The sequence below is a fragment of the Centroberyx affinis genome, unplaced genomic scaffold (genome assembly GCF_046629955.1).
Source record: "Centroberyx affinis isolate AG114_WGS23_722 - 3 ecotype Tasmania unplaced genomic scaffold, CSIRO-AGI_Caff_v1 ptg002105l_1, whole genome shotgun sequence".
Lineage (NCBI taxonomy): Eukaryota > Metazoa > Chordata > Actinopteri > Beryciformes > Berycidae > Centroberyx > Centroberyx affinis.
In genome coordinates, this window is record NW_027280430.1 from 256,664 (window position 1) to 328,187 (window position 71,524).

At 41.9% G+C, this 71,524-nt stretch overlaps 3 protein-coding genes across 6 annotated transcripts in view; 2 read left to right on the forward strand and 1 right to left on the reverse strand.

Moving 5' to 3' along the window:
- The window catches only part of ap1g1 (adaptor related protein complex 1 subunit gamma 1), a 25,866-nt gene extending 12,332 nt beyond the window's left edge, over positions 1 to 13,534 (forward strand). For 2 of the 4 annotated variants that reach the window (XM_071531631.1, XM_071531633.1), the window contains exons 7-23: positions 1,423 to 1,518; positions 1,754 to 1,834; positions 1,917 to 2,015; positions 2,096 to 2,151; positions 2,263 to 2,376; positions 2,504 to 2,644; positions 3,197 to 3,251; positions 3,500 to 3,622; positions 3,767 to 3,856; positions 4,121 to 4,245; positions 4,380 to 4,484; positions 5,622 to 5,763; positions 6,138 to 6,264; positions 6,886 to 6,990; positions 7,211 to 7,371; positions 8,045 to 8,143; positions 8,295 to 13,534. In XM_071531631.1, the coding sequence (XP_071387732.1) occupies positions 1,423 to 1,518; positions 1,754 to 1,834; positions 1,917 to 2,015; positions 2,096 to 2,151; positions 2,263 to 2,376; positions 2,504 to 2,644; positions 3,197 to 3,251; positions 3,500 to 3,622; positions 3,767 to 3,856; positions 4,121 to 4,245; positions 4,380 to 4,484; positions 5,622 to 5,763; positions 6,138 to 6,264; positions 6,886 to 6,990; positions 7,211 to 7,371; positions 8,045 to 8,143; positions 8,295 to 8,396 (1,821 nt within the window). In that variant the 3' untranslated portion in view covers positions 8,397 to 13,534. Of the gene's footprint in view, positions 1 to 305; positions 315 to 1,422; positions 1,519 to 1,753; positions 1,835 to 1,916; positions 2,016 to 2,095; positions 2,152 to 2,262; positions 2,377 to 2,503; positions 2,645 to 3,196; positions 3,252 to 3,499; positions 3,623 to 3,766; positions 3,857 to 4,120; positions 4,246 to 4,379; positions 4,485 to 5,621; positions 5,764 to 6,137; positions 6,265 to 6,885; positions 6,991 to 7,210; positions 7,372 to 8,044; positions 8,144 to 8,294 lie in introns of all 4 variants that reach the window. The other 2 variants (XM_071531635.1, XM_071531634.1) reach the window with 2 other exon arrangements.
- A 5,424-nt stretch (positions 13,535 to 18,958) lies between these two features.
- On the forward strand, positions 18,959 to 58,514 carry phlpp2 (PH domain and leucine rich repeat protein phosphatase 2). Its single transcript, XM_071531653.1, has 18 exons — positions 18,959 to 19,239; positions 26,139 to 26,272; positions 38,223 to 38,413; positions 39,477 to 39,602; positions 43,972 to 44,126; positions 47,471 to 47,617; positions 49,181 to 49,411; positions 50,678 to 50,880; positions 51,030 to 51,090; positions 51,727 to 51,822; positions 52,583 to 52,738; positions 53,681 to 53,881; positions 54,719 to 54,881; positions 55,042 to 55,172; positions 55,527 to 55,640; positions 56,134 to 56,328; positions 56,789 to 57,020; positions 57,207 to 58,514. Exons 1-18 carry the CDS (start codon positions 18,965 to 18,967, stop codon positions 58,512 to 58,514), a joined length of 4,119 nt encoding a protein of 1,372 aa, XP_071387754.1. The 5' UTR covers positions 18,959 to 18,964.
- Positions 58,515 to 67,253: 8,739 nt separating this feature from the next.
- On the reverse strand, positions 67,254 to 71,049 carry marveld3 (MARVEL domain containing 3). Its single transcript, XM_071531658.1, has 4 exons — positions 70,930 to 71,049; positions 70,356 to 70,631; positions 70,121 to 70,218; positions 67,254 to 68,412 (listed from the first exon to the last, which is right to left on the reverse strand). Exons 2-4 carry the CDS (start codon positions 70,619 to 70,621, stop codon positions 67,802 to 67,804), a joined length of 975 nt encoding a protein of 324 aa, XP_071387759.1. The 5' UTR covers positions 70,622 to 70,631; positions 70,930 to 71,049; the 3' UTR covers positions 67,254 to 67,801.
- Between the last annotated feature and the right edge of the window lie 475 nt (positions 71,050 to 71,524).

A 71,524-nucleotide genomic window follows, 5' to 3' on the forward strand; every position in this document is an offset into this window, starting at 1 on the left:
CCTAGGCTAGATAAACATGTTTTACTTTTTGAGGCTTGGATTGCTCTACAGGTTTGCTCTACATTCAAACTATGTCTCAGTCTTTATCTGCTTCCGCTGTCTTTTTTCCCTGTATTTCAACTTCTACTGTACCTCTCCTTCCCTAGCTGTAACAAAACTGTGCCAGAAGCCCCACCCCTCATGCTCACGATCGAAACATTATTTTGAGCTCTCTGAAAGTGAATGATTTCCAGTTTCCCCTCCCTAACATCTACCTCATATTTTTTCTGTCATTTGTCTTTGTTACAATTCCTGCATTGTGTTAGAATGAGAAGGTAAGAGTGCATTCTGATTCCATAGCTGGTGCATGCTGTAAATAGTAATTAATCCACACAGTCACCTTAGATGTAATCAAATTTTGTGTTGAGTAATGTCATTTCTTGTGTTTCTTTTTTTTTTTTTACGTTTAATTTCTTTGACTTGTACAGTGATCATTACTATGTCAGTGTTCTTTTAATATGATTAAAAATGTTTTGGTTCATTTGTCAGATACATTTCTCACTATTGTCAAAGTGGCATTATTAGCCTAATGTGCAACTCATTTGATCACCGTTTATTGAAAGCACTGTGGGTGGGTGTGTTTTCAATTGATCACCCCAGGTGTTGTCACCAGGCACAGATAATTTATACTGTATCTGTCACTGTCAGAGGATAGCCCATGCGCTATGTCAATTACTGTCATATGTTTATACATATTTGTGGATTTATGTCCTGAACAAGAGTTGAAAGATTCACAAGAGTTTGGCAAACCTAGCACTAGGATGTCATGTTAAGACTTAGGGGTGGAAAGGTTTACATTTTTCTTTTTCTTTTTTTAAGGTTACATTTTGATAACCTGTTTTAGGAAGGCATTTAGAGATCCTTGTAGTATAGTAGAGAAGAAATCGCACATCTTGATTAAAAAAGCATGGCAGTTGTATTCATTTTTTGTTGGCAATAAATGAAGCTCTGGTCTAAATATTACATCCATGGTACGTAACCAAGTTCACCAAACTCTTGTACAGTCCTGGTTCTCTAAATAATTACAGAGGTACTGTTATTATAAACACATAATTTTTTTTATCAAAGCCAAATGTTCTAACCGAATGTTGTCATACAATCAAGGTTTTCATTACATAATCTCAAAAAATAATTTTACAATTTAACCATCTATTCTACAAATTTTACCAATTGTAGCCCACAATAACAAATTCTTAATCCCCATCCCCTTACCCTTGAGATAAATTTGCCTGGCTGTCAATGTAACTAATGACTTGCCTGAAAGGTAAAATAAAGGATAATGTTAAGTAAATGTTGAAAAAAAAAAACAGGAAATTTGTGAGATCCAGATAAAGTGTTTTGACACCTCTCTCCTTTTCTCTCCTGTTGTTGGTCTTTTTGTAGCTGGTTCCACAGTTGGTGAGAATCCTGAAGAACCTAATCATGTCTGGATACTCTCCTGAGCATGACGTGTCAGGCATAAGCGACCCCTTCCTGCAGGTAAATCTTCCTGTCACTTGAGTGTAAGTGCCCTCTACTGTAAATGATTTCTGCAACAAGGTGGCCAAGTGGTTAGAGAGATCGCAATTCAACTAGAGGACCCAGGATTACATTTCTGAGTCAGCAAGCAGGGAGGAGGGCAAAAGAAATGAGAAATCCCCTGTGGGGATCAATAAAGTATCACATTACATTACATTTGTCATGTAGACTGACACTTCTTGACATTTTTTTCCAGGTGCGGATATTGAGACTACTGCGAATTTTAGGCAGGAGTGATGACGACTCGAGTGAAGCAATGAATGACATTCTTGCACAGGTTAGAATTAAACGTTGAAGTTTCTTTCGCCCAAAGCCTCTCAGATTGACTGTTATTCTGACAGATGTGTTTATACTTGTAGGTTGCAACCAACACAGAGACGAGTAAAAATGTAGGCAATGCAATCTTGTACGAGACCGTACTGACCATAATGGACATCAAATCAGAGAGCGGACTGAGGGTGAGCTCATTTCATTTTTAGGAAAACTTTTTGTTATGTTTTTATTTTTCCTGCTTTTTGTAAATGCCTTTCTCTTATAGGTGTTGGCCATTAACATACTAGGTCGCTTCCTTCTTAACAATGACAAAAATATAAGGTAAGTTATTCACTTATTTGACCTCGCACACTTCTGAATCACCTCAGAGCCTAGAAGATAAAACCTTAATTCTTATTTCATGACTTTCATTTTGTAAACTCGCCATTGCAGATACGTGGCATTGACATCTCTACTAAAGACGGTACAGACAGACCACAATGCAGTGCAGAGGCATCGGAGCACCATTGTGGATTGTTTAAAAGACCTGGATGTGTCCATCAAGAGGTGAGCCACAGACGATGACCCAGAGTTCCCTTGCACAGAGACTGCGCTACATTAATACTGTATTTTTCCCTTCTCTCTAGTCAGCCTTTTTGTTTCTGACCCTTGTCTCCTTTTCATTGCTGCGTAGGCGTGCAATGGAGCTGAGCTTCGCCCTGGTGAATGGCAACAACATTAGAGGCATGATGAAGGAACTGCTCTACTTCCTGGACTCCTGTGACCCGGAATTCAAAGCAGACTGTGCATCAGGAGTCTTCCTAGCTGCAGAGAAGTACGACACTTTTACACTGCGTGCACTACACATTAAAGCTGTGCTGAGCTGCATTGTACTGGTAACTGATAACGCATTCAGTGCGACTTTGTTGTATGCAAGGTCGTTGTGAAAGAGGTTTTCAACTTTCCGTTTTCTCTTCTTAGTATTCTGAGGGGAAATGTGAAGATTGATGGAACTTGTTAGAAGCAACAGTCGCTGTTTAAACATTCATGAATTAATTAAGATACATGTACACAGACTGAATGTCCGTTATGTCTGTGAAGACATAACGGAGACCTATTTTGTAGAATACAGTGTACAACATACTCTGACATTACATCCAGGTAAAGGTTTGTTTCTGTTACTTCTTGATAGCTAACATATTGAAATGCTGTATGATGATAAAATGAGTGATCCATCGTCTGACAGACTGTGTTGATATCATTTATTTTCTGACAGCATTTACCTTACACTTGTCCCCTGACAATATAGAGTTTAGATAACATTACTTTTTCAAGTTTCTTCTTCAGTTTTATACAGTGACTAATCAATGTGTCCTCCATATTACAGGTACGCCCCTTCGAAAAGATGGCATATAGACACCATTATGAGAGTCCTGACGACAGTATGTATCCTGCTACGACGGCACTCCAGTGTCTTTAATTTCTTTGATTGTTGGTTGGCTTTGGTTCCCAGTGCTCATAATAATAGCAGAGGTATTAGCTTGAGTGCCACGAGTGATGATCTCATCAACTCTGGCAACAACCTTCCTCAGCCGACTCTGCATTAGTTTTACTGCAAACCTGCTCATAAATATTTAGGGATAAATCTTCCTCTGCGCTGTCTCACTGAAATTTCTACTCATCCTTACAGGCAGGGAGCTACGTGCGAGACGATTCTGTTCCCAACCTCATCCAGCTCATTACCAACAGCGTGGAGATGCATGCCTACACAGTACAGAGACTTTACAAAGCCCTGCTGGATGACATCTCACAGGTCAGAGCAGTTCTGATTTGGTTCAGATATCTCCATCTTGGAAGCATATGCAGTCATAGATTTGATTATGCCATACATTGTTTGTGTTTCTATCTAGCTGAAGAATACATCAGAGGTGGACTTGTGTTTCTCTGTGTTCTGTAGCAACCTCTAGTACAGGTGTCGTCCTGGTGCATAGGAGAGTATGGAGACTTGCTGGTATCTGGACAGTGTGAGGAGGAGGAGCCCATCCAGGTACAGCTGGAGGAATCCCAGCCAAGCACCACAAAAACACACATACACACACACACACACCAGTGATTCACATACATTTACTTATTGTTGTAGCCTACCAAAATATCAGACAGGCCCACTACCAACAGATAATAATAACATTAAGGACTCTTGTTCAGACTTTGCATCCCTCGCCTGCCCAGGACTAACAGCACATCAAGAAACCTGTAAGAAACACCAGGTCATCAGAGGTTGATGTGTTTTTGTTTTCCTCTGTTGCTAAAGGTGACTGAGGATGAAGTCCTGGATGTGCTGGAAGGCCTCCTGGTGTCCAATCTGTCCACGCCTGTTACCCGGGGCTATGCCCTTACTGCCATCATGAAGCTGTCTACTCGCTTCAGCAGTGTTAAGTAAGTAATGGGTTTTTACACCTATCTTATTCTTTAGAATTTTATCAGTGTGCACCAAAGTGAAACATTTCAGTTGGCATAACCCATTAAACATTTTCCCTCAGCTAACCTGTAACATTTAAACTCTTTTGTAGCCGAATCAAGAAGGTGGTTTCGATATATGGCAGTAGCATCGATGTGGAGCTGCAGCAGAGAGCTGTGGAGTACAACGCGCTTTTCAAGAAATATGACCACATGAGGTGAAAGAGATTCCTATCACAGCCATCACAGCCACATTGTATCAATACGTAAGGCAAGGCAGGCAAGGCAAGGCAGCTTTATTTGTATAGCACATTTCATACACTGAGGCAATTCAAAGTGCTTTACAGAGTAGTAAAAAATGTACAATTAAAAGTGCAAAAGAGATCCACAAGATAAAAGACTTAAAAAGTAAACTAGTGCAGTTCAAATCAAGTGAAATCGAAAGGTAAAAGAAAAGACAGTGCAAGAGTATTAGAAAAGTGAAAAGTGCATTAAAATCACATTTAAAAGAAAAATAAAAAAGATATAAATAGATAAATAAATATAACAGTGCAGATGAGTGTGCTCTAGATTTCTTAAAAAGCCCTGGCGAACAGAAACATTTTAAGCCCTGATATAAGAGATTGTAAAGTGGAGGCAGACCGCAGATGTTCTGGAAGTTTGTTCCAGGCATGAGGAGCATAAAAACTAAAAGCTGCTTCTCCATGCTTTGTTCTGATCCTGGGAACAGTAAGCAGACCAGCACCTGAAGACATTGAAGGAGATCAGAAATGTATTTTGGGGGGAGCCCTGGTGGCTCACCGAGTAGGGCGCGTACCATAAGGCTCAGTCCTTCCTGCAGCGTCCTTTGCTGCATGTCCTCCCCTCACTCTCTCTCCCATACCTTCCTGTCTCTCTCTCACTGTAACTGTCTAATAAAGTATAAAATGCCAAAAATAAATCTTAAAAAAAAAAAAGAAATGTATTTTGGTCCTAAACCGATAAGTGTTTTATAAACATGCAACAGAATGTTAAACTCAAGTCTTTGGCACACAGGAAGCCAATGCAGTGACCTCAGCACTGGAGTGATGTGGTCCATTTTCTTAGTCCTGGTTAGAACCCTGGCAGCAGCATTCTGGATGAGCTGCAGTTGTCTAATCTTTTTTTAGAGAGACCTGTAAAAACACTGTTACAGTAGTCAAGCCTATTAAAAATAAATGCATGAACAAGTTTTTTAAGGTCCTGCTTGGACATGAATTCTTTAATTCTTGCGAAATTAAAGTAGATTGTAAAGGAAAGGGGAGCTACTCTAATACATCAGTTTGATCCTTCTTTGTCTGTCTCTCTCTTTACTCCTTGCATTTTCTCCTGTGTAGGCCCGCTCTCCTAGAACGCATGCCCATTATGGAGAAAACCGCCACTAATGGCCCCACAGAGATTGTACAGACAAATGGGGAGACAGAGCCCTCTGTTCTGGACACAAAACATCCACCCCCTGTCACCCAGCCAGCCAACCAGGTGAGGGCAATTCTACACACTTCCTTATGAGGAAATAAATGCACATACAATCATACAATCCTTGAGCCAGATGAGTAACCAGATGAGCAGTTAACAATAGATTTTTTTTTTCCATAAGATCTAATTCATATTTTTATGGTGAAAATGCATTCCATATACTTGCCAAATTAGGACCCCTGCTGGCAAGAAATTGCAGGTGTGCTGAAGCTCAGGTTTCAGAGTGTTCCCACGTATAACCATAAAATTTGACTTAAAGCAGCTGAATAAAATGTTATTGATGATGAAGAATTCTTGGATTTTTGTGGCTTTATTATTTTAAAGTGGTACATACAGATATTGTGTGTGTTTTGACATGTTTTGTCTTTGTCCTCCAGGCTAATGATTTGTTAGACCTGCTGGGTGGTAATGACGTGGTGCCAGTGATCCAGACCACGCTGCCCACCAAGCCTGCCTCAGCTGGAGGAGAGCTGCTCGATCTGCTGGGGGACCTCTCACTAACTGGTAGGAGGCTCTGTTTTTACCTCTCTCTCTCTCTCTCTCCCTGAATCTTTCCCCTCTTCACAGGTAACCTCTTTCTGAACTCATTTTCTCTATTACTGACGATCAGGGATGTAGTGGAGGGTAACTATTTTTAACTACCTTTTTATTTGCAGAATCGTTTTTTAATGACATAAATTCATATTGTACTTGATGATAATAAATAGCATTACACTAATGTAAATTGTCTGAAGATAGGGTGTTTTTAAGAAAAAACAAAAATGCATAGATATTTTTTATTGTATTTTTTTTTTAGAAAAAAATTAAGGATTTTCTGAAAATATCGTAGATTTTTGTTGGTGGTTGTTTGCCTTATGATGATTATCACTGACAGGTGATAGTTTACCCATATTTTTATTTACCATTATGTTACTGCTGACAAAACTATTATCTTGACTCTTCAACTTCAACTCCTTTTGCTTTTCTTTTGAATACACACAGTTGCTCTTTGTTCAGCCCGAGTTGGTCACAAATCACAAACCAACTTGTCTGTCTTAACAGAAATCATAATGGCAGTTGGCAATTGTTTTATATGGGTGTTTCTTTGTCCTGTTGAACCCCGCTGTGTCGTTCTCCCTGCCCCAGGTGGTCCAGCCCCTGCTCCTGCTCCCTCTGTGCCCACTTCCCAGCCCTCTTTCCTCCTGGATGGTCTCTCCTCACAGCCCCTGTTTAATGACATTGCAGCTGCAGGTGAGAGTCGAGCCCCAATCTTTGTGGCGCTCCACAGCCTCTTTCATTTGCTCTGCAATTCCCTTGACCATCCACTCCATGACCATGTATTTTTTGCGCTTTAGTGGTCGTTATGTTGTGTTTTGTTGGATTACCTTATGAAATGTGGTGGAGGCTTGGGAAGTGTTTCATTGTATCTCTAAATAATGTGTTGTTCTCCCCCTCTGAAATCTGTGTATAGGTATCCCTCCTATGACGGCATACAACAAGAATGGTCTGAAAATAGAGTTCACATTTGAGAGAGCCAACCCCAATCCAAACATAGCAGTCATCACCATCCATGCCTCCAACACCACTGAGGCAGATATGACAGACTTTGTTTTTCAGGCTGCAGTACCAAAGGTAAGCAGGCACAATCTGGCATTCATTTTTTAAACATCCAAGAGCAGAATGGTGTTCAATGCTAGTTGGCAGATTTTATAAATTAAATGAATATCGAGTTGCCTGTATAATTTGAATATCTTCCATCTGTATGTCTGATTATGTGAACCGCTACCAGTGCACACTTGCACACCTGCTCTGTAAATCTAATAGAGTGCCAGTGATGCATATTTTGCCCACCCTGCATACATGCTTTAAATTGTGGATCTGTAACTGCAAGCATCTGCTAACATCTGCTTGATGTAAATCTACTATTACTGATGCAATAGTGATAGAAGAGTAATGTCTTGGTTTTATTTTTACTTGACTGTTCTGTTGTTATGCCTGTAGAGCGTTTTATAAACATTGTTTTTGAAAAGCTGTGTTAAAGGCTATACAAATAAAGTTTATTCTGATAGTGAACTTGGCGATGACTCTTTGAAGCCAATAGGAGTTCTGTATTATCATGAGGAAGATGCTTTTATCTTTTTATTAAATGTGTTTGTTCTTTGTAAATATGAATTATATTATATCAGTACTATCTAGTAGTTCTATTATTTACATCCTATTCTTTGCTGCTGCAATGACCCAATTTCCCCATGGGTACCATTAAATTTTCATTGAATGTAATGTCCTCTCTCTCTCTATCTGTCAGACATTCCAGCTGCAGCTCCTCTCCCCTAGCAGTAATGTTGTCCCAGCACTCAACCAGGGAACCGTCACACAGGTCATCAGAGTCCTCAACCCACAGAAGGTAAGCTTTTGCTTGACAAATTGACTCTGCTTGTCTATTTATTTTTCACAGCAATTTACCTTGTAGAGCACACAGCTTGTCTTGAGCTGACAGGAGTGATTTGTGGGGAATTTTCTTTGTTATAAACCTGATCATCCTCACGATATTTCAGCAACAGCTACGAATGAGGATCAAGCTGACGTACACCCACAAAGGCTCACCTGTGCAAGACCTGGCTGAGGTTAATAACTTCCCCCCTCAGTCCTGGCAGTGACGGGCTGCCGCCGTCGCTCTTAAAAGCCCTGCCAAGGGAACTATGAAAAAGATTCTCCTTTCACCTCCCTCCTTTCTTCCAACGGATCCCCCTGTGACATCACTGCAGACCGCTGCCCTTGAGTTGCATGGGAAGCAGCAGAGCATCTAACACAGGAGAAAAAAAAAACAGATGATATGAAGACCCTATTGACATCACCAGAAAAAATTTGAAAACATATCCATCAACTAACCTTCTTTTTTTTCTTCTTTTTTTTAAATTTCTGATCTGTGATTTCTTTGCTTTGTAGTACTATTTTCACCCCCTCCTTCCTCCCCCTCCAACACTACCACCACCCACAAAAGCACATGTGCACACCATGCATCCACTGTGGTACGCCCCACCTCTCTTAAGTCACTGTAGAGAAGAACTGTTGGCCACTGTATGAGCACTTGGGTAATCCATAGTTTTCTTTTGATTCATATTTTAATCTATCAATAATTTAAGGTGGATACTTTTAAAATCAGCTTGTGTAGCCAACAATTCAATCCAAACGGCAATTATTTATGCATATTTCAGTACTTTGCTCTAATAACATATATGATTGGCTTTGTATTCAGATTTATCATCCAAAGGCCCAAGCCTTTAATCCTATGATGGCAGCAGAAAAAAAGCTTTGAAAGATCTAGTGCAGTCATGGACTTCGGGGATAAACCTTTTTCGACCCTCCATCTTGTGAGTGATTTAACTTGTCAGACAGTTGTATTCATTTTGAATTGCATCAGTTTGCTCTGAAGCATGTTTGAGCATTGTTAGGATCACATTCATACTTGACTGAAGCTGGGAGGAGCTCTCCTGGTTCTAGCAGTAGGTCGCAGTATCCTGTGCTTCTATAGGAAGCAGTCTCCATTTTGTTTTGTCATCACGATAGGAAAATAAACAGATCCATGTTGCCTAGTTCGATCATCTGTGGCTAACTTTCAGAGGATGTGCTCAAATTTTCCCACACAGCTCTCCTAAAATTATCCTATGTGTAGCATCTGTTTTATATCTGTTCAACAAATTCAGTGGTTAATTGCTTGGCATAGTGTGAGGATATTGATTCAAATTGAGGGTTATAATCCAGGCCTGAAATATATTTGTAGTTTCATAGGGAAATCTATCGATAGACTAATTGATTGCATTCGTGCTTGGAGATCTGTGTTGAAGTTTTCCTGCATCTGTGTCCACACAGCCTAGCTTGCAATTTAGACGAAATTCAGTTTTATTTAACCTGGTTGAACTTAGTCACCATGCACATACATGTAAATGAAGTTTGTTATGAATGTAGTTACATGCACTGAATGCTTTTTTTTTTTTCTTGAGTCTTCTCCTTTATGGCTCTCTTCTTTAATGGAGACGGTCTTGTTGGCACTATTTTTGTGATAGTATGTTTTTTCTGCAGTTATTTGACTTAATTATTTATGCCTGATATCAAAGTGATGTGCCTTTCTGACTTAGCTAGATAAAAGCCCCTAAACTATTCAGTTCTGTATGAGCTGTGTGTGTAAGAGTCTGATTGTGTGTTGATTGCGTTTTAGGGTTGATATCCTGGGGAAATAAAATCTAAGGGGGATGGTCCAGATGGATTTGAAACGATATATCACTTCATTTGAAAATTTTTACTTTTTAGTATATAAATCATGTTATCATTTAATAACCAGTCGACCGCCAATATTGACTTCCCTGGATGTCCATAGCAATGTCACTCACCTGTTCTTCTTTTTGACAAAAACACAAACTACAGAAATGTATCCTGGTTTTGTTTTTTTGTTTTTCTATATTCTGTGGCGAACCTTTCATGAAAAAATGCCTCTTTGGAGTTATCAATGAGTCAGAAATAACGCTCAAAAAGTGCTGACTAAAGATTATCAGGGCAGCTAATGTCAGATGTAACCTGTTCATGAACTGGTATCAAGGTCTAAATTGTGTTTAAAAAAAAAAGTATAAATGTTCTACTGAAGTGAAATGTCATTTTAAGAATGTTTGTTTTTTGAAAGAAACATCTAACTGTTGAGTTGGGATGGCTTGGTGAGGTACTGGGATGGGTTGCTCTGTGACTGTTGGTAACAATTTCTTGGCTCTCGTCTTCTCCAAATCAGAATTCCGACCAAGCTGTCGGGGACAGTAACCTTAATACCTCACAATGTTTTCTCTTTCTGTTAACTTTCAACGGCACAGTAAATTAACAGCTTTGTTTAGTCATGAATTGCAATCAAGGGGAGCATCTGTATGAAAGACACAAACCGTAGTTTCTACATCTCATTACTTAACAAGCTTAGCAGCTCTACGATGCTGTGTGTTCAGATCTTCAGATGTTCAATCAGGCTGTATACTTATATTCACTATGCTTCACTATCTAACTTTTGTGACCAAATCAGAGAGACTATTAGCTTTGAAAATATTTTTGAGCTATGGTATGTGTATATGGAGAAAATTATTTCGTTAAGTTTAACTTTTTCTGTTGTTGACAAATGCTATATTGGCTTTTTTCTGTACATATTGAGGGCTTTTACAATTTTGTCTCTTGTACTATCTTTCATCCTTTTTTTAGATACCATTTTCTAAAAATTCCAATTATTCACAATGTATATTGTCTGAATAGATCTAGTCAACATCATAGTCTACAAAAAGACTTCCCTGTATCATCACTCATTCATTGTAAAAGATATATGATCTGCTGCCTGTACATTGTATATAATTGTAAAACAAACAAAAGCTGATCAAATTAAATAAAAACCCACGTGAAGACTTACGAAGATTAGCTAGGGATTATAATTGTATACATATATGTAAAAAAAAAAAAAAGAATCTTGAAAGGATGCAAATGAGCTGCATTTGATTTACTATTCTCTTCATGCTCTTCATGATCGGATGTGTCATCTTTTACTTCTTTTACCGATAGTTGGTAGGCTACTTATTGGGTTTTTCTGGATGTTGAATTAAGGTTTGAGTTTGTCTGAACCGATGTTGTCTGAATGATGTACTGTACTACTGAGAAACCTGAGCACAGTGCTGCGCGGTGGCAGAAGTGGCACCTCGTCCGCTCCCCTGCCCTTCAGAAAGGCCTCATCATGTGTCCATGTTCTCCTTAAAGAGGAGCGGGCTTCTTGCCAAGATGTAACGCTTCCCTCTGGCCTTACATTATGTGCAGTTTATCGCTCTGCACTCTCGACTAATTAGATCTAATTAATGCTATCCAACCTACAAATTGATTCATGGATAGATGCCCCTACCTGCAGTACATACTGTGTTTTAGGAGTGAATCCTTCTCATTGGCCTCTTTCAGGCCTGTATCTGCAGGTCATCGTGTGTACATGTGTGTTTGCACTCATGGTTGCCTGATCACCTTTTTGTCTGTCATGCAGCACCTTCCTAAAGGCGTCACACCTTTTCAAAATGTATTGGATCTCATCAGGACAAGGCCACTGCCAGTGCCTGAGTACACTGAGGGAGTTTTTAACCTTGTGATTCTTCTTTTTTCCACAATGCTCAGTAGGTTTAAGTTGGAATAGAATGGTATCAGAGTGTTATGCGATTCCCAATACGATAAACGGAGCAGTCGTGTCCTTTCTTGGGTTTGACCAATACAAGGCACTCTTCTGGCTTCTTTTCATTACCTGCTCCCCCTTATTGCTCATGCTATCCATTGCCATAGTGCATGTTGCCTATATGCAACACACCTTTCAGCTTTCTCATCGTTTGGTTCCGGTGGTCTTCTCTGTATGCTGCTCTCATGTGAAAGCCCACTGAGTCTCATGTGGGACTCAATGGGCTTTAATTGACAGAGACATCATCATCATCACGCTGTCAAACCGATCAGAAGCCTCGTTAACATATTCTCCTTTTTTTTTTAAATTAAATCTCACATGGCAGTCACACGGGATATGTGTGAGGAAGACGTGGATAGGTCTAAATTTGTTTTTGAGAGGACCGTTTTTTGAATTTTAGTTGTTGCAGTGCTGCTTTACCTGTCCTTGAAATAAAACCTGGATGAACCTGCATGTTTCCTGTGCTACAAGCTAATATCCACAAGGGGGAGCTGTTCAAAATGGAAGGCTGACAGGATGGGAAAGGAAGTTTCACACACCTTGTCTTGAATGTTTTTGTTGGTGTTGTTTGTACTGTCTTATTCCACCAGTATGTACCCTTGTTAATCACATTTGATCAGTTCTTTTAATAATACAGTAACCCATACAGTTTTAAATGTACAAATGAAAATGAACCCAACATAAGTGGTTTGGACACTGTAACTTAAAAAGAAGAAAAGAAATGGAAACAGTTACCCATCAGCGGTGTGATCAGCTTTTGAAGTGATATTTGTGTGTGTGTGTGTGTGTGTGTGAGAGCGCGTGTGTGTATAGATGCTTGCGAGAGTGGGATGGTAAGCGTGTGATATGTCTTACTTTTACTCGGTAGGACATGATTTTTGGCTGCAATTTCAACTTTCAGCTTCTGAGCTGCATGTGAGAACCAATGTAAATAATGTCATTTCTACTCTTGACCGAATCCTCTTTTTGAAATGCAAGAAAAGTTCAAATTACAAATCCGTCACACCACCTTGATGGGTCAGTACTAACATGTACAATTGGAAATTGTTTGGTGCACAAAATACTGTTTTTGTTTTTTTTTAAGGCGGTGATAAAGATGCACATCAGTCATTTGAATTAATTGGATAATTTAGTTTTTTTGTTTTGTTTCTGTTTTGTTTTTAATTCTGTATTTGGTCAGGTGAATTCAGTGTGTAAAGGGCTTGGAAGAGCATCTGAATTGCCACCATCTTCACTTTCCCTGTTGAATCAAAAAAATGCATCCATTGTACCTTGGAAATAAAATCTGTATGTAACCCCCAGGTCTATCCTGACTGTAAAACAATATGATAGCCTGATATCTGATTTGTTGGGGGAGGGTGGAGGTATGAGGTTGACTTTTTCCAGTCAAGCTTGACATGTTGAACTGAATCAGAGTCCCATGTCTTCAAGGTGAGTGTGAATGTTGGACTGAAAATATGAAATGATGATTAAAGATGAGAGGCTGTAAACCATTAAATGGGATATTTTCAATTTATGCTGTGTATTCTTGTCTTTGGGTTGGAGAAAATGATCAAGAGAATAATAAAAAAGTCAAATAAAAATCTAGTAGAACTATGGTAATTTGTTTGCTTGCTTTGGGTGGGGTGGGGTGTTAAGATCTGCTCAGTGTTAGCAGCTCATTTGTGCCATATGGATTCACTTTATTATAATAATAAATGACATAACACATGCCATATGAGTGCTTTCCTCCAATACATCCAGTTTCATGAGTGCATACATTTTGAGCATGAAAGGCCCCCAGTGCCAATCAAACCTCTATAGTAGCCTAATTCTGTATTAGTGGGCATGCTGTGCCTATTGGGATGTACAGGAGCTCAAATAAATAAGAAAATCCATCATGCTCCTGGTACTGAGCTTCTAGTTCCTCTTGGATGTCTTCAGTATTCGTTTCTCCTATAGAGAGTAATAGGAAAATTAACATGGAGAAACAACCATGAGTTGTCAAACATGATTTGGGCTGGTATTCCACCTTGGACTCCTGTTGAGGCTACCTGTGTACCCGTTTAGTCAGCCATTTATTCCCCGCTGTCTGAGTCAATTAGAGCCAAAAGTAGTCCAAAGCTGAATTCTCACAGAAACACATCAACACGCGAAGAGGCTGATTGAGCTTGAGCGGTACGGAGACTCATACAAGTCATTGCACATTAAGAGTTTGTTACTAAATGGCACTCATATTTACAGATGACTCTAAACTAACCAAATGTGTGAATTATTGTGCGCGCGCGTGTGTGTGGAGGAGGGGGAGGGAGGGGCTGCTTATGAGAAGGTGACAGTTTGCATTTTAGCCTTAGTCATTATGCCATAAGCCAAAACTGAAAAATACGTCACTGACTAGTTTATTGTAGATTCCCTAAAGAAACTAAATATAGTCATCCTATAACAAAATTTAGAAGGATATATATCTATCAAATATCACAGCAAAACTCTAAAGTCCCTATAGGAATATTACAGGAACGTTATAGTGATACCATGGGAGATTAAAAAACCCCACAAAAAAACAAAAAAACATAAATCACAAAGGTCCCTGTAAAAATATTATCGTGATTCTTCGTCAAGAATTGTATGCAAAAAGTAAAAGAATTGCCTCGTGATTAGTTTAATACGCCCGTCCCGTCTGAAGTGGGCAGTGGCCGATGAATAATAAGTATCCTGAGTCCGCCCCTTTAATGTTTATTGATCAGCTCTCCAGTAGGCCTATCTGACAGCAGTCAGATTCAGTCTCGTTATGGCGTCGCTGCACCGAAACAGGATGATTTTCTCCCTCTCCGTGGGAATTTGCCAGTCGTGTATCAGGACGCCGCTTCTTGGTTTCTATCGCTACAAATAGGCAACATACATGGCGATGGAGGACGAGGATAATGTAGCGGTCGTGGTGACTAACACCCAAGCGGGCTTCAAAACAGGAGGTGATGTCGAACATAACGGGGCTTGCATAGACACGCAGCCGGACACGGTGGTCCACCAAGCGGGGTTGAACCAGACTGCAGATCGCGGCAACCGCAATGGTCCAGGAGCCCGGGCTGCAACGGGGATACGCGTGCTAAAGGCAGGTCAACATTTCAAGGTTTTTTTTTTTTCTTATATCGCAGTCGGTGATTCAAACAGGGCAAAGTGCATGAGAATTAAACCGCAGTCTTGTAATATTGTGTAACGCGTGATGCCTGGAGAGTGATGTTCTCTGGTTGATGATTGATCTCTGGGTGATTGTCATTCTGTGAAAAATTTACCAGAGCCAACTACAGCCAGGCCAAAACACTGGGCTGCTCCAGCGTTTCAAATGTAGGCCTGCTGCTGTTTGTCTAGATGACATTTTAGGGCTAGACACATGATGTGTAATGACATACACTCCCTGAGATAGCTGCTCACAGGGCCATAGGGCACCAACACACACACACTCACGCACGCACACACGCACACACACACGCAGTCTAGAATGTGTCATTTCATGAATGTATAGACATTACAGGATTATATTACCATCTCAGAATAAAATAGGTCATCATTCCTGATTACTCATGAGTACATGGCATCACCAGGTGCTATAGGGTAATGATTATGTTTTGAGATTAGATTAACCCATAATATATTTGTGCTGACTATCTGTAACTGATGTTGGCAGTGAAACAAATTACCTCTAGCTCAATCAATGTGAACAGCTAAGTGGCAAAGGTTACTGCTTGTAGCAGTTTTGTGTACCTGTTGACATCAGCACAGAATAGATGTTAAGGTGCACCACTGACTGAAAATGAATGGTTGGGTTGAGAGTCTATCAGAGAATGCACCTTGGGCAGTGGAAGGGGTCAATTACAGCCAAACACTTCCCCTCTCTATTTATCTATGCAAAAATAAGACTGACTTTGCTGATTTGCTGAAAAACAAGAAACAAGAAACAAGAACAAACAGTTTCTCACCATTATTACATATCATCTGGCAGTGTATACGGTAAGGAAGCTGCATGTTGGCTCACTGAAAGAGTGAGCCAACATTCATTGACAAACAATCCCCCAAACTATATGACAAATCTCTCCAACGCACTTCTGCTAGTTCGACTTTATTTAGTTATGAGGTAGAGAACAATTTGAGATTCTTTGTTTACCTTTTATTCATGCAGGATTAGGGTTGACTGAACACACATGCAGCTCTGCCCTGCTTCACATTCACACAGAGAGACCCAGTCACACCCGAGAGCTGCCCAGTACTGGGCTACTCAATCACTGAATGCAATTTTGAAAAAGTTGTAATATTACATTGGTAATTGATGAAGTATAAACATAATATTTGAAAGAGGCGATGAACTTATTTAATGCATTTTTTTTAGATTTGAATGGACTCAAGAGATTTAAAACAAAATGGATTTCATGTGTGAAATCAAGTATTGTGTCTTGATTTCTTTTTAATGGTAGGTAATGAGCTGCAATTGAGCCAGCTGGGAATTTACTGTGATGAGGCTTTTCAGAGGAATACTTCAGCATGGCCACGATGCCATCCTTTCTGACAGCGGAAGAAAAGGCTGCTTTGAACTAGTTATGACCTAGCAGGCAGCCTGTCCATGCTGCTGCCTTGTTGCTTGACCCAAAATGTGTTAATGCAGAGCAGACAGACACTGCATACAACACAGTCTTAACCTTGGCAGACCTGACCAGACACAAGTCTATACAAGGGAAAGGGTTAGGAGTTAAGATAGAGCTAAATATTGTGTGTGAAAAGCTGATGGATATGGAATTCACCTGACACCATCAACATTTTGAATGGGAAATATGGGTCATGGAGAACTCATTTCAGATTCAAATTCAAATTCATGGATAACTGCAGAAAATGTATTAGATTTTGTGTTGTAAAAAAACAAATAATATGGCCTATGTTTAATAGATTTAACAAAAAATTGCAAAATTTTGCTAGAAGTATTGGGGGGAAAAAAACTGTTTAACACTTGTATCAGAAATTAGGCTGGACTGAGGGACTTAAAGATATTTTGTTTTCACAAATCGTCTTTCATATTGATAATTGGCTGAGTGTGTATGACATTGGATCACCTCCAAATAGAAGCGTTCAGCCAGTCAGTTGATTTGCCTGAGCTTGTGTCATTCTTATACTGGCTGTCAAAGTAAATCAGGGTTGTGTGTGCATATTCTGGAAAACGTGTTTTGGTGAAAGTGCTGTGCAATTATGTTTGATTGCATGTTGCATCTTTGTGTGTGTGTGTGTGTGTGTGTGTGTAAGATTGATCAGTAAATCAAGAGCTTTGCTTTGTGGCTCAGCTCTCTCTACCACCACAGTTCAATATAAGACCGACGTTACTGCAGCCACTGCACCTAACTGGTGGTCAATCTCACAATCCCTTTTATCCTCACTCATGAATGAAAGGCCCAAGAGATACCTGAACTCCACCAGTTGGGGCAGCTGCTCACTCCCCACCTAAAAGTGACAGGCCACTTTTTTCCAAGTCAAAACCTTGGGCTCGTTTGGCGGTGCGAACCCTCATCCTGATCACTCAGCAGTAAGCCACTCAAAGGCATATCAGTGATCACAGTCCAGTTAGGCCAAAAAGACATCATTTGTAAACAACGTATGTGCCACCCTAATGTCACCTAACTGGACACTCTCCAGACTTGTGCTTTGATTATCCTGTGTCTTGATATTCTAATAGATGTGGGGACAAGGCACACACTTGTTGGAGTCCAGTGCCCACCTTGAACAAGCTTGACTTAATTCCTAGAATGCTAACAGAGCTCTTACTCCAAGTGTAAGAGGACTGGAAGCTGCTTTGGCAGGAAACATGGTCATTGACTTTTTCCAAATCCACAAAACACACGTAGACAGGATTAGCAAACTCCTATGACCCCTTGATTATCTGTGAGAGAGTAAAAAGCTGGTCCACTGTTCCACAACCAGGACGAAATTTGCATTGTTCCTCTTGAATCTTGAGTCTGAGCCCTCAATAGTTGGAACATGTCCTCTGGTCCCCTTCAAAGAGGCCACTCCAAAGGCACTCTTCCCAAAATTCATATGATATAAAAGAGACGTGTCAATGATGAAATCCCAACGACATCCAGACACTTGAGCATTTCAGGACTTGATCTGGTCCACCCCTGCTTGGCCAATGTGGACCTCTCTATTTACCTCAGTACATTGTTATTGGACTTCCCTGCTAGCCGTAACATGTCCATGAAAAACATCAAACTCAAAGAGGCTTATAACTGTACTTGGTACGAGATCACCTTGGGCCAAAAGATGGCATCATGGGAGGATAATGACCTTATGCCTGTCCGCCTGTCTCTGTAATGGTCTCCTGTTCCACATTGCTGGGCATTCTTGTCCTATGTAGGTATTTGTCCCTAACCTCTCCAGAGTCTGAAGACAAACCAAGGCCGAATCTGGGACACCTTTCACGTATCAATTATGAGCACATAGAGTCATTAAAGGCAGAACTCGAAGATGGAGAATAATAACCTTTCAAATCCCACTATATCTCAAAATCCAAATCAGTTTTGCCTCATGGTTTACAAACAACACAAACGTAAAGAAAACAAAATACATTTAAAAGACATGTTTACAGTAGCTGTCATACCCACTTAGTCCTGTATCAAGAGATTAACATAAACAGGTGGAGTTATACTCAGTGTGGATGGGGCCTGGGGATAGTTAAAGTGTTTTTGACATGTTTGGTCTTATGTCATTGTTGCTTTGATAGCACTGAAATATTTTATATTACAATACCTATATTTTGAGTTGACTTGAATACTGCCATAGGCCTCCGGGTATTGGAAAACATACATCAGACAGCTCCAAAACCCACGAAATCACCACATTTGGTGAGGGCAAGTATGTTATTAGGATTATCAAATGGGAACCTCCCATCACAGAGGTTTTGTTCAATTAAGCCCAGAGCACCTGATCTGTATATCTGATGTTAGCCTCTTTGTTAGAATGTCTGTGTTTTTGTGTTTGCAGCGTAACATGAAGCGAAATGGGAGTCGGGGCTGTGTGACACGAAAGACCCGGTTTGGATCACGGGAGCGGGACTGGCTCAAGGGGGATACCCAGCGGGGCTGTGTGTGTCTGTATGGGGGGACAGTAGACCCCCAGCCGCCTGCCTCTGGCCCCCAGGCCTCCTCCACCCCTCAGGCAGACCTGCAGCTGGTGCTCTGCTCCACCAGTACCACAGTGGAGGAGCTGTGTGCCCAGAGGGACGGACAGGGACTCTATGTTCAGCTGCATGGAGACCTACTCAGGTAACACTCATCTAAAGTACTGGCTCACACCCACCACTATCACAAACTGTATGCCAACCAGGTTTTGTGCTAGGGATTTTTTTGCTAATTGGAGTGTCCAGCTGTCTAGATTTTAGTTTGCCAGATAAACTGAATTTAGTTGAATTTCTGTCAAAATCTATTAGCAATGTGTGTAGGTTCTACAGTAGGCATACTGTAGGTGTGTACAATGGTATAAAAATGGTAGAACACCTTTGGGACTTGAAATGAGTCTGGGACTATTAAAAGAAATTTGAACAGCTTCCTCCAGCTCTTCCTGGGGGATCCCAAGCACTCCCAGGCCAGCTGGGAGATATAATCCTTCCACCGTGTTCTGGGTCTGCCCAGGGTCTCCTCCCAGTCGGTCATACCCGGTACATATCCAGAGGGAGGCTCCCGGGGGGGCATCCTCACCAGGTGCCCGAACCACCTCAACTGACTCCTCTCAATGTGGAGGAGCAGCGGCTTGACACCGAAGTCCTCCTGGATTGCTGAAGTCCTCACACTATCACAAACAGTGAGGCCAGCCAGCCTGCGGAGGAACCTCACATTGGCCGCTTGTGTTCGTGATCTCATTCTTTTGGTCGCTCCCTAGAGCGTGTGGCCATAGGTGAGGGGCAGAACGAAGATCAACCAGTAAGTCGAGAGCTTTGCTTTGTGGCTCAGCGCTCTTCACCACCGTGGTCTGATACAATGCCTGCATTACCGTAGCTGACGCACCTAACTGGCGGTCTATCTCACAATCCTTCTTACCCTCACTTGTGAATCGGACCACGAGATACCTGAACTCCTCCAGTTGGGGCCGTTGCTCACCCCTCACCTTGATGGGACAAGACACCTTTCTGGGAAAGAACCATGGCATCAGACTTGAAGGGGCTGATCCTCATCCTGAACGCGTCACACTCGGCTCCAAAAAGCTCCAGTACACATTGGAGATTAGTCCAATGAAGCCAGAATAACCACATTGTCCTCAAACAGCAGAGATGCCACCAGCTGGACACTTCCAGACCTTGGCTGTGCCTTGCTATCCTGTCCGTGAATATCACAAACAGGAGAGTCTGATGCCCACCTTGAATGAGCTTGACTTGATGTCAAGAATGCAAACAGTTCTAGGGACCAAATGGCTCGCAGTAGCGACCCTGGCACTACATACTCCCACAGTACCTCACACATCCACAAAACACATGTAGACAGGAATAGCCGGGAATTGCCATGACCCTTTGATTATCTGCAAGAGGTTAAAAAGCTGGTTCGCTGTTCCACAACCAGCAAGGAATCTGCATTGTCTGCATCCTCTTCGTCTTAGGAGGAACAATGCTGCAACAATCTGATCTGTCTAAAATAAAAATCTGTATCTTAAATGCTATGTGGGCATTATTGTCTCGCCAGTTTCTTTTGTGGATGCAAGGCATATTGAGACAGAGCAAAATGTATGAAATCTCATAAGAGAGTGGGGCACTGGCAAAAATACCATTAGGTGCTCTTAGATTGGAGGATTGTAAATGTATTGTGTAGGTCTAAGTTAGTAGATTCATCGCTATAAAACCATGTGATGGATTTATTGCAGTTATTTTGTTGGAAACATGACTGGAAGTGGGCTGTAGACTATGGGCTTCTAACAGCATGTGAACTGACTTCATTGTGAGCTGTAGGCATTCAGAGAGGTAATACAGGTTATGACAGGTTTGTTAGTAAGCCTATGGATAGGTTGTTTTGGACTTCAGACAAGACTTGCTTTAGTCTATATTCCAACAATTACAGCATTCATATTGCTGCCTACTGGCCAGTATGACCAGGTGGATTTAAATTTAATAAACATTTTTAACATCCAAAAACAGGGTATTACCAAGTAACACAAACTATTAGTCCTGTTTGTACTAGGAACCTCAAAAGGGAATTCTGCAAGCAGCATACAGTAAACACAGGTCATGGTTAACTTAAATGCATTAAATTCAAAGAAGTGCAGCACATTTATGAACACTATATGAGCTAGAATCCTTTTTTAATGTGTGAAACCTTCCCTTGCTTTCTGTAAATCACATTGTCAATATTATCAAAAAGTTTGCACTCTTGACTCGAGGCTTACCAAGGAGTGGGCCAGGTGCGAGAGGCCAGCATAACAGTCCAATGTAATCAGAAAAAGCCCGCACACTGACAAAAACTATTGAGGCTCATTGGATGCAAAAATAGATGATTTATTTACATAGTACATCAGTGTGCGGGCTTTTTCTGATTACATTGGACTGTAAATCACATTGTAAACTCTTTTGTGCTGTATGAATAAAATGTTATTATTATGATTGCTAATGGCTGCAGGTAGGAATGCGCATCTGAACACTCAAAGGTGTTGACGGCAGTGAAACAAGCACTGAAAAAGGACTAGTGCAAAAGGACATGATGGAGGAGATGCAAGCTGTTTTTTATGATTTCCTTTGTATAGCTTGTAATATTTTGTCGCTTACAGGAAGAAACTAGAAGTCTCTGTTCTACCGTTCCTGCTTTGTGAACATTGCAAATTCAGTCAGACAGAATAAACTCCCTTTTTAAGAAAAGGGAGAATGGAGGGAATGGAGGCGGTGGAGGACATTTTAGACAATATTATCTCGCATATACTTTGAGTTCAAAGCCTTAACCTGCCGCTACAGCTTTCAGACTGACATTTTTATCTTTAATTGCTGAGATTTTGAAATCCCGCTGTGGTTTTTTCCATCGGCCGTGTTTAGCTGCTCACAGTGGGGAAGACGTCTCTCCCTCTCAACCATGATTTGTTAAAGCAATCTGAGTTTCAACAGAGGAAACAGTGACAGAATATTTATTTTAATGATTAGTAATAGCTAGCTTCCTCTCTCAGGCATCAATGATCTGTGAGGCGTCTCTCACACATTGTGCTACACTGTGTAACACTGTGCTTCCTTGAGTCCATGAGAACATATACAGTAAATACAAGGCAAGCTTTCAGATTTAGGTTGAATGTATTATGGACTACAACTCCCTCTCATCACCTTTTCACGTTTGAATATGTGGCTGTGAAGTAACACAGTAACAGATTATTAAGATGTTACCAGTTACAGCTGTAGTCTGACTATGCATCCTCATTCTCCTTTTGGCCCAGCCTTGTCATCAGGCTAGTTAGTGAGTTAGAGTTAGTAGTTCTTCTACTTTTGCACAGCATCAAGCACTAAATGGATGCTGTTGAAGTTGTAGCGGAGTAGACAACTAGATCTCTCCACAACTACCATGATTTAGATTGTAAATTATATGCTTTGCTGCAGGATGTTCTTTACATTAGCTCAATACATTAGCTGATGTATTGATTTACCCAGGAGCTACCTTCTACCACGGCACAAGGATAACAACTAATTAATCAGTTTATACAGTTAGGAATGTTCTGCTGCTGTGCAAATTAAGTTTATTTTGTTTATTTTCAGTGGGTTTTTTCTCTCCTCCTCCTCTTCTTCTTCTCCTTCTCCTTCTGCTTCTTTTGCTTGTGTTTTGGCTGGGTTTTTTTTTCCCCTCTGTGTTTTCTTCTTCTGCCTCTCCCCACTCTCTTATCTGAACCTGAAATCCTCTCTGCATTTGGTCTCTGTGATAGGAAACTGAAACCTTGCTACATGATCTATAATCTCTGAAGCATGACATCTCTGCCAACTAATGAAAGGCAAAATAAAGCCCTGGCTGATGAAATTTAAATCTCACTTATCCTGTCGTTTGTGTACTTGTGCATTCGAGCATGAGTCAGTTTTATAATACACATCTCTTTTACGTTGGCTGTTGGGTAAGTCCACACCACCGAGAGACACATTTCCATAGTTTGCTGCATAATGTACCTTCCACCCTGAGGAAGGATGGAGCTTCTGGGTGTCATTTGACAGAGATTTAACAGCTTCTCGCTGCATTGCCAGGAGGGGAGGGGATTTGTGAATAAATGAGGCCTATATATGCTCTTAAAGTGTAAGCGTCAGTGTGAATGGTCGACAGGCACCTTCATACTCTAGCCTGCCTGCTGGAGTCTGACTAAATCCTGCGTCGAGGTGCTGAGGCTCTGGCTGTCTGAAGTCAACTGATACGATCTTGCCAATTTCATAGGCTGGCAGAGGGAAGGTGGCCTTTGGCTTGGGCATGGGTATGGACATGGACATGCTGCTGCTACAGTTGCTGCTATGTTGCTAATTATCAGCTAAATGTGACCAGAGATCTGGTTAAGAACCTGTCACTGACGGATTGGCTCAGCGGTTAGAGCAAGCAGAGGGTGTGGTTCCTGAGTTTGTTGCCTAAGGAGGGTCAGTGATGACTTGTATGAAGCTAATGCAATTAGATAATAAAATAAACACACAGTGAGATGTTGGAGCCCTATTGACATAAAGGACATAATTGGAAAACTGAGGCCTTGTATAGTGTGTCACTCAGAAAATATCCTTGCACTCCTTAGCTATTGTCAGAGCCCATTTGCCCAGTCTGGATCCCATTTTTGGGATTGCAGTAGGATTATCAAAAACTGTTCTAATCGTTAATAACATGAACTCAGAGCAATCACCTTTATTGCAAAATGTGTTTGTTGTTTTTTTACAGAATGGGAGTGGTGTCTTCCAGGATAGCAATAGCAAATATACTAACAATATGTTAGTTACATGCCAGGGTCTCCTGAAAAACCAGCCATGATTCCAGTTATGCATTTATATGAGATTCAGAACTATCATCTGAGAATGCATTTTCAATCATAAAAATGGAGGGCACCAGATGATCACTCAAAATCATTATTAGTAGTGATTAGAATGGACCGGCACCCTGCCAACAAAAAGCTTCCCACACCATTACAGTGCCAACATCACAGAGTGGAGTCTTAATACATATCATATAATACTGTTCCTTTACTTTGACTGTTTCTGGTAGATACGTTTGGAAGTGGATGTCTTCATCTTGTGAGTTGTGTTTGCGCTCATGCTTACTGCCCTACTGTAGCATGAGGGTGAGCATTTAGATCAAAGGCTGCGTCTGTCAGACTGGGGGTACCAGGCTTCAGGATCAGCATACCTCCTGTTTGATGTCAGCAGGAAGAACCCTTAAACTGATTACCAGTGGAGTGAGATGATTCCCTCAGATTAAGTCAAATGTCACAGGTTGAAAAAGAATGGATTAGAATATAAATTTAAACACATTTATATGGATTTTTATTGCCAAAGTAAGCGTAGTACTCATGGAGGGTGATTAAGAAATGTACCTAGTTTATTATGGTTGTAATAGAGATAGAATTAACTTGAAACCATAGGAACTGCATGGAAAGACTTGGCACAGTCCAGGGATCTGGGAGATCCCGGAGGGTACAAAGGCAGTATTGTGGCTATTAAAGATTTAGGGTTTTTAGGGGCTTATATGCATTTTAGAAGCCTTATCCATTCATATATTGAATACTGAGAGTCTGACAATGGATGTTACATCGTTCCTTAGTCCTGAAAAAGCTTTTACTTGCTCAACTATACTATAGATTGTTTGGTCAAATAAATTGGCTGGTAAAGTAAGGACAACAACTGTAGATGACTTAATTGTTAGGCTGGAAAAAATGATCAAAACTTGCTTAATATCCCTTAGAAAGTTTTCTTAAACGTATAATATGTAACATTTCCGCATTAAAATACCTAAAAACGACTAGACCTATGTTATATATTTTTTTGAGTTGTGTACTTACGTTATCCCAAATGTTTCCAACAATGTTCAAACCCAGAGAAATCTGTAATTTTATTCAAGGTAACGGTGCATTTCATTTGGTCGCCTGTCAATGGCGTCATATCCCCTTTACCCCCTAACTTCCGGGGAAACACGGGAAACACCAAATAATACGTCAGACAGTGAGGAAGGAAGTCGGCAAACTAGCTAGCTAGCCACTCAGCCACTCTGTTGCTTTTTTCATTCTATTGTTTTTATTGCTCACTCGTGATGGATCACGATTATTCATTCCCATTTGCTGCATGTTCTGTCGCCGAAGCTGTCCCTGTAAAAAAACTCCCATGATCATGCTACTTCACGACGTCATCAAACTACGTCTTTTGTTATTGTTTGATTGAGAGACCCCTAGTTGCCGAAATTACATACTGTGCGTTTAAGCAAAGGTTGTCCAGAAATATCATACATTACATATTGATTTTTGCAGCAAGACCTGAATTTGTATGATGTTTGATGCCTCTTCTATACATATATTTTGTCACTTTTAGGGCTGGTTTCACGGACAAGGATTAAGCCTAGTCCTAGACTAAGAAAATTTTTACAATGGATATCTCTATTGAATTTTGTCTTTTGTCCTGCCCATACCTGCCCATAGGTTAAAAAGGCAAGAAATTGTAGGTACTCAGTTTTACACTTTTCACCCACTTACCTTCATAGCGATGTTGATGTATAAAGTCAGCTGTTAAAATTTGCCCTAGAGGTTAATGATGTGCTTCTCATCATTCTCTAACTTTTAACTCTGGACTTTGCACAGGCAGAGAGAACTTCCCCTGCTTGACTGACAGACTGGCTTTGTAGCGCTGTGAAAGATTAACCTTTCCATATTAAGCCTGAGAGTAAAACCTTTACTTTTCCCACCCTGCTGATTAGGGAAACACAGCTTGCTGGCAGTCTGGCCTCATTAGGACATCGGAAGTGATAGCTGTAAAGAATTCTGTAGTTGGGGAAATGGATGAGTGTGTGACGGTATGCAGGTTGATGCAACTTCCACGTTGCAAATGGCCACTGTGGTTGTTGAACTATGTACCCTAGATACTTGTTTTGGAAAGTGTTTGTGTGTGTGCCTCTGCGTGTGTTTCCCTTATATGTGGTCAAGCGATATATTAATATTTTGTTGAGAGTGTTTTCACACCTCCTCCCCTTCCTGTCCCTTTGTCTTGCAGGAGGCTGGACCCCTCTGAGCGTCCTCTCCAAATGGTGTACGACTACCTGACGGCTATGGGCTACAAAGACCCTGTCCGGGTACAGCGAGAGGCCGCCAACTCAGACCTCAGCTGTATGATCCGCTTCTACAGTGGTGAGTACCGACCCGTGGGGGCCATCATCACCTATCTGCAACATCCGCTCCTGCTCAATGGGCTCTGGAAATGGACCTGAAGCCACGAGAATAAGATGTGGCTCTCTCTGCTGCAGGTGGAACGGTCCAAAACGGTTTTGTCACAGCCTCTTTTGATCTGGTGTGTGTGTGTGTGTGTGTGTGAGTGAGTGTGTTCAGCTCTCTGCTTTCCTGCTTGTTGTGTTGTTTAAACTCTTGTTTTAAGCTTGACTCCTGCTGTAGGAAAAGTCTTTGCTCTTTCTGGTTCTGCTGCCAGCAGTCGGTTCTGCTACACTGCTGTTAATTTTGTTAGGCTTTGCCTGCTACTCGGTACATTTTTATGTTTGTTCAGGAGCCAGCCATCCTAGACTTCTGCCTTTGTTCGATCAGTGATGCACACCTCCTCTGACAGTCTCTGTGGATGTGTCTGGCAAAAATTGCAGAGCGGCTTTTTGCACTTTGCCGAACTTTGTGTTTTTTGGCTGGACCGCAACAGCGGGGCCAGCCCTATAAACGCGAATGTCTGTCACTCACTGACTGACTGACTGACTGAGTGATCAAGTTACACCATTGGTCGGCCGTGGCACATGGCACATGGCACATGATAGGATCACAGAGCCAGAAATTTAAGTTTCGTTTTCTCCGCCATCTTGTTTCTCCGCTGAGATCGGGAGCCCGTTTCTCCCACACAGTAAGCATGCTGACCAATATCATGCATGTAAGCTGAAGCTAACTGAAGCTAACTGAAGCTAAAGTAGAATCTATACAATTATATCATATTGTCGTTTATTTTGATGCATATGCGCGAGCTCTGTCCACCTGACAGCCCTCTGTTCTGTCGGCGGAGACAGAGACACAGACAAGCATGGAGGTTTCATCACGCCGAGGGCTTACTGCCGACTCTTCCCGGAGTTTCCCAGGGCCACGGTTCTGGCCAGTGCCGATAGCAGGGTGCCGATTTGTTCCCGGACGCCGATGCGTCACCGGGTGTCCGGCGCCGCTGGGTACCAGAGTGACTGGTGCTTGGATCGGGAGGATCAATGCAGGCCGTGGGCACGGTGGAGACGACAGCGGCAGAGAGAGGAGACGGGACGCGCTGGAACGGAGATCAGTATGGATGTATGGACTATTATTCTGTATTAACAGTCTACAGCGGAGTTAGTTACACCATTGGTCGGCCGTGGCACGTGGCACACTCATACACGGTCCAGATACTAGGTTTTGACCTAGTCTTGTTTTTTTCCTTTTACAAATAATATTTTCTTCTTAACCCCTTTACATACAATGGTGCCAGTGCATCTGCATACAGCTATTATTGTCTCAGGCACTGTTCGCCTCGATACTGAATTATTACTTGTTACTCTTTGGGACAGTAATTTGTTACACTACTCATCTCATTACTTTTGTTAGCCCCAGCAGACTGCTGTCTTACAGACGAGCATTTGGGGCAAGTGGACTTCTTCAACTGCTTTTCAACTGCCACCGCCTGTTTACTCATGCCTATTTTGTTTTTCCAAGCTAAATGTATTAATTGTTCAAAAAGTTATAGCCTAATCTCAATTTCAATTTTCCAAGCTTTTATTTGTTTAAGAAGTTATAGCCTAATCCCAACGACTACAATCAAGTCCCCACTGCATATGGCATGTAGGAGGAGAGTTATTAAAATGTGCTTTTAAGTACAGACTCATTCTCTCCTCTATGTTATTCCAACCAACAGGACAATTTCTGCACACAAATCAGCTGTTGCAGCTTATGCAGCTGACCATACGCCATACTGACTGTGCCAGACATGTGAAGTCAGTGTGAGAATATTATGTGAAGGCAGTAAGCTTTTTGTGCATCACCTGCATGTCCAGTCAAACCCATTATCCTATTTTACTGAAATACAACACCGACAATTATTAGTCTCTTTGATTTTGTATAAAGTGAGAAGCAATCATGTCTACCACTTACCAACACGCATCCCAATAAAATACACATTAAGGCAGTGGCACAATCTGGCTCACTGTTCCTACTGAGAAAAATATGGGATTGTTATTGCTGTAGCCATTCAGAGACATTCACACTTTCTGGCACCATTGTTTAACAAAAGGGTTTAACGGTCAGTTAAAGATCAAATATGGAGGAAAAGTGGGGGCTGCTCAGGAATGATTGGAAGATGAGTGTGAATTTAATCCTCCCATAGCTGCACTCAAAACATGATTGATTACTGATTACTGATTACTGATTACTGAAGCTATAGGTAGACATTTTGATATGCAAAATATTTGGTAAATCTGATCGTTGTACCATTGTGCTTGATGGTCTTCTGGAATAAAGTACAATTAGTCCAAAAGTTGTTATGAATTTGCCTTGTAATGAACTTTCTTAACGATGGATTTAACTCTTTACTCTACATCACACATCCCACCATGAAAATAAAATTCATGAAATGCAGGATGATAAGACTGGGAACACCATGTGTCTTTCTTGCTATGACTAACAATTATTCTTTTTTATCTGACAAGTAAATGGATGGTGTTGGCAGTTTAAATGAACAGAATTAATTAATTCAATAAAGATAATGTCTACTGCTCTTCTTTCTCTGGAACATAAAAACATTTCAATATGTTTCATATTTCATATATTTCAACATTAAAAATTAACAGTAAAGTGATGCGATATGGGGACAGAAAACTCTGACAAGTGCATTACATCTATCACAAAATGTCGACATTGTATGGAGAAATAGATCTGGTCTGGTCTCAAAGCACCCGGCAAAAAGTTGTGCCAGTGTCCAGCTCTGTCAAGCCTCACTGTGTTGAGGAGCTCAGCCGCTTTGAAATCTTGCCAAGATTTTTTTTTTTTACCAAGCTGGGGTGTTCTTGTCATTCATTTGCTTGATAAAATTCAAGTAGTGGAAAAACTTTCCCCCAGAGAAAGTAACATTCTCTGCCATTGCTCATCTAACATAGTTGCATCAGCTGAGAGACTGACAACAAATTATGATGATAAACAAATTGGGGAATGGAGAGTGGGCAATAGTTTTTGGATAATTCAGCATCAATAATGACATTATATTTAGGAGGGTGATAACAAAACTGACATTTTTTCATTGGTAACTGTAATACTGTATATTAACTTAATTAAAGGGATAACTGAAATTGAAATAGTAATTTGTTACACTACTCTTTACTGGAAGAAGTAATAATAATACTGTAACTAGTTACTAACACACTACCACCCAACACTACTACTAGACCCAGGACACCTACAAAATCTGAACTGTAAATGTTTGATAGATTGTATTTTTTTCTGAATTGTACAATTCTTTTTCTTTCATTTCACGTCCTTGTAAGTGTTGCATCTGACACCAGGGCTGCAACTAACAATTATTTTCATTGTTGATTAATCTATTGATTTTTTTTTTCTCGATTAATCATCTAGTCTATAAAAGGTCAAATGCCCATCACAAGTTACCAGAGCCTGGTAACTGTCTGAAAATTGTTTACTTAGTCTGACCAGCAGCCACAAAACCCCCAAAGTATTCATTTTATAATGATACTAAATTCTTAGCATGCAAATTCTTAGTATGCAAATCTTAGCATTTGTGAAGCTGTAACCAGCAAATGTTTGGTATTTTTAAAATTAATCAGTTATCAAAATTGTAACTGACTAATCATTCCAGCACTATTTGACACCATCTCACCACAACAAATTCTTGGTACAAGTAAATATATTTTGCAAAATAAAGTGAATGTTATTCTGGGGCTTTGGGCCTCCTTTCATGATGTTGGTGTGCCACTGTCAGCACAGTAAGGTGTGACCTCACCGAGCCAGACATGATGGAGCTGTGAACTGGCCGGTGATTCTCTTTATTACAATGTTCTGCACTGAGAGATGAGCCTGTCAGATGAGTGATAAGAATCGTTTTCCTGAGGGACGACGGAGGGCAGCTGTAGTTTGTGGCTGCCTGAGAGCGATTCCCCTCTGAAGCCGTCTCCAGTGCGGTGTAACCTTCGTTACCTGTAGCCCGGGACTCAACACAAACACACACACATCATGGCCACATGACGAGGGACCCACCATCCCTCATCCTGCGGCCCTCCTGCCTCTTCCTGCGGGCTGTCTGGCTTTCACCTGCTGCTGTCAGCGTGCTCCCATGACCGCAGGCGTGGAGTGACTAACTGTCCCGTGTCAGTGTGATATATGGAGGCACAAGCAGAATGGATGTGACCATGTGGTTCGTTTCACACCCTGACTCTCTGGGCAAATTTGTCTCCCTGTGTGTGTGTGTGTGTGTGTGTCTCTGTGGTGTGACTGGGCTGAATGCAGATTGTATAAACACACAGACATCTCTAGCTTTTCCCTTGTGAGTCTGTGTGTTTATAGGATACTCTTACAGTAGCAGCAATTACAGGATTTGCTGTGAGGAGTACATGGAAAATGATGTTCGGTAATAAAGTGACTGGTGCTCCTGCTAAGTCGGTGTAACTCATAGCGTGCAGGGTGGGGGTGGCACCCACGCTGCCGGGTTAGAGAAAGAGGAAGACTGAGCAAACCACAGCGTCTTATCGGGCCTAAATGTCATCCCTCCCATATAAAGCAAAACAACCCCTCCCTACATTCAGTGTACTTGCAAACTAACTGAGGTCTTGCTGTTCAATAGAAGCTGATGTTACTCAGAGGATGTGTCATTCTATAGTGTTGCCACACTGTATTCTAATGCAAGCTAAACATAAGTCTCAGCAGCTCTGTTTTAATAGCTAGCCTGCTCGGGTAGAACATACCTGGTTTCTCTTTAGCTTTATGTCTGCTCGCTAATGGCGCTGGTGTCTGTTTGTTTAGCTGTCAGATTTCAAGCTCACTGCGTCTTATTCCCAGTCCTAGTGTGTCCAGTGGAAGTAGAAGTGCCAGTTGGGAGCTGGCGGTGGTTCGGCTACTGTCAGTAGTCAGGCCACATTGGCCACAGGCTAGCCAGGCCCCCGGGAGACTTCCCCTCTCCTTTTATCAACTCGTGGGAAAACAGGCCCAGGGACCAGGCAACACTGGTACCCTGGCACTCTGGACGTCCCAATAAGGCCAAGAGGACGACTGGATTTGGCCAGTTGGACGGCCTGTTGAGCCGAGGAGGAAGTAACAAATAACTGTCTGGGACTACATTTTGCAGGTTGTCGTCTTGTCGGCTTTGCTGAATTTCCTCATGGTTTTCACCTGCCTTCCCAGCTTTGGTATTCAGGAACTCTCCAGTCATACAACTCCACTAGAACATCTTTTGGCTGACGCGAGGTAACCCTGGTTTTTTTATTCCCACCCACAGTGGTAATGTAGGTGGGCTGTGATGTATTGTTGAAATGCACAACAACAGCCTTGTTCTGAGATCCTTCTCCCAGGTGCCTGCATGTCTAACAGCCGTTGTCAGGGGTAACGACCTGACTCAGCAGATGAGGGGATCTGTGGCCCATCAGTAAAGAATACAGCCATTACAGAAACCCTGTTGCGGTGCGCTGTGTGAATTCTGCATTTAGTAGGCTTTGTGAGTCTACATATGAATAGACGGGTGTGCACTTTACTTTGAGCTGTGTGTTTTGTGTGTGCACCCATGTGCATTTGCATGCATGTGCATTTGTGTGTGTGGGCACACATTCCTACATGTGTGCATATGAGCCTGTGTGTGGGTGTGTGTACAGTACCTGGGAATTTCATCCCTAACCGCATAGCTTCATGACCTTATTTTCGATTCGGGTCATAAGGCAAAGCATGAGGTGATTTATTAAACTACAACATACTCTATTTGTTCAGGAAACTAATCTCCCACCTCCTCCACCCTCTAACTACATAGCCCTACTACCCACACACACTCCCACCTGCCCGGGTGCACAGATGAGATGAAAACAAACAGGGAGAATGGAGTAAACATGCATAAACGCTGACTTAATAAAGAGCGCTCCTAGTGAAAACAACTCCAGGGAGCGGAGGGCCAGTGGTTCTCTGGGTTGGCCCATGCAGCTGTAGCACAGACGAGACCCGCTGGAAGCTCTGGCCCTGGTCCACCTCCGCCTGGGTGATCTCTGCCTCTGAGCTTCAGGACCTGAAGCCGCTGCACACGGTTCACCTCAGGCCCACTCTCATTCTCAGAACAGAGGGAAATAAATCATGTGCAAGCTGGGTTTAGTCACCTAATAAGTTATTGATCCGGCAGGAGCCGACTTACCGGGGGAAAATGAAAACTAAATAAACAGCGCAGGTGCCATAAGCTGTGGTGACACGCACCCTGAATCCAGACCAAATAGGAGTCTGAATGGCTGAGGCCCACTGGTTTATCACCGAGTTATTCATAATAATCATGGCCGAGAGAGGGTAAGGTCATAGTAAATAATCAAGTAAAGGGTTGCTCTCGTTCATTTTCTGGATCATGGGGAGAAAGAACTGGTTGACAGTGATAAAAGAGGAGAAGGAGTCAGACGGAGATTTGAGAGAAGGGGGCAGGGATGTTAGGATATAGAATTGCGGGCCATAGAATTGCCCCGAGCAACAGAAACCACCAAAGAAGGACTCTCAGTGGTTTTCTACCTGCTCCTCTTAATGCTGGTCTTATGATGTGACTCGGTTGTGTTTCTTCTCAGGATTTCCTCTGTCTCTTTGGAAATCTGATGATGGTCCTCTCATTCTTGACTTCTTGACGGAGATAGTCACCATTTTAATGTTTAAACGACATCTTTATTCAATGACAGTTCTCAGCTGTGCCGCACATATTTACTCATCTTCCCTCTGTGTTCTCCAGCAGTGCAGATCCTGCCTCATTGGGTGTCTGAATTGAATTCCATGCACGAAACAAAAGTTTAAAGAGGATTTTTTTTAATAGAAGTAAACAGAGACCACCAAGAGGAGGCATCTGGGTGGTGGGTTGGATTTTGAAGTTGCTGCCAAAAAGGGCCTGCTGTTGTGAGTCAAATCAGACTGTGTTTCCGCCTCCACTGACCCCCTACTGCATGCTAACGCAATCCATGCAATCTTGAGCAAGAAAAAACAAGCCCTGGGATACTAGGAGCATTGTGTCCAACTAAGCACTCGACAAACGCCTTGAGATCAACCAGTCTCTGATGAAAAACAGCCTCAAAACGGTGTAAGCACCCTCCAGACCAAGAGCAGGAACTATACAGTAAACCATAACTCAAAAGAGATGACAGTTAGCTCAAGTAAATACAATGACTGTCTCCTCACCATAAGAATAAGTAGAAACTCAGCCAGAATAATAACTGTTCCTGTGTTTTGATTTTTCTTGCCCTTCCTACAACGATGAATTATTAAAAGGGATCCACAGTATAATATAATATTATTCCAAAGTTTTTTCTGTTGACAGCTTGTTGATGCTTGAAAGGTGTGCTAGAGAGCAGATATTTTAGTGGACGTAAGAGCAGTTTCTGGATACTTGTTTTTCCACTTTGTCACACAGCTTTGAAAAGTGATGGCACATGGCCGAGGTGATTTTTCAACATACTTTTCATGTTTATGTAGGCTATCATCTAGAGAATCAGCAGCTGTTCAGGATTATGCGTGACCACCCACGTTTATGACTTTTTATTATTGTCAGTTTTTGTAGTTCTAGTGATAGACATGATGCAACCTTTTTTCTTTGTGTCTTTGTAATGGTCTCTTGCAAGCAGTGACAATTTTTCTTTGAGGAGCAATTTTGATATATTGCTTCAGTCTTACCAATCTTTCTTGCCCTCCACCCATCTGTAGTTCCTCTTTTCACTTCCTTTCTTACTGTACATCGCCAATCACCTCCTCTCTCACACCTTCCCTACCCTGCTCAATTCCTCTTTCCTCTTCCTTCTGTTACCTCTCTCTCCTCTGTCCTTTCCATCCTTCCTTCTGTCTCTCAGTCCAAATCTTTTCCTTTCTACTTTTTTTTTTTGGATAAGGGAACAGAACTTGACCCGCCACGGCCTCCTTGCTCAGCTGGCATGTCATGTGAAGTGAGATGTCAGTGCTGTCACTGAGGCTGCTGTCGAGAGAAGGCCACAGCCACACTTGAGATGAAGGGATGAGAAGAGATAAGAGGCTGCACAGGAGACTCTGTGATCTGTCACTTGTCACACACTGTCCCCTGTGGTTTGGCAAGCCTTTCCAAGGAGGAAGTTTGACCCAGGTTGATGATTACTTTATTGCAGGCATGCATGGCTCTGCTCCCTAGGACTCCCATAGCTAGGATGAAAACACCTGCAACAGAGAACAGTGTTACGCAACATCCACTGCCATGTCACTAAACTCAGTCTGTGGCCAATGGGAATGGTCAACATTATTTGTCATCCGCGGTGTGGGGATGGGATCCGTTTGGTCGGCTTTCCACTGAGCAGCCAATGCTTGTTGGAGACAGTATGGAGGTTTACCAGCTTGGATTGGACTTTGATTTTGAGAAAGTCCTGTTTCCCTGGCAACTAATAGCCCGCTGACCTTGAGGGAGAGCACATGTGTTTGTTTTAGAGAAGTTGGCGCTTTATGGGCTGGGACTTGTTTCATAGTGTGTGAATGAGCCAGTAATTTTCAGTGGGGTGTTTGTATTGATAGAGAGGAGGAGGAAGTGGTTGTGTCTGTGTGACTGCTCTCATTGTTTTGTGTGTGTGTATGTGTGTGTGCGTGTGTGTGTGTGGGTGGGTGGGTGGTGCATGTAGGCACGCACCCAGAATGTGCATTTCTTGTATGCCTATTCAGTGGTTCTCACCCACAGTTGCAGCAGACAATTAATTCCATTGAAGTATCAGTTTACTCATCATTCTGATTGTTGCTGAGCGATGAGCTGGTTGTTATTGACTTTCATATACCAAGAGCCAATGATGCAGCCACAGAATATGTTTTCTATGGTATTGCATATGTACACTATCACTGCTTTAAAATAATGAATGAAAACCAGCAAACTAGCATCGTCTCATTGGAGTCAGTGAATGGCTTTGCAAGTGCCAAAGGCAAGAGCCCATGCTGTGCTGGGTAGTGAGTGCACAGCGCTTCCCCTCTCTTAGTGCCATTATTTCAGTTTGCCAGGACAGCCATCCATCCTCATAGCTGGAGGTAGCCATTTAGGGCGATGCCCAATTTACAAACGATTGTTGACATGCTCGTTGATATACAAAGACTTCAATGTATATTCAATTTTAATTGCTTTTTAGGGTCAAACTCAGTTTATGTAGACCCTGTAGACAATGATGAACTAATGTGTCCTTGAGCTTTGTTTTATTGCCTGTCAAACCTGAAAATGATAAAAAGTGATTTTACGGACTGTCAGGTTTTGAAGTGCTATGCTCAGTGTGAGCCTTTAGTGTTGTAGCTGTACAGTCATTAGTGTACACTTTGGCCCAAAGTGGAGGGCTACTGTGTGTTCAAGCTTTGGGCTTCATAATGTACGTTGCGTGCACAATGTCAACAAAAACAAAGGCTTGATGTTCAGTCTCATATCAGTCTCCATTAGATGACCAGAGTCATGTTTAAACAGAATAGCTGGAGGAAAATAGTTGAAATGAGAAGTGTGATTTTCAGAAGGGAAGGGCAGATTAGAGCCAGTGGATGGAAGATAGTACTCCTGACAACATATAAGGTGTCAGCGTTTTTTAGCCAAACTGCCTCTGGTTGGTTTTAGAAGTGTTTAAGGGTTCTTTGTTACTTTCTGAAGCTGATGTTCAGAATATACACTGTACATATATATATATATAATAGATCGGTGTGGAATGTGCTTATTTCTGCTGCTGTGCTATGGAGCTGGCGAGAGCATCCTGTCAACCTGTGTCAATTCATAGTGAGTGGGTGAGTGGTGAAGGGTTTATTGATGCATTGTGCATTGTAGTGGGTGAGTGTTTTGCTTAATTACTTGTTTTGATGAATGTTTCTTTTATTTGGTTTTATTTTTTTGGTGTTACAGCACAGTAATAGTGTTTCAACTGACAGCTGTCTTTTGTAAACCTGTGATGTTGCTGACAATAAACTGCTACTACCGCTACTACTGCTTACTATGGAAGAGGATTAGGGCCACATGTGAAAAAATTATTTGAGTTCTAAGATTAAAGTCAGAATTCTGAGATTAATCTCAGAATACATTTTTTGCATGTGGCCCTAATTCTCTTCCACAGCTTACTTGAAGATCTAACAAAAGGTTTCAGTATCAGTTATTACTAGGGATGCATTCACCAATATATCGATATCGGCCAATATCAGCTTTAAAAAGCAATATCTGTATCGGTTTGATATTATTTTTACTGCCAGTTATTCGGACGATTGTGGAAGTGGCATTTTTGTGACCTTTTTTTCTAAGAGTGTCACTCAATATAACTGTCAAATTAACAACAAAATAAAACTAACATGGTGTTTTGTTTAAAAAACACTGAATTATTTGTTATTTTTTATTATGTCTGAAAAGCTTAACCTGTTTTACTCCTGCATTGTACTAAGATTCTTACAAACATGCATATTAGTATTGGCCAATATCGGTAAGAAAATATCGGCCTCAAAAAAACATATCGATGCATCCCGAGTTATTAGTAAATTGACCCATGTTTATCTATTAATGTATTAACCACATCATCTACTGAATCGTTCCAGATCACTCAATGGGGGTTTGTGTGACTCCTTGCAGGGCTTTAAGTTTCAGTTCAGTCCTCTTCTGCTCACAATGATATGCAGGATGGGACAATAACAGACTTTGGGCTCTCACACATATTATCCGTCTTCCCTTCCGTCCAGTTGTTTTCCCCTCTCCAGATTGGCTCATGCTGACTGTCAGTGACCCAATGGGGTTTTGTGTCTCTATTTTTTCTCTCTGAGTGAGGGGAAGCCCAAGGATCAGGCACTGCTATTGATCTGCCAGCCAGCCAATTTGCTGTCAGAAGCATTGGGCTTGTTCATTATTAGTTTTCCTGGCAGAGAAAAGTCGAGCAGGCTTTCATTTCATTTTGATGCCCTTGTGAAGTGAAAGGGAAGGTGGATAGAGAGAGAGAGAGAGAGGGAGAGAGAGAGGGAGAAAGAGAGAGAGAGCAGATTGTTGTCTGCCAGGCCAATGAGAGCCTCAGAGTGGGAGGCAATATAAGTTGGTTTGAAGAAAATGTAACAACAAAGGACAAGAGGCTGAGGTCGTGTGTCCTCTGTGCTTGTTTGACCTGCCATTAACCTGAGTGTACTTGAAGCCTGGCAGAGACCGCAGGCCTGCTGTCTGCTATGTCCTTCAGCACTGTCCAACTAAGGCTGCCTGCAACACTAGCCTGCAGCTACGTAATTAGATTGAAAGAGTGGAGTTTAATGTGACAAAAGCCTGACTCATTCATCAATATGACTGATGCTTCTAGGTTAGGACAGCAGCAGAGGGAGAGAGAGAGAGACAAAGACATAGAAAGACAGACAGACACAAATACATACAGCAGTCACAGGACACCTTGACAATTGAGCTCACCTGTTTTTTAGTTTCTTATCAACTAAGCTTTGACATGTTGACTGACATGTTGATTTCACAGATCTGGGATCAGACCCTAAGGCTATGAAGGAAGAGAACTTAAACCCTTAATTTTTTAGAATCCATTGAGACGTTGTTGCTTTAACTTAATGGATTTTAATGGGGTTAGAAACACCCCCCCCCCCCCTCAATGTCAAATCAAAGATATTGTTATGCAGTGAGATCTAGCCAGATGCATATGAGATAATAGGGCAGTCTCCATCCTGAGTGCTGATGTAAGGACAGTTCCAGGAAAGACTATGCTAAGGAACTGACTAATGCGTAGGTGATATCATACTGACCTGCGAGTATCTGTGTGACTTCATTTTCTGTAAGCTTCTCCTGCCCTTCCTGTGTCTGGCTAAAGAACATTTGCTTTTAATTAGTTGTGTTTATCAGGCGGGTGGGGGGTCACTTGTGCACAAGATCTGTGTCCGTAGATCCACCCTAACCTCTGTGTGGGTCTTTATCCTCCAGAGCGTCCAGTGAATGCAGACCAGCAGGAGCGGACCCTGCTGAAAGGCGTGTTCAGCGTCAGGAAGGGCAAGACGCAGCTGCACAAGTGGGCCGAGCGGCAGGTCATCCTCTGTGGCACCTGTCTGATCGTGGCTTCCGTCAAAGACAGCCTGACGGGGAAGATGCACATCCTGCCCCTGGTGGGGGGGAAGGTGAGAGCTCAGAGTTTGGGGTCAGGGAAGCTGGAGGGACGTTAACTTTCTAAACCTACGCTCTCCCCAGGGAAGAGCCCAGACTCCCGGCTGAGTGTAGATACAACAACACAGCTGGGATGGGGCTGCTGGAGAGAGTTGAGTGCAGCACTATCAGTTGCGAAGACGAAGCACTACGACACATACATAATGCACATGCAGACTGTGACTGTGTACAAAGAATATGCATCCTAAATAGCCTTTAAGCCTTTAGATCAGCGGTTCTCAACCATGTAAACACTACTATATGTGCACTCAAAGGAAAAATCCACCCTAAAACACTTTAACACTGTAAAAAACAGCTATTGGCGATGTACAGTATCTTGTATTTCTCGGTCCATTTTGTTGTTTTTTGTGGTGTTTTTCTTATTCCTACGGATAACTGGCCAAACTTAGACAACGTGGCATCATGTCCAGATATTTCCTGCGCAGCTACAATGAAGCTTAATACCAGAAAATGTTTTTTTATCTAAAACATCAGCGTTAAACATCAGGCTTTGGTGCAAGGGCTTCTTTCTAGACTCATCATACAGGCAGAAAATCCATCATAGAAGAGGAAGAGATACCAATTTATCCACTGACAGCAGCCTCAATATTCCATAATGCAATGCGGCCACAAGACTTTTTGCATTTTGAGTGAGGGGCGTGAGTCTTGTTTTTTCTCAGCCAGGAAAACTTGCTCTCTTTCTGTTAGTATGCTATCACTATTGCTATTGCTCTCCCCACCTACTCTTTTAACCCACAGCTGAATGGAACAGGTTCAGGCATGTCCTCTGGGGGTTGTCGAAAGGCATTCTGGGAAATAACAAAAAAGTAAATTACAACACTTCATCGCAAAATAACTTGTGGAATGCACTGAACAACACAGATTGATATATATAACATTGTAAGAGTATGAGGGTGGAATATTCCTTTAAGCATTGTCGTCACAGTAATGTGATAAAGTGATAAACGTCGATGTTTCAATTGTATTTTCTCTCCTGTTTCCTGTTCTCCCCCGTCTGTGTGTTGTCTTTGTGTTGAGGTGGAGGAGGTGAAGAGAAGGCTGCACTGTCTGATGTTCAGCTCAGCCGGATCACAGGCCCAGACATACTTTGTCAACTTTGACACATTGGCAGACTACCAGCGATGGCATCGGCAGGCATCAAAAGTAAGCAAGAGAGAGAGTCTGTGTGTTGGTGTGTGTGCAGTACACAGTATGCTTTGCATGCGTATATATACTGTATATACTATATATATATATATATATATATATATGGAAGCTGTAGGCATGTTTGCTCCCGTCTTTTCTCCTGGGCTTGTACTGAAATCAGAGATTGGATGCTTAGAGGACAGTTGTCTGCCTGTTGAGTCCTCCAATCAGAAGCCGCCTCTCTGAGTGCCTCTGATTGGCTCCACAGAGACAGAGACTCTCAGCGGTGTCTAGCATTGATTGAACAGTGTACTTGGGTATGATTCACATAGTTTACCTTGTGTTTTTTTGCATCCATTAGACTTCACTTCTATTGAGTCTTTTTTACAGAAGCTCTCATCCAGAGAGGCTTAGTTATATAAGTCACTGTGGATGAGAGGATGCTAAGTGACCCAAACTCATTTTGGATGTGTGTTGTATACTGTGTGTCTTTCAGAGAATCCTGCCAGGTCCTCACAGCCATTCTTCCAAAACTCATTGTTTCTGCTCTGCTCAGCTTGCTTTGTCTCTAATATCCTAATTAATGGCCATTGTGTCCCAGCTCCTTCCTGGGCCCTAACAGCCTCTATGAGAGCCTCCGCTGAGGCAGAGCCAGTGCACAATTAGCCACAGAAGAAAAAGCCAACAGAAAAAAATGAAAATCCAATTGGTTGCAGATTCATGCTAAGTCCAGGATCTCTCTCCACCATGGTGGCATGGATTACTGGGTTAGAGTAGCCTGTTAGCACACTGTATTTAGGCAGAGACTTAGACGAGAGGTTTCTATGGAGACTGGAGATGATGACTGATGAAGGTTTTTGGTGGATTTGGGCCAGTGTTTATGCTACACTGCACAAATCGTGTGAGTGTGTCAGTGTATGTGGGTGTGTGTGTGTGTGTGTGTGTCTATGTGTGAGAGTGAGGAGTCAGCAAGTGCATTTGTGCTTGCAAATGAGCTTGCAAGGTGCAAATGAATTTTGTAGTATAGAGATACATTATACTGATAGAGTAGTAGTAGTGGTAGTAGTAGTATCAGAATGTGTATTTATAACAAATCAGAATGTGTGGAATACATTCATTAGGTCCTCAGAATAAATACATGTGTTTTAAATATACATTTTTCTGCAACTTCTTTAACCACTCTGGAAAAAACTGAAAAACAAGCAAAAAGTTATTGCATATACACCTAAAAGTATTATTCTTAAGAAGCCGACCTCAGTCAAACTGTTGGTGATTGATGGTGTTTTCTATTTTCAAGCACCTGTGCAGTGCAGTTGCATTAGTATGCCAACTGCACACACCTAATGTTGACTAGTTTATGTTTATGTTAATTTTTTATATAATAAGCAATGGTTAAAATGTATTACAAATAGTAAGTACATTTTAATAGATTATTGAAGAAAAACCCTTGGCTAGTTCTGTAGTGTTTGCTGGGCAACAGCCGCTGCAGCAGAAAAGTTTTTCTTTTAAAAATGGAAAGGTAGCTCCATGACTGACTTGTAAATATATATATATATATATATACATATAAAAAGCATCTATTAGGAGAATTCAATTTCAAGTCATTTCAATTTTGAAATCTATCAGTCTACACGTTTCTCTCTTTTCCTGACACCGGCTATAAATTAGGCAGCGATACAGTATGTAAGGAGATAGCTGACGTAGCTGACGTCAACAATCTCCTACCAGTAATAATTTACTGTTGGAACAGTATTATAAATATAGCTTTGACTACAAGTCAGGTGTCTTTGCAAATGTAATTCTATCAATAAATAAACTCACCATTCAGTAACCATCTGACCAGAACGAGGAGCTCTCCCTCAGTGAATCTGCAGGTTCATAAGATAAGGCTGAACCATGGTGCCATCTCTGAGTTTTGTTGTTAGTGGCAACGGGAGATTGTTTTGTGACATAGCGGCAGGTCAGGAGGACTGGAGATGCCAATTAAGCCTGACCTGACTGCACCCAGAAATTCCTGAGAAAGTAGTTTGATCAGCCAGACGAGCTGTGTTTGAACTGTGTTTTATAATAGTTAATGTTATTTCTTTTCATATTTTGATAGATTCGTAATATGACTATATGAAGGCAACTTTCCGGAGGCTTTAATATTGCTACTGAATGAAGAGTGGCTTTAGCCGGCTCATGACAACTTGCCGTTTGCAGCAGCTTGTTTGATGGGACGCTCTAGCCTGACTGGCTGTGGGCGGTGCAAGAGGCTCTGATTGCATCTATGTTGTGGGCTGCAGCTACAAAGTTTTTCACTGCTATTGTTTTTCACAAGACTACATTGTTTTGATGCATTGACATAGCTAGCTAGCAAGTGCTAATTAGGTTGCATTAATCAAAAATAAATAAAACTAAAAAAACTAAACTAAAATGACTTCAGAGCTTACCATCAACCCCAACAAATGAAAGAAACCGTTCTCCAAGCATCGCTGTCTTTCAAATAAAAATGTAGAGCACTGGGAAGCTTTGAATGGCTGCAGTTCTCTATTCTCCAGTTTTCACTTGCCCAGCAGAACTATTGTTCATGAAATGAAATCGCATCAGTAGGCAAACAAGGAAGCACGGAAATCTGATAAGTTCAGCTGTGGCCAACATTTCTTGTCCAACAAGCTTGTTGACCGTCCGCACAGCGGCAGCGATGTGCCTCCGCTGCCTTGTTGATCCTGTTGCTCACACAACACAGGGTCAGTCTTTGAGGATCAGGCTCCAACTGGTCAGAAACACTGAACTCCCACTGACTTCATCAGGTGTTACTCCTCTCCAACATGGCTGCATGCCATGGCATGGAAAGTATGCTTATTGGATTGCCCTTACACACAAAACAGCAGGAGCCCATGTTAATACTGTGTGCCCCACATGCTACCTCTCTCCTGCACAGAAATACTTACACATATACGCATGCGTGGGCACACACACACACACACACACACACACACACACATTGAAAGCCAGTGACCTGGAGTTGAAACTGGAATTCTCTCTTCCCCATTTTCTCTCCTTGAGTTTGAGCATGCATACATCCATGCACGAACACACTCACTCACTCACCACTACACACACACACACACACACACACACACACACACAAGACACACACAAAGACACATACACACACACACACACGTTCCCACGTCATTACCACATTCATTTCTGCATCATGGCTGTTTTAATTTATTTTATTTCCCTTGTCAGTATGTAGCTTCTCGTTTTCTACCATTTTCTACCATATTTTGATCTGTTGTCATTTAGCCTCTAGTATCCTATTAAATTGTTTCTTTGCTTGTCATCTTGATTTTGTTTTTTTAAATGAGATACTATATGTTTTTATAAGCCCCTTGGTTGCTATTTTTCTCTCCTACACAAATAAATAATTTTTTCTCCTCTTTCAGCGTTTTCTATCCTTGTATTCTTTGTGTATCCGCTGTGTTTTATCACCATGCTTCTATGTTTAATCACTGTGCAAATAAACTGAAACAGCAAGACTGCCTATGTGCTATTTCTGTTTGATTCTCTTTCTGCCTCTCTTTAATTCTCCTCTGTCGTTCTGTGTCTGTCTAACCCACCCTCGCATCACTTGATTACCATATTTAAAGAGGAGTGGCGTTTTTTTTTTAAAGTGGGTGGCAGATGAGTAGTTCTGTGGGAGATGAGCGGTTTTGTCTTTGTCATCTCTAAAAGCAGTGACGTGATGTCATGCTCTGCTGAGCAGCCGTCCCATTTTCTGGATTGCTGCACAGTGTGTGGTCCTGTGGTTAATGGAAGAGACTGTCCTCAGTCTGGATGAGCAATACTAGGTAGCCTGCACTGATGGCTGGCCTAGAAAATATCAGATTTGAGAGCCATGACAGGACAGAGAGATCTGAACTATGATGAGACCTTGCCTGGAAAACTACCATGTGTTACTACACACAGACACACAATCACCTACGCACATGCAATCACACACACCTAGGCAGGCACACACACACACACACACACACACACACACACACATACAGATTCATATTAGTCCCATTGTGGGCCACTGATGGCCTGTGTGTTTTCCTGAGTCTATAGGTAGGGTAAATACTTAGGTGCTTTTATTGCTACAGAAACACTACAAAAAGAATGACAGAGAATTATTTGAGGTTAAAATCATGAATGAATACAAACTGAAAATGTATGAGATGTTTACTATCAGCTACGTTAAGTTAATGTCAGTTGAGTGAGAAATGTGGGAAAACTGGAAAAAATAAGTTGATGAGTGTTCACTCTTAAGTAACTTGTCATGTTCTTTTTCTTAATGTGTGTGTGTGCATACATGGCTGCGTGTGCATGTGTGTGCATATGTGTGTGTGTAAAGGTGGTGTCCCAGACGGTCAGCCTGGTGGACCTGTCCTGCTACAGTCTGGAAGCGGTTCCTGAATATCTGTTTTACAGCCAGGACATCACACACCTCAACCTGCGTCACAACTTCATGAGCTTGCAGGGGCCTGGAGGCCTGCTCAACCTGCCCAGGTAAACACACATCCTCATCCTGCAGTGTTTCACCCAATCACTTGCTAGTAGGGTGATATAGTGAGTAGGGAGGCCACTCAACCGGGTTCATTCCCCTGTGTTGGCAAGCATCAGACCTGCTGAAAGATATTTCAGCCAGACAGTGAATTCCTAACAACTCTGGAGGTGATGTTCTGTAGCTGACCTGCTTTCTGACCTCCCTGTGGAGATCAATACAGTATCACATTAATTGAATTGAGAATGCATGGTAAATTCCAATTAAATTCTTGTAGTTGGAATTGGAATTGGAATGGCACCCAGCTCCAAGGAAACAGAATTGGAATTGAACTGGAATGACAGAGAACAGAACTGAATTCCATTAAATTCCATGAAATTCCACTTCTAAGAGAGGTTGTCTTGACTTGCTTAACATTATAAATCAAACATGAAAAACGAATCAAATACATTTAATCATAATAAATGTATTACAATGACATGCTATGCAGGATAAATTCTCAACTAATTTTCATTGTAGTTGTTGATATTCAGTATTGATAATATATAATACTACATGTAATCGCAGATATGTGGTAAAAAAAAAACCCCAAAAAAACAAAAAAAAAACACATTAAATTAAACTTGCTGAAATTCCAGTTCAATTCCAAATCTGTTTCCTATATTTTTCAAATTCCAATTCTTCAGTTGAATTGGAATTGAATTGGAATTGATTGTCTGTATGTCTGTGAGGATGTACGCACAGGATTAGCCCCAATGAGACACTTGATGACTTTGAGATTGGACGTGCAAACATGTTAATATTTACCATATCATATGAAAAGTGCTTGAGCACTTATTATTGCTGTTCCAACGTTTCAGCAGGTCAGCAAACACTGATTTTCTGCTGTGCTGCTGCCCAAAGAAACCGCAGTCTGTTGCTTTTTAATGACAGCCTGAACCTAGATACTGAAGCAAAGATTTCTTCACACCAGCCTTCCCCAATCCTAATCGCCAACTTCCCAGCCACACAGCTCGCCCCATGCTCCACTGTGATATGATTATTGTGATGTTTATTACATAAGCGCGGCATGTGATGTGCTGCATCTCCTGCTTATCGCTCAGCGAGCCCGTCTCATCTATGCCAGATGCATAGAAACAGAGTGGCTCCACCAGCGCGTCGTCTTCTGTGAAGCAGCATTTAGCTCCATGTCCACCCCTACACTGCAAATACAGCTTATTTGAACAAGCTGGATAACGCTATTAAATGTTAATCATCTACAAGCCTCTATGTTACTTCTTTTTGTTTGCGTCCAGCATTACAGGTTGGTTTGTGTGTGTGTGTGTGTGTGTGTGTGTGTGAGAGAGAGAGAGAGAGAGAGAGAGAGATGAGAAACACTGGTTTTGGCAAAATACATTATATAAGCACCTACTCTGCTTCTAGCTGAGAAGATTTACACTTGCATCTATCCTGTATCTATCCTGCACATGCTCTCTCTTGCTTTCTCACTGTCCTCCACCTCAGTCTCTCCTCCTATGTTTTCTCTCCTCCAAATCTTTCTCTCCCTCCAGTTTTGTCACTCCCTTCATCTCGTTTGTATAATTAGAATCAGGATGCGAGGATAGAGGGATGTGGTCTGTGCTCTAAGATGGGTAACTTGTGACTCATAGCAGCCACCTCCACTCCTGGCAGCACCTGGGGGAACAAGAGGAAGGTGGAGTGGATGATGTGGATGATCTAAGTGTGGAGCAGCACAGCACCCTCCCCTGCCTTCCCCTCCCCCTCTGTGATGCCATGCTCTCTTCCCCTTCGCTTCACCCTGCATCACTTCATTCATCACAACTCAGTCTCCTGGAAATGTTTCACAGATGTGCACACACACACACACACACACACACACAGTAGAATAAATGCTGAGGATGTATTTCCATTTGAAACAGCCAGCTGAGACCTTTAGACACATTTTATGAGCGAACAAACAAACTTAACTGCAGTGTTTAAAATTAACTTCATCAAGTAGACAGGGACGATATGCTTATCTCATGATATGATTCGATAGGTGATATGGGGTGATATGGGGTTCAAAATTCGAAACAACCACGATACGATGTAATAAATACAAGTTCAATGACAACAATGTCTGACTTTGTAGAATTATGTTCATTTGTGAGCCACAAATCTTTCTAGAAATAGGATTGGCTTGCTAGAATGTAAACAACAATTTAAAAATGTTGTTACAAAGTGCAAATAATATAATATCGATGGAGACCTTGTTAAATTGTTATGGGCAAGCTGTCTCATTTTTGATTACTACAGCAGGATAAAATGTAACTAATATCGTGATTCATTTTTATGCCCCACAATACGTGTTGTCACATTTTTCTATTGCAATATGTTGAAATTCGATATATCGTCCCATCCCTACTAATTCTTGCTATCTAGCAATACCATCAACTGATAATATTAAGGCACCTATGTCACTTATAGGCTACATTTTAATAGTAATGCTGCTCTTTCTCTTCTGCCAGAACCACAGGCTGCTTTTTTCAGCTGCTTTGGAAACTGTCTTTATAACATGGTGCAAGACCTGAGCACAAAAACTCCCAGAGTAAACTTGTGGTGAATGATGCTGCTGTGTGAATCTACGGTACCTAATTTCCACAGCGTTCACCCTGGCTTTCAAGCCTTGCTGTTCAGCCTCAGCTGCTAGTGTGGCGTATCTCTTCTTTATTTATATCCCTGGTCCACTGCATTCTCCCATGGCACAGCAAACAGCTCTGCAAAGTAAAGTCGACGGTCCACTGAGAATTTGGACCACAGTACCAGGTCAGCTATTATGCTGGTGCTCGTCTGTCTCGCTGGATGTTCCACAGAGAAATTCTACTTCTGCTCTGAAGCTGGCGGACAGTCACCTCTAGTTGGTTTTGCTGTTTTTATTCCACTGTTCTTTCTCCACATCTCAACCTGCTTGTCATCCTCTGTTACCCATATGTAGGTGCAACAGCAAACAAACACTAGCTCAAGTGCCCCGTAGTTTATACCACCACCTTTTGATTTTTATTTGGTTGAAGAAATACAGACCCTCTCTGGATTTTTTTCTGGGACTAAATGTAACTTTTTCTCCGGCACTGGCACAATGATAGATTATAGTCAAACATAATACGGAGCCACGTCCGGGTCCATCAGACTTTGTTGGTGCTCACTTGCTGCTGCGACAAAGCGATTCTCATGACTTGTCTTTAATCCAGAAGAAATGTCAGCCATTAAACCGAATAAACATGCTAAACAAAACAGACAACTTTAGATTTTTTTTTTAAATCTCCATCCTTGTTCTACCGTAGGTCTGACCCACTCTTCTCTCTCTCCTCAGATTTTCCCAGCTGAAGAGCCTGAACCTGTCTCACAACCGCCTGGGTGTTTTCCCTGAGTCTGTGTGTGAGATCCTCACCCTGACGGAGCTCAACCTCTCCTGTAATGGTCTCCACACAGTCCCTGCACAGATAGGCAACCTTCAGAGGTGTGACACAGTGACAGATACACAGACACACACACACACACACACACAAAGATATAAATGCATGCACATACAGTACACACAAAATTCTATCTTTTGAGTATGAACTACAGGGGGAAGACAAAATAACAACAACAGCACATGAAATCACAATTACAAAGGAAGCCACACAGGTGAATCCTATGAAGTTGATTGCCCAGTAGAAGTATGTGTCAGTTTTAAAAGACATCTGACAATCACAACTGTTACATGTGAGTTTTCAAAGCAACATGAGGCAACTAACAGAGTTACAAAGAGGCCATATACTTATACTTATACCATTTTTCAGGTGCATTGGGCACAAAAACTGCAAACTTATTTAATATGGCAAAGGGAGCAGTGTTGAAAATCTGACAGCATATGCCAAACATAGACAAAGTGAATCCCCAAAGAGGAAGTCAAAGCTCACCAACAGGAATAGATGGACACTTCACAGGATAGGTGCTAAACACCACAAAACTACAGCTTCAAAATTTACCACAGAACTGAACCAACACCCTGTACGTCATGAGCTTCACAAAGCTGCTATTTATGTCAGAAAACAACTTGTATCCAAGGCTATTGCACAAAGACGCATAACCTGCTGTGAGGACCACAAAACCTGGACCCTTGAGTGGAAAACAGTAATATGATCCGATGAGTCGTCTTTCACCCCTTTTTCCTACATCCAGACATTTAGAAAACGTCAAAGGATTGAACCTTCAGCCCACAATGTCTGTTGCCAACTATTAAACATGTCCGTGGCTCTATAATGGTATGGGCAACCATCTGGTGGGAGTGATTAGGTACAATGATTTAGTCTTGGAGTGGGAACACCCCCACTGGACTGTACAGGTGGTGGGATGGGATGCAAAAGGAGAGTGAACTGAGTGCATAGAAGTACACACAATCACTGCAGAGTATGAAAAAGTCTCCTACTGAACTTGAACATCCCAAGCTATAATTGTACCCTGATTGTACTGCTCAGTCAGTTGTGTGTACTGAGCACATTGGCCCCAAGTGAGGGAAGAGGGGGCAGGATGGGAGGAAGAAAGTTATTTTTCAACTGGTTTTGTTTGTGTTTTGATTTATTGAATTGAAAATGTATGTATTTTAAACTGTAAATGATTTGCTTACATTTCTACTGGTTCTAAATATGGCAGCAACCTGGACCTGTATTGAGTTACAGTGATGTGAAGGATACAAAGAGATTATTTTTCTTTGTCATGTCCTACCCTTCAAAAATCTGTCTGTTTATCATAATGTAATGTAATACATCCATAATTAATGTTCTCGCAAAATCTGGATTGAGTCGGTGAAATGCATAAAGTTCAAATGTTTTGTTATGCAACCAGATTAAATCAGACAGCTAAACCAGGCCAGTTTTCATGCTGTGTGCGTACTTAATGCAGGATGGAGCTCAATATACGATGAATAAATGTGACTTCAGATGGACACATTTTTTCCTGCGATTGAAATCTGAGCGGTCCTGGTCTTACTGTAAAGTAAAAGACGGCAAAAGCATTGTTCTCTGTCTCTGTCCTCCAGCCTGCAGACCCTCTCTTTGGACGGAAACCACTTCAGCTCTCTGCCTGAAGAACTGGGTGGCCTGTCCCAGCTCAACAGCCTGGGGCTCTCCTTCAACAACTTCCCTCTCATCCCTGCTGTGCTGGAGAGACTGAGCGCGGTGGACAAGCTGTCCATGGCTGGCAACAGGGTGGAGAGTCTGGAGTTGTGTACTCTGGCCAGAATGAGCCACCTGAAAAACATCGACCTCCGGTAAGAGGCCAGTCAGAGAGCAAACAGCTCTCAGCCAGACTCAGCGCTCTCTTTCACTTACACTCTGTCTGTCTCGTCCTTTTCTATCTCTCTCTCCCCTTTCCCTTCCTCTGCTCTCAGTTAATACACCCATCAGTCACTATGTGCATAATGTAGGATCAATACACAATAGTTATGTAATGAGAGAGCTCCCCCCCCTACCCCTGTGACAGTAAATCACCCGGTGAATAGGAGGGCAGGTGGAGACAGAGAGCGGGGATCGAAAATATCCCTACTCCCCGCCGGTGCTGCCTCGCCGAGTCATCTTCCCATAAAATGCTGTTTTCATTTCTCCATCCAGCTCTGATTCAGGCACTGACAGAAAGATGGATCCCATGAAACAAAAACTATTCCTACTATATGCCCCGTCACTATGAAGCTCAGCCGTTATTAATGCGGTCTCTCCCTCCATCCCTCTCCCCCCCCCCCTCAGCCTCACCTTGAGAGACGAGTTATTGGCTGGCAGTGGACTGTATTTATAGGGGCTGGGTGCACCTGTGGTGGATTAGCAGGCTGGCTGGCCTCATAAAAGAAGAGGCGTTTTTTTTTTTCAGAGGGGTAGGAGGGATCGGGGAGAGCCTGGATCTCATCTGCCAGTAAAAGGCTCGTACAGTGCTGCACCTTACCTGACAGGCAAGAAGTCAAGAGTGTTTCTGTAGAAGTTAACTGCAGTTTATTCAAAAAGCTGAACATTAGTCCTAATAGTTGTGGTGATCTCCCAGTAGTGTTTGCTGATGATCTCTCATTACGAACTGAAATTGTTCATAATGTTTTGACTAATAGTTTCACTTCATTTTCATTTATTTATTTATTGTCATTTTTTTAATTTGATTTTTGTGTTCTATCTATTGTTACCTCTGCACCATTGCAAATAATAGTCTTTCTCTCAGTGTGTCCCTGAGGATTAAAAGTTTCAATGAATGAATAAAAATATCCAAAGATGGATGAAATATTTTGGAAAGTAAGACAGCTAGTTTTGCAACCACAAATACCACATTGCTTTATTTTGTCCAATATTGGTGACCATGACATCTCAGTTTGCATGTACAGATTCTATTTTGTCTATTTTACAGTGTCTCAGTGTTTTGTCTGGTATCACGGTTCACAAATAACATTCTGCCATAGTTCTCTCTTAATGCTTAATTCATGGCTTTCTCGTCTTCTCTACACTGACATGACATGTAATGTTGCATTTCCTCTCCCTGTCCTGCCCGTTCACCCATGCAGGCTGAATGGGCTGCGCTGGGTGAAAAGTGAGAGTCTGGAGGCAGTGAGCCAGGTGACCCAGCTGGACCTGAGGGACAACTGCCTGGCCTCTCTAGACCTAGGCTCCGTCTGTAACCTGGAGACCCTGCACTGCCAGCGCAACCAGCTGGGGACCCTCACACTCAGTGGCTTCACACTGCGCATGCTCCATGCCGGCAGCAACCGTGAGTGAAACACAGCTATTATTGCCTCTCTGCCTGCCTGGACGTCTATATGTTCAGACCCTTCTCTCTAGTGTTACGTTCGCTTCATAAACGCACACATGAGTGGCCCAGATGTTTGGCAGCTGATTGCTGCTTTTATCTGTCCACAGGCCTGACCACGGTCAACATCTACCCAGTCCCCAACCAGCTGATACACATGGACCTATCACAGTGAGTTCTGGCTGGGTGGAAGAAGCAGCCACAGTCTCTGTGTTTACAGAGTTTTGAACGGAGGCACTGTGGTCTAAAAATACCAGCTTTGTCTTACTCTTCATTAACCTGGTTTTGCACAATGCAATGTGTGCCAGGCAAAGATGTCAAACAAATGCATATTACATACAGCGCCCCTCAAGCCTCCTTTCTATGAATATTAGATTGCAGAGGCCTATATGCTAATTTTACTTATCTGCCTTGCAGGCTGCAGTAGTAAGATATTTGAGGATTTGAAAGGAGTCTCCTTTTAATTAAGTGAACCCTGCAAACTTTCGGCCTATACTTAACATTTTACGCTACTTCATGTTTGTTATACATGCTATGGCTGTAGGCCTAATTACACATGAGAAATGAAATGCTATATTAGGGGTTAAACAATATGTTTTCTAAGCCATACTAATTGATAGGCAGTGTAGAAAAGATTATAGATCATTTGTGAACAAACTTGAACAACCCTCGAGTTTACTGATTACTATTTAGGTAGTTCTGTGTCCCTCTATCAAAACTATTTATTTACCTATACAATTAGAAGCATAATGCTGACTCTGCTCACTTTGTGTGTGTATGTGTGTGTGTTTGTGTGTGTTGAGACAGGAACCTTTTGGAGTACCTTCCAGACTGGGTGTGTGATAGCAGAAAGATTGAGGTGCTGGATGTCACACACAACCTCCTGTCTGAGCTACCTTCCAGGTTAGTGGACCTGTTCCCTGTCATGTGGCCAAAACTGGACCGCCTCCGTTCAAACTCCATCTTTTATCTTGCATAATTTGATCGGCCACATTTAATTAACAGCTGGCTGTCCTGTCCAGAATTAGCAGATGAGGTATAATAATAGATGCCGTTTAACTGGCCACTCTATTGCCAAACATGTTTTTCATAATATCCGTCTGCAGATTTAATTATGCTAGCGGAACCATGGGAAGTATGGTCAGATACAGATGTCACAAAGATGTCTAATGGTATGTTAATAGCCTGATGATGATGGGTTTTACAGTTGCTATCTGTCTTTTTGTGGAAAACAGTGTCTCTCTGTGTTAGTCATCGGGCTGAAACTAAAAAGCGTGGCCATCCTACAGCGCTTGGCTCAAAGTAACCATCATTCACTGCCATCCCTCAACACAAGCATTTGCATTTGAATGAGACCTCACAAAGCTTCTGCAAATGAGATAATATTCCTCTCTCCATTGTACCCACTCATGACTTCTGTGATGATTTCAGGAGACAAAAAAAAAAGCCGCTGTGTTGGTGTGTTTAGGCAGCCAAGTTGAAAAGGACATCGATGGATTAGTTAGCATGGGCTGCCATGCCTCAAGATTTCCCCCAGTTTCACACGTAGTCAAGTCCACAGGGGGAGATGATGCTCTTTGTTTCTTCGCTCTTTTTGTTGGCCTCTTTCTGTTGTTTTCTTCTGCTCATCTGGCTCTCTAACTTCTCTTTCCGCCTCTGACAGACTACTCAACAGCTTGAGTTTGAGAAAGCTGCTGGTGGGGAACAATCGTTTGCAGAGAGTGCCTGACCTACTTGACCACGTCCCTCTGGAAGCCCTCGACCTCCAGCACAACAAGCTAGGCGAGCTCCCTGAGAGCCTCTTCTACAAGGCCTTAAAGTGAGTCTCTCTTACTCCCCTTTCCTCTCTCTGCCTCTCTTTCCTTTTCCACCCAATCCTCAGGACTGCTTATGCTATTACTTCAGTCCGTTAGCAGTCAAATCTGACATACTGTACCTCTTTGAAACTTTAACCCACAGTCCTTTCCCGACACGGTTGCAGTTCAGTGGTACCAAGGCAGAGCTGGGCTCACCGAGGCTTATTGTTCTGGGATAACGTCTGTAGTGTATGTAAGGGCAGAGGTGTGGATCACTGGACCTTTCCAGACTGTAACCTGAGCCTCATTTGCTCTCCTGTTTCCTGTGTGCTAAATCACTTAACACCCATTAGCAGTTCAAGCGCTCTAATGTACTTTACGGTCTAATTCTGAGATGTAATGGCATTGACTGCTTAGTGTCTGATGGGTTTCCTATTGTGTTTTCCAAGAGTCCAACAATATTCCTTTATTTGGGAAATGTATAGTTTTACAAGGGAAAGAATTTACACCCAAGGGGGAAAAAAAACAGGTATAAGGCTACTGAAATTGCCATCTGCTATTGGCTGGTCTTTGGTGCCAGGTGATGTCACCACCTGTACTCGAACGTGACATCACCTGGCACACAGGTTAATTATGTGCAGTTGCACCATGCTGACCAGCTGGACCGCTCCTGGCTCTCTCCGCCTCTTGACCAATGCTCAGTCCCTTGAATATAACCTTAAATACTTTTGGCATTCTGTCATGTGCATGAAGGGTCGTACTTTTCAGGCTGCTCATTCGATATGGCTGAAAATACCCTCAAATTAATCCACACAGTCTGCACTTAATCATAGTCCTTGTGTCATTGAAACACCCCAAACAAATAAAGGTACATACAGAGCCAAAAAATCTATATCCTAAAACCTTAAATCAAATTGTACACATTTTTTAAATAATGCATCTCTTTTGTTTGTCCTCCCTCATAGCTTAAAATACCTAAATGTGTCAGCCAACGCCCTGGAGAGTATTCCTCCCAGCAGCCAATCGGAGGAGAGCCTCAGCACACTCCAGGAGCTCTACCTAACGAGGAACAACCTGAATGAGAACTGTGGCGCTCTGTTGGTCGGACACCAGAACCTGCGGGTCCTGCACATTGCCTACAACCAGCTCCTCTCCTTCCCTGCCAGGTGCGGTACAGTAGCTTCCACGTCAGTCAGTGAGTTTTCTTTCCACAGTCTTATTTTAGAGCACAGGCAGAGTAAGGGATTCATTCTGACATCAGTGAGCCAACGCAATGCGTTTCAATGGATAGCAGCCAGTTTTGCAGAGCAAGTAGTTGTTTTTTCCTCATCTGTCATCTTTGTAATCTGTCATGTTTGTCATTTGTCATTTGATGAATCCTTTCAAAATATCGCTTTAAAACTCACCTATCTACATGAGGCGTAATTGACTTGCTTACATTTTCCTAATGTCAGACTTGCTTTGCCTGGATATTGATCTAGCAGCTTGAACTTGACATTTTAATTTTGATGAGAATTAGCAGTTGGTGACAGTTGTGGTTTCTCGCAGGCAGCTTTGTTTTATGGGCATTTACTTGCATCTATCTGGTGTTAGCAAAAACAGCTAGTTTTCATCTTGCCATTTCCTGTTAATTCTTTCTTTGGTTATTGGTTATGGTTATCAAAAGATAAAATAACAAAAATAGACTGAGAATTACATGATGAATTACATATAGATTATATATAGAAGAAGGCTGCTGCTCCTTTGTTTTACTCATGCATGCTAAGAATATTTGTTGGTAATCTGTAATCATTTAGTTGCCATAGACGTGTACTGTAATCAACCCATATCATATTTTTAGAGTAACATGGCAGTGGTAATAAGGACAAGAACCATCCTCTATGTTGCTAGTCGCAGTTCCTTGCGTCTACTCCCCACAATTAAATGACAATTGTAATTAAAGCTCACTGGAGTTGTCTTTTTTTTCCCTCTTTGAGTTCTGTTCTGTGTTTGTGTGTCTTTAGTAAGCTGAGTAAGCTGGAGCTGCTGGAGGAGCTAAATCTAAGTGGCAACAAGCTAAAGACGATCCCCTCCACTGTGTCCAGCTGTAAGAGGCTGCACACCCTCATAGCACACTCCAACCACATCAGTGTCTTCCCAGAGATCCTCAACCTGCCTGAGATCAAGGTCAGACTTACTCTGCTTTTCTTTGTGTCACCTAACCAGTGTGTGTATGAGTCTATTCAACCTGTTTCAGCCTGTGTGTGTTCTATGTGTGTGTGTGTGTGTGTGTGTGTGTGTGTGTGTGTGTGTGTGTGTGTGTGTGTGTGTGTGTGTGTGTTTGTAGCTCGTAGACCTGAGCTGCAATGAGCTGACTGAGATCCTGCTGCCTGACTCCCTTCCTGCCACCCTGCATGAGCTGGACCTGACAGGCAACAGCAGCCTGATGCTGGAGCACAAAACCCTCAACCTCTTCAGGTGAGTCACAAACAAAATTTCAGAGACCTACAGGTAAATACCAAAGTAACACCAGCAAAAAGCATAGTATTCTATTCTATCTTTTTAGGCCGTAAGTTCAGGTCAGCCAGATGTCACAACTCATGGTGGGTATTGTCAAATTAGCGCAAGTTTACCATTATCAACTTGGTCAGTCATTTGTACAACTTCTTAGTGGTAAACGCAGAAATTCACAAGTGAACTTGTTAAGAAAGAACATCTGACAACATCTGAAAGTGCCATATTCAGGTAAAACATTGAACACAATGATTTTGGAATATGTTCAGTAGTATTTAATCATGCAATACCTTCTACCGTGGTTCTTTTTATTTTTAGCCACATCACCACCCTGAAGTTAGACCAGAAATCAGCCATGACAGCAGGAGACTCGCTGAGCGCCTCGACTCCATGGAACCATGGTTACTCTGAAATGAGTGGCCAAAGGAACAAGTGAGCAACGTTTTGTGTGTCTGCATGTTTCTTTCTGTGTGAGCACAAAGAACCAAATTTTCCTGAACTTTTGTAATATAACAGTAGTAACTTGTTTGATGTGCCATTGCTGCACAAGCTCAAAGCAGGTGTCTGCCACTGAGTCAATGTCTGAATCATCGGCAGACACCTAGGACCGGCATGAGGGCAGTCTGTCGAACTTTTTTTTTTAAGAGTAGCCGAGGCAGTGGAACCTAATACTTCTGGTGGATCTAATGGCTGTAAAATAGTGTTTAGTGCATCATTGTTGAGAGATCAGTAAGCCTGGCTGCCCCTCCAGGGTCATGGCCACCACAGCGGCCCACACAGCGGTGTCTTGTATCAGCTCTCACCCCATGCTGCTTCAGTAAGCTTGGGGCTCCAGCTTCACGTGTTGCAGTATGTATGAGCTTTACCTCTGTATGTGAGGGGTTGGGTCATCTGTATGTTAATGCGTATCTATTTTCGGGGACAGGTTGTGTGTGTCTGTACTGGCAGTAGACCGCTTTGGAGACGGTGCGGGGGCATGTTACGGTATCTTCGATGGAGACCGCAACGAGGAAGTGCCTCGGCTGCTGCAGTGCACCATGGGAGACGTGCTGTCAGAGGAACTACAGCACTCCACGGTGGACAGTGTGTACATGTGCAACACCTTCCTCGCCTCACACAGGTAGGACTGGTAGTCTTTTTTTGTTTGCAAAGTCGGTCTTTAAATGACTAAGAAAGTCCATATGCTGGGTAAGAAAATGGACAGAAAATAAGGCTTCTGTGGTGCGTCGATTTCAAACAGGCTTAATTCAAGAACCAAAAAAAGGGAAATCCGATATCTTGATGTAGCTTGGCAAACTGAAAAGACAATGTTTTGCCTGTAGGCTTCATCACAGCATTGACCTGTCAATGACCTGATGAAGCCTACAGGCAAAATGTTGTCTTTTCAGTACATGTAAACATGTAAAATAAATCAATCAAGATAATTTTGTGAGAATGCGGATTTCCCTTTTTTTGGTTCTCAAAAAAAATTTGTGCATGCAAATAACAAACTGATAGTTGCTGCTGTTTTGATATGTAAGCTACAACCAGTGAATTGAAGACTTTGTCGGCAGATTCATTCTTTGTTTTTAATGGTACAGGAAACTGGGTATGGCTGGCCAGAAGCTGGGTGCCTCTGCCCTGCTGTGTTATATCCACCATGAGCCTTCAGAGCCAGGAGGCAACTTCAGCCTGACTGTGGCCAACGTGGGCAGCTGCCAGGCGGTGCTGTGCCGGGACGGCCAGCCTATAGCTCTCTCTAAGGTTTTCAGCTTGGAGAACTGCACTGAGGAGATGGAGAGAGTTAAAGTCAGTAAAGCCATTATTACTGAGGTAATGTACAACTCATGCATGTTGCGTTCATGTGTTTACACCCAAGTCATTATCTAAAGCAAGTTTTGATCTAGTATTAATGCACAGCTTTATATTCAGAGGTATATTTATTGTGAGATGATAAACTCATCTACTATTCTGAGAGCTGAGCTGAACCCCATGTGAGCTGTGTTTTCTGTTTTACAGGATAACAAGGTGAGTGGAGTGACATGCTGCTCTCGCCTGCTGGGCTGCTCTTATCTGTCTCCCTGGGTGCTGCCCAAGCCCTGGGTGCACACAGAACCCCTCTGCTCCCAGGATGAGTTCTTGATCCTGGGGAACCGAGCGCTGTTTGAAAGGGTCTCTTACCAGGAGGCCGTGCGCACTGTTCAGGCTGTGCGGGATCCACGTGCTGCTGCTAAGAGGCTGTGCTCTCTGGCCCAGAGCTATGGCTGCAAGGACAACATCGGGGCTGTGGTGGTGTCCCTGCATATCACTGAGGACAGCTGTACCTGTGAGCCACCGGTCTCCACTACCGAACCCCGGGGTCCCCCTCCGGCCCCTTTGCCTGTGACGGTGACCCCAGGCCCCAGTGACCCAGCCACCCTTTCCTCCAGCAGCGGTATTGTCTCCGAGTTCAACAGTGAGACGTCGGCCTCGGAGGTGGGCAGCGAGGCCGGGTCCACCGCCTCCGATGAGCACCCGTCCTCAGGCCCCGCCTCCCGCCCAGAGAGACGCTGCAGCCTGCACCCCGCTACTACACTGTGTGGGATCATGGTGCCAGGCTCAGCTGGGGTAGGGCCCCATCCGGTGTTGTTCCAGCGGCAGCCCTCCTGCGCCACATTTTCCAGTAACCAATCTGACAATGGGCTGGACAGTGACGACGAAGCTCCCCTCGAGGGTGTGATCTCCAACGGCAGTAAGCTAGAAGTGGAGGTGGACATTCACTGCTGTGCGTTCCAGCTACGGTCGGGGGCGCCTGAGAGCCCCAAAGACCTGGACCATGACAAGCGAGGCTCTGATTATCCAAATGGAAAAATGCGCAGGCAGAACAGTGTGGTAGTGTCGGCAACAAATGGCTGCCTGCTGGCTGTTTGTGGGAGAGAGATTTCTGACCTGAAGAAGTCACCTTCCACCTCCAGCCTGTTTGGGAAGAAGCTCTCCAATGGCTCTGTGGTCGCCCCCGAGGACAGCCATAATCTCATCGAGGTGGCCCTGGAGGCTCCTAAAAAGAAGTCGGGCTACTTTACTGCCCCGGCCCAGCAGGACCCAGAGGACCAGCTGATTGTGCCCCCCAGTCTGGAGCAGGATGTCCGGGAGCAGCTGAGAGGCCAGAGCCCCCTGGTCCCAGGTCCCCCAGTACCATCCACACCCCCTTCCATCAGAGACCCAGTGTGGGATCATCCACACCCCCCTGCCTCCATGCTGCATCAGCGGGACCTTACCCCCACCCTGGTCCAGGCTTCAAACCCTGCACCCATGCTACAGCAGGAGGTCTATGATACCGCCCTCTAGAAGGGGGAGGGGGCACAGCACAGCGCCAGGCGGCGGCAATCCTGTGACCAACGCCATACCAGGGAAGTAGAGGAGACTCTTCTCATACATGTGGGATATTCCAGTTCCAGTTGCCATTCAGATCTTTCATGAAGACAAGACAGACATGTGGGACCTTGATGGCTACAAAGTGATGGCCACTGTGTGCAATCGGTGTGAGGTACTAAACCAAGTGTTTGTCTGCATCTGTCTGAGTATTTGAGATGAGAGAGCCACCAACATCACGACTCATGAAGTGAGGTTGTGAAAAGAGAGGCTGGCTATCACAGGCCAAAACAAGCCCCCGATCTGAAATGGAATACCTCGTGTGTTTAAACATTGTAGAACATGTCAGCAACATTTCCCTTTACTTGGAAAGTCAAGCAATCTAGAGGGTGTGTACCATGAGATTCTGTTCAGTAAGGTCATTCATATTGTGTAAAGTCTCCTCTCCAGGGGCTCCACGGTCTCTCAGGTCCTGGAAAGAAGCCCTATATGACTGAAACTTGAAAAAGTGCCTACTGCAGATGACTCGGCCTAGAGTTCCCTTGCTGTGTTTGGGGGTGTGAGCTTGTTAGTTAAATTTGGAGGAGGGACAGTGTCTCCAAGAGACGACCACTGGCACAGCTACTTCTCTCTTGCTCTTCCTGTGGTTAAAAAAAGGAAATCAATCAGTACGCTTGCTAATAAGGCACATAAGATTAAAAGAGCTGAAGACAAAAATAACTGCATTTACATCACCAGAAAAGTTATGGTTGGATTTTCTGAACATTCCCACACAATATGTCTAGAATCCTCTGTATAGGATAAATTTATTCTATAAAATATAGAACAGATTCGCAACTAGCAGGCAACTGACACAGTGTGCTTGAGTTGCTGACATCAAGATTGAAAAGTACTGCTAGAGGGGGCAATGCATTTTGAGTAGTTGTCAAAAATAATATCAAAAAGTCATTCACTCAACTGTACAGAGCTGATGTGTTGTAGAATTTAAAAATCCTTCTAACACTGTAATCTGTGACAATGCATGGTGGAATGATCTCCTTGCAAACTGCATAGATAAAAAGTTTAATTTTAATTCAGGAGGTTTTAAGGTCAGTGGAGAATAGCCTGAAGATCCCAGGATGTTTGGAAATCATTTAATTTTATGGAGTCATTTGAACAAAACAATCTATCAGAGTCCAAACTTAGGGTATTGCTGGGTATACTGTTGAGATGTAAGATAGATACAGTATGTGTGTGTATGTTACGAAATATCTCCACTGGTACCAAGATGGCACATTCTAGTAAGCGCAAATGTTTTGGGTTTTTTTCTTTTGAGGCTGCTACACAGTAGAAGTACAGTAGAAGACATTTATACATCTCAGTGAGTCCTTTTTTCCCCCAGTTTGACTCCCTAATGCATTACCTACAGATCCAGAGCAAGTTCAGATTGTGTAATTTCTGGCCCTTTGTAAACCGGATAGAAACCCATTGTCTTGCATGCAATGAGATCTGGTCTTTGTAGGTGTGGTGTTATGAAACTTGTGGGGCAGAACCAATCAGTTCCACAGGTGGATGTGATATTGTTAATGGACAATAGCTGGCAGAATATTTGGGACACAGGGCCAAGCTACGTCTTGCTATTGTTTGACATAGTTTTCTCTTTCTCACACACACATACCACACACACACACACACACACACACACACACACACACACACACACAGCATGACAGTTTTGTATTGTTAGAGGGCAATGCTTCTGTGGCACCCAACCCTTTGAATTAATATATAAATAAGTTATGATCAATGCAGTACTATAAGGTTCTGTAATAAGAACATTTCAGACTATGTCCCTTGCTGTGGGAGTATGTAGTGCATTTCTCCATACACTAACATACAGTGCTTTACTTAGAGCACAAAGAAGAAGACAAGAGTTGATATCATCCATTCTCAGTTTGTGTCCTCTTGACATGTGGTTTACCGGTTGTATTTGACACAGTTGAATGCAGGTTGAATAGCTACCGTTTTAAGCAACTACATTATTAATTGAATTATCACATGGATATTGTGCAGCTCTAGAAACCTCAGTTCGCCCATTCCTTAACACCCCACCTTGTGCCAAAAGAGAAAGCAGGTCTGCTAGGGCTACCATGGTTGTAACAAGGCCAAAGTTGGGTAATTACTCTTGTCAGTGATTACTACATTAGATGTATATTTTTGGTTGCCACTGCTAATCGGCAGTGGTGTGATTTTAGCATTCCACAGTTGTTGCATAGCTGGACCTTTCGATGTTCCCTTTTAGCCTTAAAGCAACACTACTCAGTATTTTTGTGAGGAGGAGCCCCTTGTTTCATCCCACTCATTTTCTGTTTGTGACTCTGTTGGCATGAGAGGTGAAGAGAAGGAGGGCAGAGCAGGGGGGGTGCAGTGGATTATTAAAGCAACCCTTCTACCCTTACTTTGCTCCACAGGAATGAGTGGTAAATATGTCAGTTGTGAAGCCTTAATTGATTTATGAGTCTAACTATTTTCTCATTATTCGCAAAGGATTAAACACTGTTAAAAAGCACTTTGTACATAGAAAACGATTATATTCAGAGTTATAGATATTTGAGTTTTATGTATGAGATATTTATCGACTCCTATAAAGTGGGCTGGGATTATTGTGGCCTCCCTCAGCCCAACATATCATCTCTTATGTAAGAGAACATAGCCAATAGAAATGATGATGATGTAAAGTGACATCATGACAATTCATTTGCTATGTTCGCACTTTGGTGTGTTTTTTTAATATGAGAGGCATTTCTAATTTTTTCTCATCTCATTTTTTTTGCTTTCAGCTTCATATTAAGTTTAGTGGTGTGATTTGGGGGCTGTCTGGGGTATTTCCCTCCCTCCTCCACATACAACATTGAATTTTCAACATCAGCGCCACAAACAGCGTAATATGCTTTCTTGACTACTCTACCGGGGCAAAAACTATCTGCCAACATTGCTATACCAATGATATCACTAATGCAGAGTCCCTTCAGTTATTGAAAATACTATATTTTCAAACATTTAGTGTTCAAATACTTCTTTTGGATATTATGGGGCCCCCTCCTGGCTGTAATGAAGTAATATCTGAAAGTGTTGTGCATGTCTTTCCATTAATAATTTACTTTATTTGGTAGCCATTTTGTGCCAATTGATCCCTGCAATAACCTTCTGGTATATCTGCAAATATATCAACATACCATAACAATGACATTTGATGAAAACTGTGGTCTGAGATGATCATTTCTATCAAGGCACAAAAAAAAACTATGATCCACATCAAAACACTGGCATTGACCTTACTCTGCTTATTCAAAAATCCAGTGAATGATTTGGAGGAAATTTTAGGATGAGTTTTCCTGAAATTAAGAATGGGGAAAAATCAAATTCTTATACAATGTGTCCAAGACTAAATAAAACCACCTTTTTTGGATAAGGCTGATAATTGGTTCTCAATTGCTGTAAGGATCAGACTGTTGTGTTGAGTCTGAGATGATAGACAGCTGGTGGTCAGATGAAAGCCTCCTGTGGCTCTGACTGGACATAACTTTGCTATCAGAAGCCACCGACTGTGTCAGACATCCAGCATGATGATACATACGAGGCACTGCAGGTGTGGGCATGCTATGCTCTGCACCTTCTACAGTAGGCACTAGAAAAGCTGTTGGACAGCGGCGAATCGTGGCGAATATTGGTACACATCTGACATTTTCATACGGCATTTATAAGTTGCGAACCTGGGAAAACTGAGAAGGGTTTCTCTTTAGCAACATAGGAAAAGAGAAATGGACTTTTTCCACAGGGTTTATTATAAACTGGTAGTGTTCACAGCGGAACTTGTGAATTCCCTCATACAAATATGCAAAGTGTCATCTGTACATATGTATTTCAGAGCTTCATTTTCCATAACATAAAACTACAAGAGTCCTATTTCTCAAGATCTATGAAAATGAATATTAACTATGGTATGTGTGTGTGTGTGTGTGTGCGTGCGTGTGTGTGTGTGTGTGTGTACGTGTATAAACATGAAGTGCTTTGCTCTGTCATTGTTTTGCGGGTTTGTCCAGTCCTTTGGCACATTTTCAGTTCCCTAGCTAGGTAGTCTTACTAGTTTGGTCCTAGTTTGCCAAGTCAGAGTTACGTAACACTGCAGTGCAACATTCAGTGCTCTTCAGATGCACCCATGCTCATGTGCAGCCAAAAAAGCATTATGTAGGTCAGAACATTGCATCTACACATCTTTAGCCAAGTCTCTTTCTGTTTTTTTGTTCTTCTTTTTATTCGAGTGTACATTCATTGTCTGTGTCTCTCTCCTTGTTGTATGAAACCAAATGTTTACCCACTATCCAAACCTATAGACAGTTTCCACATGACGTATATTTGAATAATCCACTCATCAGTACAGGAATCAGTGTGCGTGTACATAATGCCTACTGTATGTGTAGATACAGCAAGAGGGAGCACAGGTACAGTGAAGTACAATGCATTGGCTAACAGTATTCCCTTTAATTCTTTAGTGGAGGGGGTCCAGTATTGCTCATAATCTCCTGGGTGCACCAAAATAGACGGTATGTGTATTTGAGTAGGCTACAGTGTCAGTGTTTTTCAAGTTGCTAATTCATTTATTAACTGTAAATGATCTCCTTTGCACAGGTTAACATGCTGCCTGTACAAGTATGTTGCAAAATGTGTGAGTGTGTGTTTGTGTGTGTGTTTGTGTGTGTGTGTGTGTGTGTGTGTGTAAAATTAAGCTAAAATGCACACGTACAGTATGTATGCATGCTCTTGTGTGTGTAACGAACTGACTATAATTCTGCGAGAATATGGTGAAAGAAGCTGATAGGGGATGCTCCAGTTGTTTAACATGTGACCAAAGTAGCCATTGTTTAATCTCACAGTTCCTTTCTGTACATTATTTTCTAGAAATGCTTGAATATTTTTTCTCAATGCCAAGAAGCTGATGTTTATTTTTGTACTTCATTGTTTCATGCAAATTTATATTTCCCTCTCCACTACAGAATTTAAAGTGATAGGGATTCTACAGTAAACTGTCACTCATTATGGTACTTTAATTTAAGGTACTAATTATAACTGTATTTAATGTTGAAAGCATGCCCTATATAAATCAATATAAAATACATAGAGTACATACAAAATGTGATTTCTTTGTACAAAATGGAGCATATCTAATATTTTTAAGTTTTTATTCTAGCATGCAGAATACTGCTAAAATTTTGTTTAATGTTTAATAATTAGAGAAGTTTTATTATTTAGGAATAGGACTAACAATGAGCACTTTTGCTGTTTGTCAGCCAGAATTGTACTCCCTTGAACTTTGAGAGTTGAGAGATGGTCATTATTTTATTTGAAATGCTGCTATGATTAGTTTTGAGCAGAAAAAGCTGTTTTTTAATTAACTTTAAGCCAAGTAGCAATAAAACTTTATACTGTGAAAAAAAACTGTTTTTATTGTCCAGTGTCCATTTTGCACACCCTTCATTTGATGATGACCTCATGCTAATAAATGTAATTTAAAAGACTTTTTTTCTTCAGTATGTTGTAAGATACTGTATATTGTCGTCAATCTATTTTGTCATTTTCAAGTAACAGAATCTTATTCTCAGGCCCAAAAGGCACAAAATCCAGACTTATTTTATGGGAGGTTTTTTCTCCATGGGAAATTTCTCCAACTCACTTAGCCTACAGCACAATAGTAATACTCTAATCAAGAAAATGTCCAGAAATATATGTAATTTATTGAATTTGAGTTAATTTCCCTGCAAGCACATTTACCTATCTGGTGATCTGAACAGATTTAGTAACAAACATGTGGGGAATACGTCTCTAGGTGTAAATGTTTTTCAATTTCCATGTTGATACATGTATCAACAGCAATTAAGATATTTTAACCCATAATTAAACCAGACACTTTTTGTACTTTGTGTACTATTCTACTTGTGTGGAAGAGAATGATAGTGGCCAGATTGATCCAACTACTCTCTGGGAAAGGGTTAAAGTGGTTCTACATGGGAAACTAATATCAAGGGCGGCAAGTCAAAAGAAGGCTAGACAGGAAATGTATGACTTCTGGGTACTAAGGGATTTGGAACGGCAACATAAGAGTACTAAAGACACGGGGATATTGCAACAAATAAAAGAGATAGGAAAAAAGATAGATGATATTCTCCAGAGTGAAACTGAAAAAAGATGAGGTATTTGAAGCATATTATGAATCAGGGCCTGAGGCAACAAAACTCCAAGCCAGACATTTAGGGATACAACAAGCTGCAAATACAATACGTAAGATTAGAGACCCTCAAGCTAACCAGCTGCTATATGAAGCAGAAGAAAACGGAGAGGGTGTTTGAGCACTATTATAGAAATGTGTTCAACCCAACCCCCAGCTGCTGGTGACGACATGATGAGAAAATTCCTGAACACATTAGATCTGCCATCTATTGGTGAGGAACAGAATGACACCCATACCTCAAGTAAAACAGCAGAGGAGTTAGAATAAGCAATAAACAAATGAAAATCTAACAAAACTCAAGGCAGCGATGGCTTCCCATCTGAATGGTATAAGACCTTTAAGGAGGAACTTGTCCTTTACTCTTGGCTTCTTTCAATTGGACTCTTTAAAAAGGACTGATACCTCCATGATGAAGAGAAGTCATCATATTGTTTATCCCTAAAGGAATACTGCAGATCTTTTAGGCCTGTATCAGCTTTAAATATAGTAGATTATAAACTGTATACCTCAATCACTTAACACATAAACATTTGAATCCTTTATGCCCGATCTGATTAGTGCAGATCAGACAGGGTTTATGAGGGAACGAAATGACAATGCCCAAGACAACATAAGGAGAACTTTACATATCATAGAGCAGGTTCAGAGTAGAAAAGGCATTTCATAGTGTTAATTTAACATTTCTGTATCAAATGCTGGGAGAGATTTGGATTCAGGAAAGAGTCAATTTAGCGTATTAGAGCTACATATCAAGATCCGACTGCTAGGATTAAGATTAATGGTCAGTTGACGGACAGCTTTACCCTGACAGTCAAGATCTGAAGGGGGTAAAAATAGGAAATGAGGAGCACTTTGTGGGACTGTCTGTGGATGATGTAATCACCTAACTGCAGGAACCAGACACCTCCTTTCCTAATCTAAACGCACTCCTAGAAAACTCTGGCCATTAGTCAGGATATAAATTGAACGGACACAGATCCTATCTTTTACTCTCCAAGTCAAGAAATAAAAGAAAAATGTAGTGCTAAGTGGAAGGCCTATGCCAAACTGATTACATAACCAAAACCAAAAAACCTTCCTGAATTGTAGGAAACCAACTACAAGCTTATTAATAACTATATTGAAAAGCTGAGGAAGTAGTTTACCCTGGATTTTGGTTTTGGTTCAGGGATATAAGTGATCAAAATAAATGTTCTGCCAAGGCCGTCATCTATTTCAATCCATTCCTGCAATAATCCCTCAAAAGCAATTTATATCCTGGGTTTATCTGGGCTGCTAAAAGGCCAAGAGTCAGATATAAAACACTTCAGTTAAGTAAGCAGGTTACAAGGGAGGCACGGCCAAATTTGAAGGAATGCTCCTGTGCCACTCAGACAGCACACATCTACTGATTCAAGGAAGTGGGGAGAATTAGGTTGGAAAAACCTACTGTGGAGACATGGATGCTTGTTATTCTCATATGTTTTGGACTTGTGAACATATCAGAAACCTGGGTGTTATTATGAGTTAAGCAGATCTTAACTTTCAGCATTGCATCACTAATATTACTAAGACAGCTTTTTACCATTTAAAAGACATTTCCAAACTTTGAAGCTTCTTGTCCCAGTGTGGCTCAAGGACTAGGAAAATTAAACATCCCTGTACTGTACTCAAGAATTGATTTCAAAGTATTATTGCTTGCTTACAATGCTCTAAATGGTTTAGCTCCTAAAGAGATTTCTGACCCGCTCACTGGCTATAAACCAATCAGATCCCTCAGATCATCAGGCATGTGTCCCCTAACTGTACCTAGAATAAAATCTAAATCAGGTGATGGGGCATTTAGTCACTATGGTGCTTTTCTTTGGAACAAACTGCCTGATGACCTGAGATCTGCCACAACTGTGCCCTCTTTAACAGCAATCTTAAAACCTCAGGCCTTTGGTTAGTTGGTGTGTGCCTCTGTGTAGCTCTGCTGTCTGTGTATGTGTGAGTGCTGTTGTAGGAGTGGGACAGGGGGTTATAAAAAGCTGTATTTTATGTATGTGTGTGTGTATGGCTGGTATTTTATTCATGTAGAGGCTATTTTATAAATGTATTTCCTTATCTATTTATTGTCACTGTTTTTGCCTTTTAATATGGAGCACATTGAGCTTGTGTATGAAATGTGCTATACAGATAAAATTGACTTGTGAAAAGATCATTGTGGTTTGGGATCCAATCTACTCAACTCTAAAAGAGATCTTGAGCTATGATATCACCAAGGATTGTACCGCACTATACCTGAGTAACATATCAGAGGATGTTGTGCTTAAAAGTGACTGATACCGGTTTAAGATATTTCATGTTGCATGCAAAAAAGCAATCACCAGAAACTGGTACAAAACCGACTCCTGGACTCGTAGAATGGACAGACATGTCTGGGAGTTGGGAGTGTGATGGAAAAACTTTTACTCTGAGAGTTAAGGATGACCTGTTTAATAGAAATTGGGACAAATGCATTGCCTGTAGTACAAACAAAGAGGACACTACCATCTCATATTTACCAAATATAAAATGGAGAACCACATGTTAGATGCCTAAGAAACATGTATCCCACTTATTTGCTGTTTGCAAATTTCTCTTTATTGTTACTCTCTGTATTTTAACATATACTTTCCTTATGTTTGGTACTTCTTTATTACTGTACAAAACTGATAAAAATGACTATTATGACTTCACATTTATAGCAAATGTAACATACACCATACACCAGTATGTTAACTGGAGAAGTGGTAAGAAGAAAAACGAAATACAAATTGATCATAAAAGTATTTTATCAATTAACTATCAATAAAGCATAATTATAAAAAAAAAGATAAAAAATTGATTCACAGATCACATTTAACGAGGGTTGATGTACAGTAACAACTAATATGATAAAAATACACCAAAAACGTCCATGGCTTTTGTTCAGCACAGGGATTTCAACTCAATCCCACAATCCCATTGTTCAAATGCGGTGAGAAGAAAAGGCCTCTTAAAAATTGTTGTCCTCTCTTGCTCTTTGTGTCTTCAGCTCACGCACTGACCTGAACGCTCTGACAGCCAACACTGCACCGAAGAGGAAAACGATGACTCCCAGAACGCCGAAGAGCCCTCCGGCGATGTCCGCCCCGTGGAACTGACACTCGAAGCCCTGGTGCCCTTTACTCTTGTAGAGCTGCTCTCTCTCCTTGCAGACGGCGTTGTCGTAGGTTTCCCGCAGCTTGATGAAGTAGAAGGCCAGCGCGGGGATGTAGCCCAGGCTGATCAGGAGGTTCAGCAGGGCCTCACCCAGCAGCACGGGGGGCCAGCGGTAAGGCACTCTGAAAACCCCCAGGGCGAGCATTGCGCAGGCGTAGACCATCAAAGCCCCGCCGCAGGCCATGGTGAAGACGTATGGAGGCCGCTTGAGCTGATGAAACAGCCGGTCCAGCTCCTTCACCCGGTCTGCGTCGGCCCCAGTAAAGGCGTTCGCTCCACCGAAGTAATAATGGTAGAGTCCTCCGAGGCTGGCGAGGTCGCGGTAGCCCCCAGAGTTGCTATACGGCACTCCTGCACAGATGACTATGAGCAGATTCACAAACACCTCCATCACCTGGCAGAGACCTGGGACAGAGGATCAACACGGTTTTTGACCTTTGATCTTTTTGATTGTTTTTACAGAATTTGTAAAAATCATGAAGCATGGTGCAAAGCAATGAAACATAATGGTCAAAAAAATCCTACTCATCCCCTCACAATCACATGTATGCACCAGAATACATGGGGGGCAGTTCATTAGTTTGAGGCTGTGCCTTCTGAAAGTAACAACTAAAGGAACAAGCATGAGCTTTGATTACAACCAGATACACAGGAAGCATTTTCATTAGCTGACAAAGGGACTCATCACTTTTACAACAGATTGCTTAACTAGGTGTTATCCTTGTTACTGATTATAACTCGGATCTCAAACCTACCAGCATTAAAATGTAAGTCATATTTCTTCCTCTCAAACCAGTTCATAGGCTTGGGTGAACGGAAACTGAAAATGTTTCCCTCCCACCTGGGGATCAACTGTGGGAAAAGGTCAGGCTACGGAAGACTAAGCTATTGATAATGCTTTGATGTTGGTTAGCAACATTAGCACTGTTGTTTGAAGCAGGTAAAATAATGCCTTCAAGTGCCCCCAGTAAGCACCTGCTTCCCAGTTTGGAAGTCGTACATGCAACTTGTTTTGCATTCAAGTTCTTTTGTAATAACAAAGTGGACCTTGTCATAAAGGTTTTTGTCGTTTTTTGGTGGCTGTTCTTTTGTTTTAGAAATCAAACAGCACAGAGCTACTTCATGTTCCAGCAGCAGACTGAAGAGGAGAGAAAATTCAACAAAGTGTGACAATGGAAACATACAACAACACTTATTATTCACATAGAATGCCAAATTGCCAAATAATATTAAAAAATCACTTGTTTGTGATGTTGTTGACATGGCCTTCATGCTCAACATCTCCTAGACGTCACTCAGGTATCATGGAAAATTATCACTTTCCCAGTTGCATATACTACTTTGTTGGGTCGTTTATGTACACTTGACTCATACTTCTGATATTTCCCACAGCACTTGAAGGCAACAATAGCAAGAAAGAGAACACTACTGATGTTAACATGCCAGCATATCTATGAGATTACTGACAGATCTATGAGCACTTGAGGCATCGATGGCTGTGGACTCCATCACTGTTGGTTGCATTTGGTTTAGTTTGGGAATTGTGTTTTGTGAGTTGTATCCAAATAGCCTTGCACTTAAATACCCATCAAAAAAAATATTGATAATATTTAATTAAGGACTTACAGTGTGTCTGTGATAGGTCTACTAAATAACGAGTTTATAGTGACTTTATTGTAGCTTATGGTATTTTTGATCTCCTATGATATCATTAGAATAGTCCAATTGGATATAATGCAGAGTTTTTGACTGATAATGATTGGCTGGGAGACGAGTGGCAATAACATGGATTTCTCTGGTGATATATGCATTTCATCATTGAAACTTGGCACTGAATGCCTTCAAATTTTTCGGTACTCTGTAGTATTGATGTTATTTTGTTAGTAGGCATGACCTAAAAAGCTCTGAACTTTGATACTCAACCCTTGCACACATTATGCATTCCCAAAGTCTACAATGCCTATGAACAGGACCGGAGGAAAAAAAATATTGTTTTAACTATGTAAAAAGGTAAATAAAACATCATAAACCTAAATATTGGAAACTTTAAATAATCAAAACTTGTCCCATCCCAAAGAGTGGCAGAACATAACAGAACATAAAGGTTACTTGCCTCTACTTGTTAAGATGTATTTGAGGTTGTAAAGAGCCGGTCTGTGCTGTTGCTCATAATACTCTCCTTCAGAGGGATACATAGAAGACTCTCTGGACCTACGAAGACAAGAGCATTTGTGCTGTGAGATGCAAATAATATATACACGTCTCATTTTATATAACCCTGCCACTGAGGGTCTACTGTATGTGTGCTTGACAGTGGGCTTCTGTATAGAAAGTATATGGTCTCTTACAGTCTCGAGGGCCCTTGATGGTGGCGGTCTCTGTTATAAGGCGGGTCCTTGTGAGAGGGAGTTGTCATGTCCATCTGTCTGCTGGAGAAGTGTTTGTGCTCGGCCCCACTGTCAGCAGCAGAGCCCCTCTCCTCCCGGTCTCTCCTGCCCCGCTCCCTGTCTCGGTCTCGGTCTCTGTCCTGTCTGTAGTCGTCTGGAGTGTCCCTCTCTCTGCTCCTGTGCTCTGCGTACCTGTCAGTCCTCTGGTGTCCGCCCCTCTCTGGCATCTTCCAGTGCCTAGAAAAAATAAAAAGATCATGGACATGAATCCCATGGCAGACTCACAGCCAAAGTGTATAGTTGGGTTGCATCTCAAGGACCAGCTGTGGACAGTAACTTAGAGTGGAGAATGATTTAATGAAGATAACAGCTGGGTGAAAGGACCTAGGACCTAGGCTGAGGCTCCTCCACAGTTAGGAAGTTAAGTTTTGCTCTTTTCGATTTCCAAGTTGAGTTAATTATCTACTTTCAAATAAGCCTAACTGGTTGAAGGCTCCTATAGAATATAAAGATATATCACATTATCATTGCCTACCTCTGGATCCCGCACACAACAGAATGAGGTTGTTTTCTTTTATACCTCGTGAAAAATAAACCCTTTTGTAGCTTCCTGTGTTTGGCTTCGGATTTCCTTGAAGACTCCTCCCACCGTTCACCTGTCCTCTGCCACGCCCACTAGTTACGATGCAGTTTATGATCTCTAGGCATATCTATCGTGAAGTTTACTCTGTCATTTTTTAATTATTGTACTTTTGTCATTGAGAGGACAATGTAGTGGATCTGAACCGTCGCATCGTACTTTTATGGCTCGGTTGAACTGAACAAAACAGTGCAGGCGAAGATTTACAGGTCAATTTCATTCATTCATGTCAAACACTTTCATGGTCGGTTTCAGTTTGATCGAAATAACTAAACATAACACAGGACGTCAACTTCACTAGAAATACAAATAATAAAAAATAAATAAAATAAATGCACGAAAGTGTACATTAATTTTTGGTTCAAGTTGGGCTCAACTTTGAGAAGGCAAATTTGCGATTCATCCCCCAACCCGGACGTAAACGCACACGATCACGCTTCAATCGTGAAGTTCACGACAATAGTCACGACGCGATTTCCGGTTCAGATAT

What these genes read in the sequence shown, in the direction of transcription:
- phlpp2 (XM_071531653.1), top strand. Translation starts at nt 18,965, where the DNA reads ATGAAGCGAAATGGGAGTCGGGGCTGTGTGACACGAAAGACCCGGTTT. An exon ending in CTGCATGGAGACCTACTCAG is followed by an intron (nt 19,240 to 26,138) that starts GTAACACTCATC and finishes TTTGTCTTGCAG; the next exon opens with GAGGCTGGACCCCTCTGAGC. An exon ending in CAGATAGGCAACCTTCAGAG is followed by an intron (nt 47,618 to 49,180) that starts GTGTGACACAGT and finishes TCTGTCCTCCAG; the next exon opens with CCTGCAGACCCTCTCTTTGG.
- marveld3 (XM_071531658.1), bottom strand. Translation starts at nt 70,621, where the DNA reads ATGCCAGAGAGGGGCGGACACCAGAGGACTGACAGGTACGCAGAGCAC. An exon ending in CATCAAGGGCCCTCGAGACT is followed by an intron (nt 70,219 to 70,355) that starts GTAAGAGACCAT and finishes TTGTCTTCGTAG; the next exon opens with GTCCAGAGAGTCTTCTATGT. An exon ending in ATACATCTTAACAAGTAGAG is followed by an intron (nt 68,413 to 70,120) that starts GCAAGTAACCTT and finishes CCTCTGTCCCAG; the next exon opens with GTCTCTGCCAGGTGATGGAG.